This window comes from Lacerta agilis, chromosome 1 (genome assembly GCF_009819535.1).
Source record: "Lacerta agilis isolate rLacAgi1 chromosome 1, rLacAgi1.pri, whole genome shotgun sequence".
Classification (NCBI taxonomy): domain Eukaryota; kingdom Metazoa; phylum Chordata; class Lepidosauria; order Squamata; family Lacertidae; genus Lacerta; species Lacerta agilis.
In genome coordinates this window covers 44,870,882-44,921,689 of record NC_046312.1, presented here as the reverse complement: position 1 = coordinate 44,921,689, position 50,808 = coordinate 44,870,882, and the positions used below count along the sequence as shown (strand labels likewise).

General features: G+C 44.9%; 1 protein-coding gene across 1 annotated transcript; it reads right to left on the bottom strand.

Annotated features, from left to right (window-relative positions):
• Positions 1–5,043: 5,043 nt before the first annotated feature.
• LOC117045555 (deubiquitinase DESI2-like) lies at positions 5,044–50,186 on the bottom strand. Its single transcript, XM_033146718.1, has 5 exons — positions 48,839–50,186; positions 14,716–14,788; positions 13,879–13,972; positions 12,191–12,332; positions 5,044–5,345 (listed from the first exon to the last, which is right to left on the bottom strand). The coding sequence occupies exons 1-5, from the start codon at positions 48,875–48,877 to the stop codon at positions 5,103–5,105; spliced, it is 591 nt and encodes a 196-aa protein (XP_033002609.1). The 5' UTR covers positions 48,878–50,186; the 3' UTR covers positions 5,044–5,102.
• Between the last annotated feature and the right edge of the window lie 622 nt (positions 50,187–50,808).

Genomic DNA, 50,808 nt, shown 5'->3' with positions numbered 1-50,808 from the left:
GTGGTTGCTCATCAAAATGCAAACAAAATCAAATTTCCAACCCATCCCTACTTATGAGTAAGGTATACTGCATCACTGTCAAGATCAGGCTACGGGAGTTGAAGCCCATGTGGATGTGAATTTCAAGCTATCTCCAGAACCGACTTCCTGGAAATTCCTCCTGAGACCAATTTAAGGTGTTTATCTTGACATTTAAGGCCCTAAATGACTTGGTCCTCAAATATCTGAAAGAATGGCTCCTTCTAGACCAGGCTTCCTCAACCTCAGCCCTCCAGATGTTTTGAGACTACAATTCCCACCATCCCTGACCACTGGTCCTGCTAGCTAGGGATCATGGGAGTTGTAGGCCAAAAACATCTGGAGGGCTGAGGTTGAGGAAGCCTGTTCTAGACCAACCTGCCCAAAGACCTCAAGGGAAAGCCCTGAAAGTGGTTCCTGCATGTAATGAGGTTTGTGGTAAAGGCCTGCAGGTGAATTTTCTTTGCAGTGACCTTTGGAGCGGCCTCCCTCTGAGGAGTGCCTCATCCCCACAGTGATTTTCATTTGGCACCCAGTGAGGACACACCTCTTTGCCCAGGTTCTTTGGGCAGGGTTGAGGTGCATTGGGAACACATACGTTTTCGCCGCCACTATTATGTTTTCATTTGTCTTTTGAACTGTGCCTTCTTGCTGTTTTACGTTTTCAGTTTTTGAAGTTAGTGGCATCAATTAGTCCCATCAGCAGAAGCTCTATAGAAGGACTTCTACTTGCACATCAGGGTTCCCTCCCACTCCGTGCCCCACAAAATTCATAGAATCCTAGAATTGTAGAGTTGGAAGAGACCCCGAGGATCATCTAGTGCAACCCCCTGTAATGCAGGAATCTCATCTAAAGCTTCAATGACAGATGGCCATCCAACCTCTTCTGAAAAACCCTCCGACGGTTCAAGGGGATCAGGAAAGTCCCTGGAACAGGACTTAAGAGGGAGAAGAGGGGGGTTGTTCCATCAGGCCAGCTGAAATGTTTCCATCTCACAAATTGAAAAGCCTAACAATCAATCTATGTATGTATGTATGTATGTACGTACCTGTATTTCCACTTCGGAACCTGTGGTTGGATTATAAGTATTAAAAATATTTTTTCCCAATTAAAAAAATCCCAGTCCACCATCAAGATTCATCTGTCATTTTTTGACATTCCTCGTACTACAAATAGAAGCTTTAGGATTTATGAACATAGGAAGCTGTGTTATACTGAGTCAGATCACCTAAGCTCAGTACAGTGGTGCCTCGGGTTACAAACTTATTTCATTCTGGAGGTCCGTTCTTAACCCGAAACTGTTCTTAACCCAAGGCACGCTTTTGCTAATGGGGCCTCCCGCTGCCGCCGCTTGATTTCCGTTCTCATCCTGAAGTAAAGTTTGCAACCTGGAGCAACTGCTTCGGGGTTAGCAGAGTTTATAACCCGAAGCATTTGTAACCCAAAGCATTTGTAACCTGAGGTACCACTGTATTGTCTATACCAGTGTTTTTCAACCTTTTTTGGGCAAAGGCACACTTGTTTCATGAAAAAAATCACGAGGCACACCACCATTAGAAAATGTTAAAAAATTTAACTCTGTGCCTATATTGACTATATATAAAGTAATTTTTCAATTTTCCCACGGCACACCAGGCAACATCTCACGGCACACTAGTGTGCCGCGGAACAGTGGTTGAAAAACACTGGTCTATACTGTCAGTGGCTCTCCAGGTTTCAGGCAGGGTGTCTCTCTCAGCCCTACCTGTAGATGCCAGAGATTGAACTGGGACCTTGCATGGAAGGCAGATGCCCCATGGCTGAGCAGTGGCCCTTCTCTAAACATCAGAACCTGAGCAATAACTGATGTCTGCACCCAGGGGCTAGTGTGCACTCAGGCTGAAACCCCTTTACTAGGGTTGCCATATTTAAAAAAGTGATAATCTTAAAAAAAAACCACCATGAATTTATTAAGGAAATTCGCCAAAATCTACACTTTTGACATGGGTTGCCGTACGTCTGGATTTCCCCGGACATTTCAGCGATTTCCACCAGGTCACTGTTTCCAACGGGAAATTCTGAACGTATGGAAACCCTACCTTTACCACCAGGAAAGAAAAGGAAGCTTGTACAGGCTTGTATTTAATGCAGCGGCACTGAGTAAGAAGCCTGTCAGCGCACGAATTTAGGCTGGAGCAATTAGACTTCCCTGCCCTCCTGCCCCCCTCCCCCCCAATTTAGGGGATCGTGACCATTTCACCCGCACTGGGTATCAAGCTAAGAGGGTGTGGCGTTCACCCCTAAAGGTTCTCCAAGGGTTAACTTGGCAGGGAGGAGCTTGACCAATGGGAGCTCTCCAGGCAATTAGAGTGTGGAAGGATGGCAGTTAGAGAGGATAGAAAAGGCAGTTAGAGGTTGGAAGTGAGACAGTTGAGTTGAGTTAGGGAAGGATAGAGAGAGGGAGATAGAGCCTATGATCAGAGCTAGAGCAGAGTGAATAATAAACAGGAGGCATTAGGGATAGTTATTGGAATACTAGGTAGAGAGTTGATATATACTTATCTGAATAACCATACAGTTATATTAAACGTTTTACCAAGTCAATCGAAACCATTACGCTTTGTACACACAATAAAGAAACACATGTCTTATTTTCACCGAAATCTGAATCTGAAGTGAGTTATTCATTGCCAGAGTGAATACTGGCTGGTGGCAGCGGTTATACCATATGTCGTTGGGGCAGTTACCAATAGACCGTTAAACGTCCGGGGGTGCTGCTCAGGTCTGAGTGAGTGACCGCGACAGAGGGCACTGCAAGGAGTGCTGCAACAATGACAAACCACAGAAGGTGAAAGGCCGGGGGGGGCATATTTTGGCGTTGCACAGGGTGCCGCTGAAATTTAAAAACCCAAAGTCTGCCACTGCCCCCCACACACTGAGGAAGATGAACTAGAGGCCTATCTAGCCTGGGCTGCCTTGGACCAGTTGCAATCTTGCCACACCTCCACTGCATCTCACCCCATGGGCTCTTGTTAGCATTCAAAGTTTTAATTTGCAAAAAAAAAAAAAAAACTGGCAGTCTTCACAACTACACATAAGACGTTTCAGTGGTGTAGCTCACTGTCGAGCTGTCTCACCCACAGAGCTGCTACATAGACAGCATTTTCTCTCGCTTAAAGCACTTTGCCAATGAACAAGATATTGGGGGTCACAGTACGAAGCTCACAGAAAAGGACATTTTGGAGTGCTGGGAATGAATAAAACCATGCTAGGTATGATTAGGGAAAGGATTGGAAGAAAGGAACCAACACGTCATTATATAAATCAGGGGTGGGGAGCCTTTGGCTTGGGGGCCAAATGTGGCCTTCTAGGTCTGTCTGTTCAGCTCTCAGGGCTCTCCCCAGGAGCCATACTGCACACTCTTTTCAAGGGCTTTTGCCTGGCTGGAATGTGCCCTGGAACTGTGATGCTGCTTCTTCCTTCCTGGATGAAGGATGGTGATGCATGCATGAGTGTGTGTGTGTGTGTGTGTGTGTGTGTGTAACCTATGGCTTTTGCATGACTGGCAGGTAACCTGCTATACACAGGCATTGCCCACCTTTGCCTCTGGAATGTACAATTCCATTTGCCTTACCTTTTTTTTTAAAGTCAAACCTAACTTATTTTCAGCTGCTTTCAGCCCATTGGTCTAGCCATCTCAGTACAATGGTACCTTGGCTGTCAAACGGCTTAGGTGTCAAACAAATCGGCTCCCGAATGCCGCAAACCCGGAAATGAGTGTTGCGGTTTGCGAACGTTTTTTGGAAGCCGAACGTCCGACGTGGCTTCCGCTTGAGTGCAGTAAGCTCCTGCAGCCAATCGGAAGCCGCACCTTGGTTTTTGAACCATTCCGGGAGTTGAACGGACTCCCAAAACGGATTAAGTTTGAGAGCCAAGGTTCCACTGTATAGTGTATTCTGACTGCCAGTCTTAGCCAGAGGTCTTTACTACCTGGAGATGCCAGGGATTGAACCTGGGACCTGATTGTGTGGGGAGTAGGGGCTGATGGAGCAACATTTCCCTACAAAGAAAGTCTTAAGAAGTAGTGCTTTTGTTTTGTGGTGAGCACCTGCCTCCGCTTAGGTACGTATTCAGGACATCTCCATGCAGGGCTCAGGCTGAAGGCTTCATGACAGCCTATCTCAGAGGTTTACTATATTTGCAGTCATCCTCAGTCGGAGCCTTAAATAGGAGCTGTGACTCTGTTTTGGTAGCTAGCTCCGCATTGGCAGTTATAATCCAGCCACAGCTAGAGGGACACAGATTAAAGACCTGAGATTAAACCCCTGGATTTAAAGGCCTGAGAACCTCTGCTCAGAAAGGAGTTACAAACTTGACTATTGTGTGTCTTCCTCTCATTTGCTCTAATAAATAAATAAAAAGTCAGACTCACACATTTTTTTTGATTATTTTTGCTATTGTAGTTGAAGGGTAACAAGTCCTTCGGTCTCTTATACAATATTCTAACTCACAAAATAATCATAATAATCATAATCTGCGGCGGTAGAAGGGCAGCACCTTTCATTTATCCTTCAGATGGTTTTTAGAACCTAGTGATGACAAAAAGAAAGAAAACCGAGGAGATAAGAGAGTTAACTGGAGCTTGTTGCTGGTCTTGGGGTGAGAAAGGTAAGCTCTGATTTTGGTACTTAAAAGAGGTGCACTATGGGTAAGTTGCCACCTCAGAAAAACAGGAGAAGAAGGTGTTTTTTTGTGGTCACTGCTGGAGGAGGCAGGGGATTAAAAGAGTCCCAGGTAAGGGACTTCTCAGTGTGGCTTCCCTTCAGGCCTGCTGTGCCACATCCCCATGATTCCAGCAGTTTCTGTTTCGTTTTGTGTATTTCAAATCAAAGAGTACCACCTAGCCTCAGGAGCTTAAACCCCACACTCCTTGACAGAGTTCTAGAGTGACGCGGCTGAGAAACAAGCTGTCCTTTAAAAAAGAGGCAAGGGTGTTCATCTTCTCCTTGAGAGGCAAGGCTCTCCAGTGTCCTCAGGAGAAGGCAAGTGACCAGGCAATGGGGCAGAGGCAGAGGCTCGGCAGGGCGGCTCGGCCAGGCACAGTTCAGACCCTCGTGTGTCTGCAGGTCCGTGAAGGGCCTGAGGCGGAGGCCGCTGCGGAAGTGGACGGCGATTCCTCATCAGTGGTGTCTCCCTGCTCTTCCTTGTGGAGGCCAAGGCTGATGTGGCTCTGCAGGGCTGCTGGAGTCAGCCATTCCTTGGGCAGGCAGCTTTGCAGGAAGGGAATGCAGGAGCTGAAGTAGGCCAGGCGGTTCACCCAGCGGGGGATTTCCTTCCCACACAGGATCTGGGGAAAATGGACAGAAGAGCAACAACAACAGGTAACCGTTATATCATAGGTGCCTGATGAAAGGTGGTTGCTCCTCACACTGTCACCTCCCCATGCCTGTTCATGTTTTCGGGGGTGGGGAAGCAGGAGAGAAATGATGGCACGTATCACTGCAACATTTTATTGTGGCAGTGAAGCACACAGGCCGTGTGGAAGTGTCACATAAACCCCGAAAGCAACACTTGTCAAGTTGGCATTTCAACTATTTGGGCAACTTGTGATTGGGGATGCAGTCGGGTAATTTGAGACTTTGGACTTGATGGTTTCATGGGGGGCACTCTTTAGATCAGGAGATCTAACCTTTGATTTGTGAGTCTCCCCCACTCATAATTTTTTTTTTCGGACCACCCCACCACCACCACCAGCACAAGACCCCACTGATTTTGGCGACAGCGACTGCAAAAAGATTTTAATGAAAGCAGGCGCTGTGCTGGAGTGAGTGGGATGCAGCACCCCGATGAGCATACAGCTTGCCCTTCCTGGTCATTAGATCGATCATGTCATGAGCAGACCATAACCCCCTCCTCAGCATAGCTGCATGGATCAGTTGAGGAATGAGTGGCTGTGTGCCTGAATGTCTGTCTGTCTATATGGATGGATGGATGGATGGATGGATGGATGTGTGTGCATGTGGGGGTGCTTGTGCAAGAGTTCTATGTCCACCCTTGCAACTGGCATGTGGACTCCAGAAGGTTGGCCAAAGGTGAAAGTGGCCTTCAGGCCAGGAAAGGTTCAGTACTCCTACTTTAGAGGGTGTGTACTACTTCTCTTATATTAAACGGGCATTGCTTGCCCTGTTGTGTTAGGGGGCCTTCCTGCTCATTTTGCTGAGCAGGGCTCTGGACCTTACAGTTTTGTCCTGGCAAAACCACCACTTGAAACCTAAACTGTGTAATCCCCCTACATGGAAGATTCCCGAGAAATAAAGCGTACTCATCACTTCGTTTAAATATGAACATGACCAGATACCACCGGAATACAGTTCTAAAGCTGGATTTGTTCTACATCTACTGCAGGCATTAGGGTCAAGGAAGGGAAGACCATGCACTTCCCTGAAGAGGGAAACAGAAGGCCTACAAGAAACAGCAAAACTAGGCAAGTAGCAAAAGGCCATAAAATCCATTCTACACGCAAGCTCTAGGGACAGAACGGCCTTCATCTCGCAGCGCTGAGAGAGCCTAGATGAGCATGGCAAATGAGCAGGAGTGGAGAGGGAAGCCCTACAATGCCTACTGTGAAACAAGATCCCACGGCGAGAAAAGGGAGAACTAGAAAGCTTCTGAAACCAAGCCAACAGTAGCTGGCCTAGAGACCTCTGCAGTCATCTGGCTTTCTGCTTGGAAGTTGATCTAAAGCAGATAACATCTCTGCCTGTTCTAGGACTGTGATTTTGTGGAACTAACATAGGCCTGCCAGATCACATCCTGGCTGGGAATTCAGTTTCTATAGAACAGGCCTGAACCAAAGCTAAAACAGCTGACCACTCATGCCTTGTGGTCTGTGAAACAGAACATAGGTCAGAGGCAGAAATGTTTCTGAATACTAGTTGCTGGAAACCACGGCAGAGAAGAGAGCTCTCTTGGGCTCAGGTTCTGCATATGGACTTCCCACAGGCATCTGGTTGGCTGCTGTGAGACCAGGATAGTGGACTACATGGGCCATAAGCCTGACCCAGCAGGTTCTTATGTTCTTATTGGGAGGTGTCATACACCAAATTTATCAATTGAGCTCAGTATTTTCTTCATTGACAAGTAGTGGCTCTCCAAGGTTTCTGACAGAGGTCTTATTTGGCCCTCCCTGGAGATGCCCAGATTTAACTTGGAACCTTTAGCAGGGAAAGCAACAACATGTCTCTAACATGCCCCCTGGTAAGCTATGGGGGGCTTTGAAAGGCAAATGTTGTGAAGGCCTATTCTAGATTGTAAGAAGAAATGCTAAATGGCTTAGAACCAGGTTATCTCAGAAACTGCCTGCTCCCCTACAAAACCAGACTTGGAGACCTTGCTGTCTGTCCCATCTACACAGGAGGGTGCATACAAGAGGCAGAGCCTTCTCAGCAGTGGCCCTACTCAGTGGCAATTCACTAGCTTCCCACCATGTCTTTCTGCACTTTGAAGGGAAGCCAGTTTTTAATCTGTGGTCGCTGTTTTCTTTGGATGTTTGATGATGTTCTTGCTGAAGTTTTAATATTATTGCTTTAATGATTGCTGATTGCTCTTACCTTGTTTTTTCACTGTAAGTTTCTTTGATTATTAGTTTTTAAAAGTAGAATGGGTATAAATTCAAGTAGGCTGCTGTGGTGAGTCAAAGTTCTTCAGGCTCTGGGCTCCAAAAATTTAAACCTTCCCCTCTGAATAGAGCAGGGAAGTTCACCAATGTGAATAACTGCAGCTTAACCCAGCCTTCCTCAGCCTGGTGTCCTCCAGATGTTTTGGACTACAACTCCCATCACTTCTCCCATCACTTCTGACCATTGGCCATGTTGGCTGGGGCTGATGGGAGCTGGAGTTCAAAACACCTTGAAGACACCAGGCTGGGAAAGGCTAGTCTAGCCAATAAGGGCTCAGAGAAGGAAACCTGACACCCTTGCAATATGTATGAGTCCCAACACTTCTGCGATCCAAAGAGCTTCGTTCTTTGGTTCAAATGCAGTTCTGCTTTCTTATGCATGAAAGTCCTTGAGATGAAGATTTTTAAGTACAGGGAGCAGCTGCAGGATGACAGGGAAGGTAACAAGTGGCTCTCTGGGGAAGGCTTGGCTATAATTAAGACTAAGATTACTGGTGACACTTGAGAATAATGGCTTTCACTCTGAATGGATGAACAACTGTAAGTCATTTTACAGTAAGCTGTAAGTTTACTGCATTGGCACAAAATGGATTTTCTCCCCCTATCCCAGTAGGTGTTGCTACATGGCCACTGTCAGAACAGCCACAATTAATGGCTAAAGGAGTATTATGATTACACTGTGCTAGATATAAGATGTTATGTATTACAGCTTGGTATTGACCTTGAACAAGTGATGTGGGAAAGCTGATCTGGCACCTATTGGCCTTGTGCTTACCAGACTGTATTAAAAACAGGGCCTGTAAGTCTTCTAGATAGAGTAATGCAGCCAAAGTTCGGAACTGGAGAGTGCAGAATATGAACTTGCCCAGTCTGGAACTTCCAGATAATCCCAAACCCTTCCAACATTCAGGATCAGTCCATAATTACATTAGCATCAACCACGCTCATTGCTGCAGCTGCCCCCTTCCCCTCCCCACTGAAACTTAGCTGGCAGTGGTGGCAGCAATGAGAAAGACTTCTGTGTCAGCTGTCATTAGGCCACAGCACCATGTTAGGAACCATATCCCTTCTGATTCCTTTCCTATTGCCACCACCACTACACCAACGGGACACAGCACATAATTCCGGGATTGTCCCAGGAATACTGGGCCACTCGGAGAGTATGAGAGGGCCCTCATACAAGATTCAGCTGCAAAAGTGAAACCTTCCAGCTTGTCTTTTAAAGAGACATCGCACAACAAGGTAGGTGAAAACTGGGTACCACAACTTGCATGAGTGAAAGTGCTTTCTGCTCATGCAAAACTACCACAGAGCGGTGGGTAGTGCCATTGAGACTGGTGGAGTGGAAGGCAAGGAGGCCAACAGTAGGTGGAGCCAGAGCCAATGGCAGCAGAGCCAGCTAATTCTACTATTTCATAGAATCACAGAGTTGGAAGGGACCATAAGCACCATCTTGTCCAATCCCCTGCAATGCAGGACACATTTGCCCAACGTGGGGCTCGAACCAATGATCCTGAGATTAAGAGTCTCATGCTCTATTGACTGAGCTTGTCTCCATCCTCTTCCCCACTGGGTTCTGCAAGGGCAAATGTGAGACTAAGGAAGATGGAACTGACTGCTCTGGCCACCCCCTGAACTGGAAGTAAGTAAAAAGGTAGGCATGTGGGACTGGCTGGGGAAAAACTCAAGGACCAATCTTCACTGCTACTACAACGGATACAACTCCCAAAATGAGAAACATGCCAGCGCCATAGGAAGAGAAGTGGCTCTAGTTGCTAAGATGCAAATACTTTCCACAAGTCACTCTATCAATCAAATCCAAGAAGACAATGTGGGGGAAAGGAACCTTCAAAATAATAATTGCACTTGAATCCTGGCCTGAAATATAATCACTTCCAACTTAAAATGCATCTACTTGGTTAGAGAGAGAGAGAGAGAGAGAGAGAGAGAGAGAGAGAGATGATACGGCAATTTAGAAAATGCCTTGAGATGCTTAACGTTCTGAATCGACATCCCACAGAGTCCGGGAAGAAAAGAACACATCACACGCCTACACAGCCCATTTCCTCTCTCAAAGACTTCGGAGGAAATACAGCTCAGGTATACCTGAGTAATTTGACTTATTAAACTACACAGCTAAGCTGCACCCACATGGAATGAAACCCTACCAACCCCTTTCCCATTGCAAAGTGCCTTTGTGGAGGGGACTATGCATCTGCTGGGGAAGCAGGTGATTACCGTAACGCTTTCCCCTCTCAGTTGCCTTCCTTCTGCAGCCCTCTCCAGTTGCAGTAACTCTCCAACAGTTTGACTTCACCCCTGAAGGCACACTGTTCCATTGCCTCACGAGACAGATTGATGCCAACCAACCCACCAGTGTCCCAAACCTTGTTTACCTTGCAAGTATGAGTTTAAAACTTCATAGGACTAAAAGCGGGGGGGGGGGGAGGGAGGGACAGGGAGATACCTGTGGGAAAGTGATGGCAGGAGAAGGGTTAAGCAGAAGGGACCATCAGACTTCCTTATTCACAGCTACAGTGTGACAAGCAATATACCCAACTGTCAAAAGTTTTGCAATTCTTGCACTTGTGGCCCTGTTGTTGTTGTTCAGTCGTTCAGTCGTGTCCGACTCTTCGTGACCCCATGGACCAGAGTACGCCAGGCACGCCTATCCTTCACTGCCTCTCGCAGTTTGGCCAAACTCATGTTAGTAGCTTCAAGAACACTGTCCAACCATCTCATCCTCTGTCGTCCCCTTCTCCTTGTGCCCTCCATCTTTCCCAACATCAGGGTCTTTTCTAGGGATTCTTCTCTTCTCATGAGGTGGCCAAAGTACTGGAGCCTCAACTTCAGGATCTGTCCTTCTAGTGAGTACTCAGGGCTGATTTCTTTGAGAATGGATAGGTTTGATCTTCTTGCAGTCCACGGGACTCTCAAGAGTCTCCTCCAGCACCATAATTCAAAAGCATCAATTCTACGGCGATCAGCCTTCTTTATGGTCCAGCTCTCACTTCCGTACATTACTACTGGGAAAACCATAGCTTTAACTATACGGACTTTTGTCGGCAAGGTGATGTCTTTGCTTTTTAAGATGCTGTCTAGGTTTGTCATTGCTTTTCTCCCAAGAAGCAGGCGTCTTCTGATTTCGTGACTGCTGTCACCATCTGCAGTGATCATGGAACCCAAGAAAGTGAAATCTCTCACTGCCTCCATTTCTTCCCCTTCTATTTGCCAGGAGGTGATGGGACCAGTGGCCATGATCTTAGTTTTTTTGATGTTGAGCTTCAGACCATATTTTGCGCTCTCTTCTTTCACCCTCATTAAAAGGTTCTTCAATTCTTCCTCACTTTCTGCCATCAAGGTAGTATCATCAGCATATCTGAGGTTGTGGCCCTAGAGGCTGCCAAACAGGTCGGAATGACTGATTCGGCCTTTTCCTCTCTGCCTCTTTCATTATATTAAAAAAAAATGTAGAACAGTTTTATGGCAGTCAGGAGACACATAAATAACTCAGGGAATGGGGAGTTGCTGTGTGATAACAGCAGTTTATGACCTTTTCCATGACACTTCATATGGATTGCACATACAAATCTGAAAGATATCACGGTTGAGAGCAGAGCCATGTTGGATTCCCCCTCCCCCTGGAAAGTACAGTACCAGCTCTTTTAGTGAGAGCAGCTCTACTCTGTGATTTCAAGAAGGATGCCTTTCAGACAAAGCAAGTTTGTGGCTCCTAATCAATTTCCTAATTATGGACACTTCATCTCAAGGATGCATTGCCAAGGAGAGCAGCTGGGAGCAGCAATCAGGAGGAACTGATGAGTAATCAGCATTAATTTGTGCAACTACAAAAGGGAGCAGGGGAAACATCAGCTGATCACCAAGTGCCTTTCTGGTCAAAGGTCTTGTGCCAAGGGGTTTCAGGTTTCATTCCTAGTGCAAAAGATGAATACAGAAGGATTTGCATGATGAAGACTGGGGCTCCAAATGGCATATCCATTCTGGGGCAGAGCAGCCATGAAAAAAGCTTAGCCTGTGCTGTTGTTTCAAACTTCTGGGCTATGGATGACTGGATATGCTAAATTCACCTGATACTAATGGGAGTTCCCCCCCACCCCAAGGCTAATTGCCCTTCATCCATGCAGTGCTCTCCTTCAACTAATGCTGTCCCATACCTTTTCCTCCCTAAATCTGGAGATTCCCTATGCATTGAACATCCAAATAGGAGAGCTACATTGATTGTGTCTTTCTACTTGACTTTCCATCCTCATCTTTCCACATAGATACATTATGGCCACCCTCATAGCATGCCTAATTACCGGTACCCATTCTAGGCCAACCACCACTCAGTGCTATGCTTGTAAAAGCTCTCAAAGGCTAAATGCCCATCAGGTTAGTGTGAAGGGTGATTGAAGGACAATGTTCTGATCAGAGACCTGTTCACGGCTGGAGATGTGTTGGCCAAAGTGTCATGCAAGTACACTACACAGAAACGGAATGGAAGATGAACCAACCTCTGCTAGAGCAGCTGAAAAGTGATTGCAATTCTTGTGCATGAGGTGGTAGGCATTGCCCTTGTACTCCTTGCCCAGTTCCTCCATGATTTTATCCACATCTTCTTCTGTAAAGTCTGTAGTGCCCAAGGCAATGGATTCTCTGGGTTAAGCAAAGGTAAGCATCAAAAGCAGGGAACATTCAGTAAGATAATCATGAAAGATGTTAAAGCAGCCCAGGAGAGACACACTGTGGTACAGATATACTAGAGCCAAGGATGGAGTCCTTATGGAATGTTGGAACAGAGTAATGCTACAGACTTAAACAGCTTAGAAAGTAGTTCAAATAGTGCTCAGCTTAACAACAACAACAACAACCTCGCACAATTAATTAAAAACCATTCTTGCCATGCACACAGGATATACTACTAGCTTCATCTATTTTTATATTCTTTTAAAAGAAAAAGAGAGAGGAAAATATGTTAAACAGAGTGTAGGTTTGAGCTCTACTGATATAGTTTGGGGTTTAAACTTCACATACTTTAAAATTGTTTAATGGTACATGCAACAGGGCTGAGTTTGTAATATTTTTTGTAAGCTCTCCATTCTTGAGCCTCTGCATCAGCAACTTATGCACCAGAAAACCAATGGGGGGGATTAAGGAGATGATTTGGGTAGTCAAGACCCCCTCTGGAAATGCAAAAGTCTGGCTCGTTTTCATAAGCCTGCCTCAGTGTGCACTTTTCTAAATTTACATTCTAGCTTCAAAATTTTAGGTGAGAGATAAAAAATTTAATGGAACTGAGGTCTAGACCATATAGGGTTTTGTACATGAATGAAGCATTGGACTGGATGCAATGGCATATCTGTTTAAGAGGACATTATAGTGGAAGTTTGGGGGACTATACAAAAACACTCTAGCTCTTGTATTCCCTGCCAGTGCTGCCTTTAGCAGATGGATTCATCATGCCGCATGGCACAACTTGCTTGGGTAACATTTATGTATATAAATTGTGATTGCACACAAAAATGTGTGATTACATCAGATTGCCCAAATGTTATCTGTCTCTTGGGCCAAAGTCCTTGGCACATTCATTGCTGTTCATTCTACTTGGCAATAAATGTCCTGGCCCATGGACGGTAATGTGAGAAGTCTCAGACCATTTGGAGGAGAATCCCATGCTATAGTTGCTCTCCAAGCCAGTGCCATCCCAAAGTCATAGGTGAAGGATGTTGGCATGGGGCAAAGCTGCAGCATGGGCTCCTCACATGTGGTCCAGGGGGAAAACAGTGCAGCAAGTGGTGTCAGCATGAGTAGGAACAACAAACTCCAATTCCTGGCTTAGTATATCGAGAAAACAAACTATATCGAGAAGCCAAGGTTTGGTATTGGTTTACCAAGCATGGTTTGTTTGAGGGAAACAAACCCATAAACTGTGCTATACAGTGGTACCTTGGGTTAAGAACTTAATTCGTTCTTGAGGTCCATTCTTAACCTGAAACTATTCTTAACCGGAGGTACCACTTTAGCTAATGACATAATTTAAACAGCAAAGTGGGAGCCATTCACACATTCATTAACTATAGTTTACTGGGATGTGTGAATGCTGCCACCAGTTGTCAGGTGCTTCCCTAAAAATGCATTGCCCTTTTGTCAATTCATGGGCTGCAGGATAGCAGATGATGAGAGGAGAAGGAAAGGCCCTTACTTGAATTTAAAGGTCTCGCCAAGCTCCACGGCACTGCCTGGTGTGATTTCGAAAATCCCGCTGAAAGGGTAGGGATGCCCTCCATAGGCAAACTCTGGCAAGGAAAGAAAAAGACTGTAAGAAAGGATAAGACCAAAGCTGCATCTGAAAAAGGCCACAACTGTCTACATGACTCAGTGTTAGTATAAAATATCTTCCCATAACTGGTTTCATATAGGCCTCAACTCTGCCCTTCCTGTATAAAGAACATCGTGACAACCATAAGAATGTAATAACAGCCCTGATGGATCAGGCCAGGGACCATCTAGTCCAGCATCCTGTTCTCACAGTGGCAGAAGCGTCAAGTTGTGCCCTAGATTGGGGGTGGGGGGCAGCGTCACACGTGTGCCATGCATGTGTGACATCACCGGTGCAACGCTGGGTTCTGCACTTGGCCCAATGATGCGTGCATGATGCAACATCCTGACATCACATGTACGACGTTGGGATGTTGTGTGTGCGAAGTCATATGATGCACACCGTTCCCTTCTTATTCAGAAGCTGCCACACGTGATAGTGTCTCCAGAGAAGTTGCTCTGCTTAAAATCCTGCCTTGATGCAAAGAGTTTGAGCACGTGGCTACCTCCAATCTTAGACTTATTTGAATCTGTGTGTGTATTTAAGGCTGGCAGTTGCAAACTGTGCACTGGAGCACAGCAACTGCGCATGCATGGATGCCACGCTCCTCAGAAGGCATCCGCAATGAGCAGCAAAACAGAGACGCTCACAGCCTTCAATTTTGGGACCCAGCGGAAGGTTCTACTCATTTCCAGGCGCAACTAGCAGAAAGCTTCCTACCTCTGCCATAGATCTCAATCCCAGAGTGGAAGACTCCAATGCCCAACGTGGAAGTGTATTCATTTATCCAGTACTAGAGAAAAAGTGGGGGGGGGGGGAGAGAGATTTGAAAGTATTAATGAAACAGACATTGCTTGGACAGTTTAATATTTATGTATCATTTTACGTAGCTATTGCATCTCACTTCATCCTGAAGGCTCTGGATAGGTAGCAAAACATTTAACATAGAAAAGCAACCCTGTAAAATGTGTCTCATGGGGGGGGGGGAATCAGATATAAAATTGCACAAAACCCAACAAATATAATAATAGCTCAAGCACAGCTTAACCTCAGCCCACGTATATTTACCAGTAGGAGGATATGTTCAAGTGCTGCTAGAACGATCAGCCCCTGGCTTTGAATGCTTTGAAACATTTTCGGATCATGGCTGACTCTGGCCTGCAGGACTGAGTCAGAACACGGGGAGCTGTGGAATGTGTCAAAGCAACCCCAGAGGTGGTCTTCCCACTTGGTAGATGCATCACAGGGGAAGCTCATGCTAGCAAAAGGATGCGAGTCCACTGAAAATCTTCAGCTGTCAACCCAAGATATAACAGGCTTGAATGGGGATTTCCCCAAAATTTTGGAAGCCAGTGTTATCGAGCAGTTTTCATAACTACAACAAGAGTGGGGAGAGACAGAGAATACCCCTATTGGCTGAAATAGCCAATAATGCTCAAAGACAGCTGAACGCTGGAAGTTTCAAGACAGACAAAAGGAAGTATTTTTGCACACTGCTCGTTGTTATACTGTGGAAATTGCTTTCCCAAGAGGAAGCGATGGTCAGCAACTTAGATGTCTTCGAAACAGGATTAGACAAATTCTGGGAAGATATGGCTATCCACCCTGCTGACTACATTCTACCTCCATTGTCAGAGGTAATATGCTTCTGAATACCAGAAATGGCAGTGGGGGTGTGTGTTCTCCAGAGGCACCTTGTTTGCCACTACAAAAGCGCAATGCTGAACTAGATAGGCCATTGGCTTGATGTAGCTGTTGGCGTTATAGATTGGAGGCCAGTGGAAAGTACTGGCTAAGCTTTCTTTCCAATTACAGGTGGGTAGCCGTGTTGGTCTGCCATAGTCGAAACAAAATAGAAAATTCTTTTCAGTAGCACCTTAGAGACCAACTGAGTTTGTTCTTGGTATGAGCTTTCGTGTGCATGCACACTTCTTCAGATACATGCACACGAAAGCTCATACCAAGAACAAACACAGTTGGTCTCTAAGGTGCTACTGAAAAGAATTTTCTATTTTGTTTCTTTCTTTCCAAGGCAGGGTCTCACGCAGGAGAGAAGCATTAACATGACAAAAGGTATTGATTGCCCATCTGAGAGAAGTTGCCATGGTGATGGGGTGGGATTCAAAGTGACAGGAAAAGAGCAAGGTGTGCTGGGAAGAACGGAGATAAAAAAAAGACTGGGATCCATCTTGGGCAGGCTGGTTGGGAGAGATGCCTTTGACTCCAGTGCTGCGCTGCTGTGGGTAACAAGTCCTGCGTGCGATGATCATTCCGTCAGAGAGCCAGTGTGGTGTAGTGGTTAAGAGTGGTAGACCCGTAATCTGGTGAACTGGGTTCGTGTCTACGCTCCTCCACATGCAGCTGCTGGGTGACCTTGGGCTAGTCACACTTCTTTGAAGTCTCTCAGCCTCACTCACCTCACAGAGTGTTTGTTGTGGGGGAGGAAGGGAAAGGAGAATGTTAGCCGCTTTGAGACTCCTTCAGGTTGTGATAAAGAGGGATATCAAATACAAACTCTTCTTCTCTTCTTCTGTGCGAGCTGGACTTCCTACACGCAGACTGAAGGTGTAAATAGGTGAATAAACCACATTTCTTAAAGCTATGATAGTCTCAGCCACATCTTCCATCCTCCAAAGGAGCACAGACGTTGGGTGAGCACCTGGAACTCCTTTGAGTTTTTCTACTGCTTGGCAGGGGGTGGCACCCACTACTGTAACATTATGTTATGTTATGACCTCACAGTTTAACTTCCCAGGTACTGCTTAAGAAAAACACTGCATCTTTGGGGAAGGGTTTTTCCCCTTAAGGCCCAGAAACTTGAGGGTTAAAAAAAAAAAAAACTTAGGATGCAGAGTTCAAACTCTGCCTTTATGTACTTGAACCACAGAACCCACAATGCCATAGTGATGGATGAACTAACTGGTCAGCAACTCTCTCTCTTCTCTCAGCTAAGTTGCTTTCCGCAAGTCCCTCTGCTTCATTCTCTTCAGTGGTATTTTTCTGCCATCTGGCCTTTATAGACCCACCTGTCTCTGGGTGGCCCTGATATGTAGTAGTATCAACTAGTGTGCTCCTAGTGGATACCGGTATACTTAATCCACTTTCCTTGCCTCCTCCCTTGCATTATTGATGATTCTGCCAGTCCTATTAGCTCCCTAAGTATCTGGAGATGCATTTTGAATGAACACTCAAGTTCCATATAAAATCAGAGTTGCCTTATTATTCAAGAGAGGAATCCCAACGGTGACTGGAAGGAGGGAGCCTCAACCCAAATAGCATCAGCTCCTAATTCCAAAGTGCCTTGCCAGCAATTTTCCTCCGCTTTACAAGCCCGCTCCCCTGCCAGAAAGCCCCTTAATGTTCCTTGGACTCCGGCTAGAAAACTAATACTCCCATTGTAGGGAAAAGCCTCGCATCTGATCTGAGCCTCTGTGGCCCCCGACCCATCTGCCATATCTCCCACTATGCTTCTAATCCCAATATGCCCCTTATTAAGCAGGCATTTTCCAATCTGAGCAGCGCAGAGCCCTGTGCATATGAAAGCAAAGGAAGGCAGCTAAGATGTCAGAGAATCATAGAATTGTAGAAGGGACCCCAAGGGCCATCTAGTTCAACCCCATGCAATACATGAAACTGTGTGTGTTCATGCACATGCATGCACACACACACACACACACACACACACACACACACACACACTTTTCTGGAGCATTCCATTCACACTGCAGTCATTCTGGTCTATGTCTAGTTACAGGTGGGTAGCCGTGTTGGTCTGCCATAGTCGAAACAAAATAGAAAAATCTTTCCAGTAGCACCTTAGAGACCAACTGAGTTTGTTCTTGGTATGAGCTTTCGTGTGCATGCTTGGTATGAGCTTTCGTGTGCGTATCTGAAGAAGTGTGCATGCACACAAAAGCTCATACCAAGAACAAACTCAGTTGGTCTCTAAGGTGCTACTGGAAAGAATTTTCTATTTTGTTTGGTCTATGTCTGTTAGAGTCAAGACACAAAACACACGACACACACACACACACACAGAGAGAGAGAGAGAGAGAGAGAGAGAGAGAGAGAGAGAGAGAATGAGAATTTCTTCATTTCAGTGGGCTCTGGCTAGGTGAAAGGACAGAATCATTATACTGTAGTGCAATTTCCAGCTAAAGTGGCAATCAGCTAGGTCATTAAAGCAGGGATGAAGGACCTTTTCAGCTTGAGGACTGCATTCCCCTCACAGGCATACATGAAGGGGCTGCATGCCAGTGGTGGCCAAAGCCAGAGGCAAAAGTACACAGGGCAACAGATACAACTTTTACCTTTTGGACAGCAGCCTGCATTCCAACCAAACACATCAGAGGTTTCTACACACACTCCCGACACACTCCTTTCCATCTAGGCAAGCAAGAGGTGTCATCACAGTTCAAGGACACATCCCAGCTAGGCAAAAGCACTCAAGGACAAGGCCTGTACAGGGTGTGGTCTAGAGAGGGGAGGTGTGGCCATTTAGAGAGGGCTGGAGGGCCCACCCCCGATTTAAAAAGTGTGCAGCACTGGCCAACCAAGGTGATCCCATCCAGGACTTTTTTTCAGCCAGGGCTTGCCAGAACGCACCTCCAGCACCTCCTAGGTGGGCACCACTGCCATTCTAAGAGAACGAGGGAGGTGTTCATGGTGAGTTCTGGCACCTCTTTTTCTAGAAAAATAGCACTGATCCCATCCTTCTTCCCTCCAAGCACCAAAGATCTTTGGCCAGAGTTGGCTCATAAGAGGTATAGTATGGCAATATCCACTTGGAAAATACAGTAGTCTGAGTGGGGCATATGGCTCTATACATTGACCCCGAGGCTATGTACACGTTAGTTGCCATAAAAGTAGCAAGGTCACACAAACACACACACACACTCCAATGTTTCAAGCCACATTTGCATGTTGCTGCACACAAACCAGTGAGAGGGCAGGGATGTCTTCACCTCATGTACACCTGATGTTTGGTTTCCTTGCCCCTGCAACCCCTATTCATGAAGCTGTCATCGGCACACTCACTGTCATCTGCACATGTGCAATGGGTGTCTCAAATGCACACCTCAGGGTTTAACTGCAAATGAATGTGGCTTCAGTTTTGCTTATGGTTTGAAGGAGAGTGCATCAAATAGCAGCATTTCTCAAGAAACTACACAATAGCTCTGCAATATGGGTAACATCCTGGTTTACACAGATTCAAAAGCCAGCAGTGGATGTGCACTGGAGCCAGAATAATTGGTAATGTGTAAACGAACTAAGTTTTCTGGTAAACGGCCTATAAATTACTCAGCTTTCTATACTGTATACCATCAGTGAAACTTGTAGCAGAGAATGTCCTAAGAAAAGGAAAAGGAAAATGATTCTGATTCTTTAACACACAGATACCATTGAAATGTACATCCCAGTACTAATTTGGGAGTGATTCTTGTTGATTTCAGCAGAATTTATGTTAGGAAGTAGCTATGCTTACTATGTCAGCTTTAATCTTCCTTTGTCGCTTTATCTCACTTCCAGATTACAGATCTACAAATACTGTGAGATAATAATCAAACATCAATTTCTCACAAAGGATTAGAGCTTGTCTGAGGGTAAGCTTGCTCACAAGACAAGTGGGAATTTACCCCAGCATAACAATACAGACTTTGAATCAGTTTCTCCACATATATCATGGACATATAGCAGTATAATGCTAACTATACCATTCATTCATTCATTCATTCATTCATTTGCTTGCTTGTTTGGCTGATTCTTTCTCATCAGTTTGGCTCCACTGAGCCCTCTGGGAACCTAATAAAATAATATAGAAGCACATCATGGACCATGATGATGATGATGATGGTGATGAAATAATTTGTCCTCTGCCTCTCTGCATCACCAGGAGTCCTCATGACAGCTAACAATGATACAAACTTAACACAATAAAACACAAGCACAGGGAAGCATCAGTGCAAAATTCCAATCACTTTTTTAAAACTGAAAAATTTATTTGTGTGCATGTGGACGTACCACAGTCTCTAAGCGGTGAGAAAACTCACAGCATTATCACTACAACAGATATTATTCCAGCCCTTTTAGGATTCTAGGTTACCCACATTCCAAATTCATAGCTTTGGTTCCAACACAGAGAGCTAGTCAGACATAAGTGTCTTCCATGCTAGCCCCTGGTCTACTGTTCTCCTGGCCTTAAGATGATGTGGCCTCCAGCCAGACAAAGGAGGGAAAGCTGGCCTCATCCTTCTGGTAGCATTGCTGGCTTAGTTGTTGCTATGGCAACAGACCTGCTCTTGACCAACTCCTTAGACTTGCTGAAGGGAGGCATTAACAAAAAAAACTGGTTCCATCACTTCAGCAGTACCCTCTACTACAGAACCCCATCACACAGCTATAAAACCACATGCTAGGAGAGAATCCAAAGATGACATCCAAACCAACCAGCCAACCAACCCCCCAATCCAATAGCAGCATTCTTCCCCTTGAAGAGGTCTCCCCCAGACCTACAAAGAAACAACAGAATCACAACTTTCCTTGTAAAGTAATAGCAGCTCCTGGCTAATGAAGGCACAAAAAGCATGTGTGATCAAAAGCACATAGTCATAGAATGGTTATGTCATTAACTATGCCAGCTGGGGCCGAAGAAAACTGGAATCCAGTAATGTCTGGGTGGTCCACATGATCTCCACCTCTGTGGCATGAGAACCATAAAGGCATTTAAATGCAGGGGCGTCGTAGGGGAGGGGCGGTGGGGGCGGTCCGCCCCCAGTGACAGGGTGATAAGCGGTGCGTGGGGGTGACAAGCGGCGGCCCCTCCCGCCACTCCCACGCGCCGCCGCTCCCTCCGTCACCCCGGGAGCAGCAGCGCTGCATGGACGGGGTGCTCGCTCGGCCAAGCGAGCACCCCATCTGTGCAGCGCTGCTGCTCCCGGGGTGACCGGTGGTGCGTGGGGAGTGGCAGGAGGGGCCGCCGCTTGTCACCCCCACGCACCCCGCTCGCTCCGTCGCCATGGGAGCAGCAGCGCACAGTGCTCCTGGGGCGACGGACGAACGGCGGCCAAGCGGGCGGGGAAGTGAAGCCAGCGCTTGAACGCGCCGCTTCATTTCCTTTTTTTCTCCCCTTTCGGCGCTGGCTGGGCTGTGTAGTCGCAGCCCAGCCAACGGCGAAAGAAGCAGCCGAAAGGGGCGAAAAAAGGGAAGCAAAGCGGCGCGTTTAAGCGCCGGCTTTGCTCCCCCCCTTTCCCTTTCGGCGCTGGCTGGGCTGCAGAGTCACAGCCCAGCTAGCGCTGAAAGAGAAAGCGGGCGGGGAAGCAAAGCCGGCGCTTAAACGCGCCGCTTTGCTTCCTTTTTTTCTCCCCTTTCGGCGCTGGCTGGGCTGTGACTCTGCAGCCCAGCCAGCGCCGAAAGAGGCGAAAAAAAGGAAGCAAAGCGGCGCGTTTAAGCGCCCGCTTTGCTCCCCCCCCTTCCCCGCCGAAAGAGAAAGCGGGCAGGGTCCAGGGAAGCAAAGCCGGCGCTTAAACGCGCCGCTTCGCTTCCTTTTTTCTCCCCTTTCGGCGCTGAAAGAAGCCGAAAGGGAAGGGGGGGTGTGGCGTCGCGCTGGGGGCGTGGCGTCATGACGCACGCACACGTCACGATGCCCCGCCCCCAGGGGTGCCTCTTGGCTTCCCGCCCCGGGCGGCCAAGGGGCTAGGAACGCCCCTGTTTAAATGATTTGTTTGTTTGCCTAAGAATGATTGTATCACAGCATCTTCTAATGTATGGCACAAACCAGCACTCATTTAATATTTTACTAAATTTGTATTTAATCATTTGCAGATCTCCAACAATGACAAACCGGAAAGAAATGTGCCTCAGTTACTCTGAGCTTGCAGGTCTCTGCCACCTTCCTAATGTATTTTATTTTATTTTGATTGTTGAAAGCATTTTGCTTGACCTACCTTTTCATTTTTTTAAAGTGAGCTCTCAAAAGTGAGATACATACCGGTACACACACACACACACACACACACACATGTAACCACAAAATAATGCTCTCATCATTAAGAAAGAGGGAATGGTGTTGTTTGTTTGTAGGATGAACCAAGGAGATTTGGGGGGGATCGGGACCCCCAGCCTGAGCAGTGATGAGCAGCAACAGCACAGGTCCCAGGGTCACAGCTTAAGGAAGGGCACTGCCCTTATGGGGGGAGCAAATGAAGCTTGTTGCGTCTACCTCAAAAGCATGAGATTCTCTTTGAAGTTCAGCAAGGAAGCTAAAAGCAAAGCCGATGAATCAAAGCATCCACTTTGTCCTCCCTTCACCTTCATCTCTGGAGAGCTGCAGGAGGAGTTCAGGGGTGTACACGACTAAACTGCAAACAACTCATGGCTCTTAGGCACAACCCCCGGTATATCTGTAAGGGCAGCTGCTCTGTCACTGTATATACAACCACACAGTTGCTTGGCGAGCTGGAAAAAGCATGGAGACTCTTTTTTAGAAACCCACAGACACATGGCTGCTTCGACAGCTCAAAGAAGTGTAAGAGCAAAGTGGCAGCACAGTTAAATAGAGGGACCTCAGTGCTTTGCTGCTCTCTTCGTAACACTTCCTCAGGTCAGGTGACTGTCAGAAGGCAGTAATGGCAGAGCCTGGAATCCTGCACAGAATTTGGACTCCTCCTGTGGGCCTCTCAACTTCCATGTTTTGATTGGCTAGCCTTCGTGGTTTCAAAGCAGAGGCAACAATTTCCACCCAACGTTGGGGGGGGGGGCCTCATCGCATGCGTGTGATGTCACAAGTGAGAGACATATGTGACATCACATGCATTGGGAAGCCTAACAAGGCCCACCACCAGGAGGCCAGCAAGGCCCTCTAGATTGGAGGGGGGCTCAGCCCCATCCCCACATACTTGGGGGGGGGGCTGCCCATACATTTGGCGCCTATGTTTCAAAGACAAACCTGGAAACCTGCCCAACTTGATTTTGTGATTCTTTCTCCTGAAGGCTTATTTCCCATACTTGAAATTATTCTCCAAACTGCTTTCTCACCTTTAGGATGAAAAATTCATGGACCTAGTGGGTGTGATCCAGCAGAAGAGAATTTAGGTTATTGCACAAGTGGTTGTACAAATAATAGTGCAAGTGCAAAGCTTAACTGTCATCAAGCACAACGATGGCAGTTGCACCAGAGGTTTCACCCCCATCTTTTGCAAGCACAGGACACCTATTGGATTCAGCTGTTATGCAGCACCAAGAAGAGGGCTCCCCTTTGCAGAATGCCACTTGTATGAGTGAGCTGCCACAGTTGCATATCGCCCAGTATATTTTCCCTCACAGTTAGAAAAGCTCTGCTGAGAGTGATTTTTAAGAGGAAAAATTGCCAGAGGTGAAAGAGTTAAGCAATCCCTCCCCCTGTCATTCTTTTCACTCCCAATCACACTCTCCAAGATTGCTTTGCATTTGGCAAGAAAATATATTTGGGGGGTGGGGGGTTATAACACAGCTGAGGATCATGTGTAGTTTCAGCCTCAGCCCTGGCTGCAATTTAGCAATGCTGAACAGCTTGGAAATGAGCAACACTGAACATGTGGGAAACATTCCATCAGATCTTTCAAAACCACAGATGTATCACACACAGAACATTTGAAAGCAAGGGTACAGCTGGAGCCCAATAAAATGGTTTGGGGACATTGTGTTTCTGGTTTTTGATACAGCTGAGCCAACGAAGGAAGTAAATGCTGCAAATAGGGTATGGGTTTAGATTTGGATTCCATATACATCTATGAGTTCCCGTTTCAGTATGCTGGCTCTACACTAGCAGTTAAGGCTCAGTGTCCAGGAGCATCGCTATTATTTTGTTAAGGACCAGTACCCTTAACATTTTCCATCTGCGTTATACTTCAACAGGCTAGGAGCCAAGGCTAGCTTGAGTGTTACTGGCAGCTGGCACTCGGTTTGCCTTCCAAAGATGCATTGTTGGACTGAATTAGTCAGCCCCTGAACAGTCACATCGTGCCTGGATGTACTCTCTGTGCTGATCATGAGAGCCGTGTTCATGGCAGCGCATTCTTCCAGGGGTCTTGTACAGAGGAAGAAATCCCGTGTCTCCATAGGGAGCTGCATAAGCCATCTCTGCAAGGGGGACACATGCATCTTCCCAGGGCAGACATGCATGATTTGCCCCACCGTACAAGATGTCTAGGAAAAGTCTTATCTTAACCCTTAAAAGGCCCTGTAGTAAAAGGAGGCTGAGCAGAGGACGCAGTGGAAGGGAACGGCTTGCAAAGATCATTATGTATCTGGATGCTATAGTGAAAAGCAGTAGAAAACTAACTCCGGGGGAAAGAGTTAAGCATCCCCTTCTTGCACCACATCACTCAGCCTTACAAATCCATTTTTCATTTTTAAAAAGGAAAGGTATATGTGCATCGTTACATGGACCAGTTAGCTCCCCCTGCCCTGAGGTGCAGAAAGGGAATGTGTGACACCCAATGTCATTTAAAGCACATATAAAGGTATAGACATATGTGACATGAAGACTCTATAGGGTGTTTATGAGAGCCTTTTCTACAGCAGATTCTGAGGTAAACAAAACTGGCTATGGACAGTACTGATTCTGATTGCAGGTGTGTGTGTGGGGGGTTCATATTGACACATACCAACCAAGCCAGCCTATAATCACAGGGCGGGGGGGCACAGGGGGTCAGGAATAAAGTAGAAACCATTCCCCATGTGATTGTCTACAGGTATGTGTAGGAAAGGCAGAAAGAAAGAGAAAGAGAACCTTCTCAGTGGTGATGACTCATTTATAGAATTTGCTGCCCAAAGAGGCCTATCTGGTACCAAAATTGTTATTCTTTTTGGGCTAGACAAAGATGTTTCCATTCTCTCAGACTTTCCAGTGCATTTAATATATAAAAAAGATGATAGATAGATAGATGATAGATAGATATAGATGATAGATAGATGGATAGATAGATATTCACATGTTTTATCCTATATTTTAATGATGTATTACCTTGCAATTCATAAACTGTCCTGGAAGCTCTGCTGAAAAATGTCATTGCTTTCCATCCATAATCTAAAAGGGCTGACCTGAAATTCCTCCCTAAGCGTTACCATGATGCCAGTTAGAGGGACAGCAGTGCTTTCTGCCCTCACTCTAAGAAGTCTTGAAAGGAAAAAATAGTGGAAGGTAGCTGCAGAGATTTTGGGAAGCACTATCATTCCCATAACCTTGAAACAGGTGTTGGCAGTGGGAAATGGTAACCTGGTTGTGTATGAAGGGATATTTGCTCCCTTCCCACCTGAGCCCCCAAATTGGGGGCATTTTCTTTTTTTAAAAAAAGAGCTTTCAGCTCAGCCCAAGTTTGGTGTGCTACAGTCTAGGATCATGTTTTTCCTTTTATTATTTGCTGCTTATTGCAGAATACTTGTCTCTTCTTTTCATTTTGTGTTGAGAAAAGTGTTGAAGGAAGGCTTTGACCCAATCCTGTATTTATGGACAAAAATGTTTGTTTAAAACATTTGTACACCAACTTTCATAAAAAAATGATTCCAGTGTTTATGCATGAGAACATGTTTGAAGAAGGCAGATGTAGCTGCAAACACATACCTGCATAATTCATGGGAAACATGGGAAAATAAATTCATGATATCAAGGTTGAAAAGGAGCCAAAATCATTAGTAGAGCCAGAGCAATATTGATTGAAAGAGTCAGCTTCAGGCATGGAAACGGGAGGTCGGGGTGGGGAGGAAGTACAGTCTCAACATTAACTTCTTGGGTTGTATTGATCCTGATGTGAAAAATGAGATCATGGCAAAGGGGAAAGGAGCTACAATGTTTTCAAAAAGACAACAACAGTGAAATTGTCTAGCACAGGCATGTCCAACAGGTAGATCGTGATCTACCGGTAGATCACTGGATGTCTGTGGTAGATCACTGGTAGATCACTGCCCCCCCCAAGAAGCTGAACAACTGTGGGCTCCCCTAAAAAAGCTCAATATTTTACCTGCTCCCTGGAAAAAAACTCAACAACTTTGACCTGAACCCCAAAAGAGGGGGTAGATCACTGGCAGTTTTTAACTCTGTGAGTAGATCGCAGTCTCTTGGGAGTTGGCCACCCCTCACCCAACACTAATACTTACTTGAGCCTAAGGTGAATTGTAAACAAGTGGAACCTGCTACAAAATCCTGCAGCGTGGAGTTCTCAAGTTTAAAGTTACAGCCAGCCATGTCCTCTTTTGGAATATTCCATTCCATTGTGCTCCCTATTGTTTCTCCATAGGTAAAGGGACCCCTGACCATTAGGTCCAGTCGTGTCCGACTCTGGGGTTGCGGCGCTCATCTCGCGTTACTGGCCGAGGGAGCCGGCGTGAAGCTTCCGGGTCATGTGGCCAGCATGACTAAGCCGCTTCTGGCGAACCAGAGCAGCGCACAGAAACACCATTTACCTTCCCGCCGGAGCGGTACCTATTTATCTACTAGCACTTTGACGTGCTTTCGAACTGCTAGGTGGGCAGGAGCTGGGACTGAGCAACGAGAGCTCACCCCGTTGCTGGGATTCGAACCGCCGACCTTCTGATCAGCAAGCCCTAGGCTCTGTGGTTTAACCCACAGCGCCACCCGCGTCCCCATACCTCCTAGGCCCTCAATACTATATGGCCACTGAGCATACTCATTCACCACTGGGCTGTTTTGGGGTCACCCCCACCTGTTCCAATACCATCAGGCACCCCCCACGCCAAAGCTGATGGAATTCACATTTTAAAAATTGCATTTTAAAAATCCTGCACATATGATTCAAAGAGTCTGGTGTAATTTGGCCCTCACCTACAGTATAAGACAAATGGTTAGAGAGATTTTGCTATTGTTGCCTCTCTCCCACCACTTCTGTGACTGATAACATTCACCAGCACTACTTCACTTTAGAAATGTGATAGACAACATTTCACAGTTGCTAATCAATCTAGTGACACATATTGGGCTTGGTGGTTTTTTGTGATTTTTTTTTTAAATCGAGTGGAAGTCAAGTCACAATTGCAACAGGAAAAAAGTAAGACCAAACCAAATTATTAAAGATTATCTATTTTTTCATTGTTGGGAGATTCTGCAGTTATCCAGGGAATGCAAAACAGGCTGAAAATGAACATAAAGCCATATTCTGTGGCTCAGTTTTTTCGGATCCCCCCAACTACTCCAAGTAAACCTTGTGCCATATTCTCTGGTGGCAGCAATAATGGGAAGCTATTGACAAAAAGCAGCTGTTTCTTTCTCACAGTGAGAACTATTTGCTAAAGGAGGCAATTGGCACTTAAAAATTGCTGTGTTACTGTGGGGAAATTTCATGGCTAAGTGCTGCACATGGAGGGATTATCACAGCAGTGAGATGGCCAGCGAGAGGAAAGAACATATTGTGGTACAAATCATAGTTTGCAGAGGGAGACGATGCAAGAACATAAATGCTGTCCAGAAAGTATTTTAACACCTTGCGCCACTGAATAGCTGAGCTATTCATGATGTGGTAGAATATGGGATGGCATTAAGCCTGTTAGGGGATGCCTATCTTAAGTCCTCTATATTTGAATAACATTTGAAGAGGGAAAATTTGCTGAAAAGTGCCTCTGGGCTGCCCATTTAGCCCAACCCCAAATTTATAATAATACTAATACCAAAAAATATATTACTTATATTCCATCCATCTGACTGTGTTGCTCCAGCCACTCTGGGTGGCTTTCAACGAGTTAAAACATCAAACACAGTAAAACACAGCTCCTCCTGCCCCCATCATTGTCACTGTCACTTTGAGAACGATTATTTGCAGCAGAGAGCCATCTTTCTCCTTGTGAGGAGGCTCCCCAAGTGAATTAGAATCCTGTCTTAGCAGGGTTCTAAATTGTGTGGGAGGCTTCCATGCAAAGGATCCCTGATAAGGACTTTCTTTTCCTCAACTATGGTATGGTGGGAGCACGAGGACAGCCCAAAAGCCCCTTTCAACATGCTTTTCTTCTACACACGAGTAACACACAAGAGGGTTATAAAACTACCCACCCTTAGGGGTTTGCTACAGAGTTCATCTTTTCAACCAACCCATGGTAACCGAACCCACTTTTTGAACTTCTCACATCACAGTCCCAGGGGACAATCTCAACATGTGGTGAATACTCAGAACTAGTTTACCAGGTGGGGAGAGCTCCTGAAGTCACTAAGGCCACACAGAGAAAATTTCACGGTAGAGCGAATGCCACGCCAAGACACTGCAGGTCTTCCTCCCAAGACTTCCATTTCTGTGCTAGAATAGGCACATAAGGTGCTGGGGGGGCAGGGTTGTCAAAGCTCTGTGGAAGAGCACATCCTTTGCTCAGCTTCAGTCACCAGTCTTTTCAGACAAAGACACCTTGCAGAAAAACTTGGAGAACCATGGCCATTCAGCCTCGATAATCCTGGCTACGTGGATCAATGGTCTGACTTCAGTTCCCTTGGACATTTTTATTTAAATAAGTTTTTAACATTTATATTTAAATGCTTTATCACAGAGCATGTTTCCAAATACATATGTAGACACTAATGTACCTCTAGACTGGATGACTGCAATGCTCTCTATGAAGGGCTGCCCTTCAGGCTGCGCTAGAAGCTGCAGGTAGTGCAAAATTCGGCAGCTCAACTGCTCTCTCTGCAAGGGAATCTTTACCATCATATTAGGCCAGTTGAAGGAATTGCACTGGCTGCCAATTGGCTACTGGGTTAGGTTCAAAGTTAAAAGCAGGATACCTAAAATCTCATCTCTTCTCTCCCCCCCCCCCATGCCTAACCAATCCCAGCATTCTGCACGAGAGGACATCTTGCAGATACCATCTTACCAGGAGGTTTGCTCCACACAATGTCAAAATCAAACACAGAGTGTAGCAGCACCTACCCTTGGGAACTCCCCCCCCCCACTGCATGTTAGACACATGTCTTCTCTATTGCCTTTTCGGTGCCTGCTGAAAATGTCCTTCTAAAATCTTTACTCCAGTTGATATCTGTCTTGGATTTGCTCTGCTTTGCTTTGCTTTGCTTTGTGTGTCTGTGTGTTGTACTTGCTTTAAACTTTTTTAATATATTTATAATTGTTTTTCAAAATATATATATATATGCAATTCATTTTAAGTGTTTTTTGAGATGCTGTTTTATATCTGTTATTCCAAAATTGCTTTAGGATGCCTCGTGGAAAGTGATTCAAAAGAATGTTTTATCTCAATGTGCACACTTGTAAATATATTTTATTCTGAAATATGTATTTGTAGTGCATTTTGGTATTTTTGAGCTGAGAAGTGTATCACAAAATTCAGAGAACTGCAAATACCGGGAGCTGCAGACCAAGATGGTTTGCATCGGAATTAAGAGATACTGAATCCCTCAAGCGTCACTATTAGACTTGGCACAGATGATGCACAAAGAGTCACTTGATGGACTTTTATACAATGGGGAGGGGGGCACCAATTGGCACACTGAGACCCTGCTCACTTGGATTTGCATCCAAGTTGCCTGGGCATTAAATGCCATGTTGTATAGCTAGGGAGAATAAACACTTAGCAGTCACTGTAGGTCTCTGTTCCTGATCCAGTAAGTGATATGCATTAGGAAACTTGTTTCCATGCACAGCCATACTTTGCTGGATCAGATGAGGAAACGGGGTAGGGGGTGGAATTAGGGGGAAAGCCTTCTCTTTGATCGTCTCCCTTCTTCTTCTTCTTCTTCTGGAGTGGCATATAATAGAGTGAAAGGCAGGTAAAAATTATGCAAAACACATTCTCCCCTGCCCCTCACCAGCCCAGGTCTACACTCATACAGTATAAATATATAACTCTCTTCAAAGTCTCCCACTGTGACATGCAATTACTTTGCAGCATATTCTTCTACACGTACTGCTTAAGTATACATTTCCAGGTTATTTAAAGGCATTACCAGCTAGGGGAGAATGCATAGGGAAATGTAAAAAATAAAAATACAATTGCATACACTCAATACTTTTTTGTTCCCCTCTGTCTCCACCCGTTTTTGCCTGCAGGAATTTATAAAGGAATTGATTTAATGTCTCAATTATTCCTAGTGGAAGTCTCACTCACAGTCTTGTCTCATTTAAGCAGAAAGCAAAGTGTAGAATCATAGCTACTCTGTTCCCAGTGGCACGGTTTATAATTTAAATGAACGTTCTTTATCAGGTAAAGTGGAGTGTAACCCTAAGCAAATTTCTTTGTACTTACTGATCAAATGTGTCCAGAAAGAATTAACTCATAAATGCAAATATTTAGGGAAGACATCAAGCATGACCCCATAATGATGACCTATGTAAATCCCTAAGGGAACATAATTCTGGCTCTCACATGCTTGCTCATCACTTGATGACTGCTGCATCAAGCCATCAAGACTGTGTTAACTAATAATCATGTGTAAAAAAATAACCCCATCACCTCATCTCTGACACAATGCTTTGTAACAGATTCATTTCACGTATTAAGAACATAAGAAGAGCTCTGCTAGATCTGGCCAATGGCCCATAATAGTCAAGCATCGTGGTCTCACAGTGGCCAACCAGAAGCCTGTGGGAAGCCCACAATCAGCAGTGGCAAACTCTGGGCTTTAAAATTTCATTGGCACCGTGTGCAATGCCAAAATTGGTCAGGCATGGCCAGTGGTGAAGCACGGGGGCAGCTGAAGTCTGGGTCACTGGTAGCCCCTTCACTGTTTTAAAGCCGTCTAAAGGCCACCACTGCAGAAGTATTTTCTGCATGTAAAAATAGCTGCACAATTTACATTAGTTTTCCTAAGGTAGCAAATCCACTGACCACTCACATGTGCACACTTCTGTCCTCGTCAGAGAATTAGCGAACTATGCTAATTTTGCAAGGCACACCATTTATTGATGCATTTTTATCATTTCATTTATATATTAATCTTAATTTCTTTCTTTCTTTTTGAGTAACAGACTGGTTTACAGGTAATAACACAGAATACACAACCACAACAACTAATAAGAACAATATTATTAAATCTTTTTTTAAAAAAAACAGCTTATAAACTCCAGATTCATTCCATTTGCCTCTGGATTGGCAATGGATACTTTTTTGGTTGTGGTCTACTCTTATTAGACACATGGGCCTCTTGTGCTGGCATTTCCCTGACTGTTGTCCTTCCTTTTTTGTGCACCCTTGAAGCTACAGCATCTTAATTTTCACAACCAAGTTAAAAAGTGAGGGGGGGGGAATGGAAGTATGAGACTTGGGTGGCACTTCTCACTGTCTGGGAAGAGCATTTCCACTGAAGTGTGCACAGAAGTCTGTGGGGATAACCAACTTCCAGGATAAGCCAGTAATTCTGGAGTGCCTGCTCCCACTGGTTATGATTATGTCCGTTGGTTATGAAGCTGAAGGTCGTAAGAAGTTGTTTGGAGTTCTGAAGGTTTCTGAAGGTTCCGGAAAGGAAAAGATAGGCAGAGCAAAAGGTGCAGCCAAAAATAAGAAGGCGGCCAAATTAAAATAAAGAAATAAAAGGAACTAAGAGACTGCAGTCAATGGTGGAGTTGCGCTCTCCCAACTACTGCTCTGTGCATTGGTTTCTCTTTCGCTTTCTTTCTCTCTTGCTTGTCTCGCGCACTCTACACAACGCTACAGAGAGCAGGGGCCATTTACTGGTAAACTGAACGTCATAGGATAAACACAAACCAATCATAACATTGCATTTGGTTGAGTTTCCGGGCGGGAAACTGCTTTCGGCCGTTTCTGTGCTGCGGCAAAGTGCAGGAAGTCCACCAAACGTATTCCCACAGAAGTCAGTGGCATCAGCAGGGCAGGACTTTGGGGTAGAAGTTTAAGGCCCCTCTCAGCAGACTGGGGGTGAGGGCAAATACAACAGACCTGGCTTGCCACCATTTAGACCATAGAAAAGCTGTCTTACATGGAGTCAACCACTCATCCATCTAGCTCAAGACTGTCTACACTACATGGCAGCATTTCAGACAGGCATCTCTCCTGCTTCTATCTGGGCATGCGCGAGATTGAACTTGAGACCTTCTGCATGCAAAGCAGTTGCTCTACCACTCTGGCCCTTCCCCATGTAAGCGATGACCTATCAAGAGCACCCACCTCACCAGCCATAGCTGTCAACTTTTCCCTTTTCTTGTGAGGAATCCTATTCGGAATAAGGGAATTTCCCTTTAAAAAAAGGGAAAAGTTGACAGCTATGCCACTAAACCCAGACTTTCTCTAAAAGGATCTAGCTCAGGGGTCAGCAAACTTTTTCAGCAGGGGGCCGGTCCACTGTCCCTCAGAACTTGTGGCGGGCCGGACTATAGGCTATTTTGGAAAAAAATATGAACGAATTCCTATGCCTCACAAAGAACCCAGAGATGCATTTTAAATAAAAGCACACATTCTACTCATGTAAAAACATGCTGATTCCCAGAAGAAGAGGAGGAGGAGGAGTTTGGATTTGATATCCCGCTTTATCACTACCTGAAGGAGTCTCAAAGCGGCTAACATTCTCCTTTCCCTTCCTCCCCCACAACAAACACTCTGTGAGGTGAGTGGGGCTGAGAGACTTCAGAGAAGTGTGACTAGCCCAAGGTCACCCAGCAGCTGCATGTGGAGGAGCGGAGACGCGAACCCGATTCACCAGATTACGAGTCTACCACTCTTAACCACTACATCACACCAGACCATCCGCAGGCCAGATTGAGAAGGCGATTAGGCTGCATCCGGCCCCCGGGCCTTAGTTTGGGGACCCCGATCTAGCTGCAACCATGCATAGAGAAGTGAAGAGCTCTATTTAATATTTTTGTTTTAATAGGCCCCGTCAGGTGGCCCTCACTTCAGCCAGGGCTCCCTCCAGCCCCTACTCCTTATGGAAGTTTTCTTAGGTCACAAAAGTATGTCCTGTCTTCAATTCATAAAGTCCTTTGTACAGGTCAGTGGCCTTCGGTGTGAGACATTACTGTTGTAGGCAATATGGGGTTGAAGGGAAAGAGCAGTGGGGAGGAAAAGGAGGGAGGGAAGGCCATAAACTTTCATCCTTTTACAGCAGAGCTTTTGTGTCAAGGCCAGGTAAATAGGTATCTTATGGGCTACTGTGGATCCCCTCTGGCCAGCCTTCATCCCTCACCTCACCTCCCCCACCCCACCCCACCCCCACCTCACTGAGCTTTGTAGAGAAAGGACCTGTCTGTTAAAATCCCCTTCCGAAGGCAATTAGGAGCTGCCACTCAGCCTGTCCCCTCCAAAGCCCTCCAACCGCCCTCGGGGGCGAGGAAGGGGACGGCGGGAGAGGCAGCTGTGCCCCTGGCCTCAAGGCTTTATGCTTGATTCCCCTTTGTTCCAGCTCCCTCGAACAGAGGTTCCCTTTTATTCGCAGGGGACCGGCTTTTCTAGGAACTGGCCCACGCACCTGTTCTCGGCCTTTGTCTCAGTCAAGTATTTAGCCGCCGCAGAGAGCGATTCCCCGAGGCGCAGAGCTGCCGCCGCCGCCTTTGTGACAAGGGAAGTGTGATTGCAGAGAACTCTTTGCATCTAACCTGCAGTTTTCTAAATGGGGTGGTGTTGTTTTTTAGGGTGGGGGCAAACTCACTTTTTCTGTTCTATAGCCCAGCAGCTCCCAACAGAAAGCGAAGGGCAAGGCACAATGTCTGCGGGTCTTCGGCAAGGGTTTCACGCAGGACAGAGCTTTCAAGTGATGTCATTAAACATGGCCTTTCTCTGAGGTTGGGCCTTTCCCTGCCTGAAGGTAGCAGGCAGATTTCTGGCTTGTCAGGTTGACTGTGGTTTGCCCACTCCACCACAACCTCAACAGCCCCCAGCCAGAGCTAGGTTCTAAAGTCATCTGGTCAGAACGAAAGCACATTCTGAATTTGTTTCCCTAAGACAACTGAACAGAGCTCACAGTCCACTCCCAAAGTCTCTTCCACACCATACATTTAAAGCACATGGCTACCCTCAAAGAATCCTGGGAACTGTAGCTTACCTCTCACCAATCTACAATTCCCAGCACCCTCGGGAAACTTCAGTTCCCAGGATCCTTTTAGGGGGAGCTGCACACTTTGAAATGATTGTGTGGTGTGGATGCTAGTAAGCATTCTTCATTTCAACTGCCTAATTTAGATGTTTTGTTTTTGCAGGTGGTGAAATGGCATATGATACCTAAGTGCAGTGTAAAGAAATCATCTCCCCTTAGTTTGCGGCTGGGCAGCTTGTTGCTGAGAGAAACTTTATTGTCCTTTTTATTGTCCTCTTCACTCTTCTCTTCTCTTCTCTTCTCTTCTCTTCTCTTCTCTTTTCTCTTCTCTCCTCCTTCCTCCCTCTGTTCCACCTGCTTCTGCCTGTCTCATGCCTCCATTCCAGCCAGCTGCAATCTGCCTCTGGCTGAGGCCAATTTGTTGTTTTGTGCAGACTGGGCTGCTCATAGAGCAGCCAAGATTTTGGTTCTGCCTGCCGGGCCTACCTTACAAGGCTGTTGTAAAGTCTACAAAGGTAATGTATGTTGAGCGTGTTAACCAACCAACGTGATATATAAATGCCCTGTGAAGAAATAATTTATAGTTTGTATAATGAAACTTTGATTGCACTGATTGGCGTCTGCTTACCTGCCTTCCGAGATTCTGTAATTAGATGGATTAAAAGGACTGTCATTCAAAGAGCTCCTTGCTGGTGAGCAAAGATAATATCAGTTTGTTGTTAATTTAAAATCTACCCATTCCACGGGCTCAAATAGGCTTACACCTTCAAAATATTATGCAACTAGGTACACACGTACTGGATAACATAACCCCCTTCTGATACTCTCTGGAAACACACTGACATATTGTGGTGTGCATAGAAGATGGGATAAACTTGGAAAGGAACTGAGCCATCAATAGTACATTGGTTTTTAGCTACTGAAAAACACCAAAGATATTATAACCTTGACAGGTGGTAGCAGGGTGGAAGGAAGGACTGGGCCTGATGACTGTGTGGGTGGTAAAAATAATAATCCTCCTCCTCCAAGTGAATTGAAAAAGCAAATCCAGGAGAGGATTTGGATTTTTCTCCAACAGGCAAGGAACAAATGCAAGCAAATGCCTTTCTGCACACTATGTCTAATTGGGCAATAGTGCAAAACCTTGCAATGGAATATATCGTGGTTGGAATTAATATACATCCTTCTTGTATATTATTGTTATTAATATAATAACCTTCTTGTTAGGTCAGACATGTGGTCTGTCTATCTTAGCAGGAGTACAGCAAAAAATGCTAGAGAGGAAATGGCTACAGTTGTGGGTGCATTAACAGATTGCTCCATTCCTTGTTATTTACTGCTCCAGTCCTCACCCATCTTTTCCTCCACAAGTCTCATTTCTGAAGCAAGATTCATAAACTGAGCACCTGCATGTTTATGTTTAAGCACCTGGAAAGTAGCTTGCAACCAACAGCAGTGGTTTCCTACTGGGAAATCCAAATTACTACAGAAGACTTCTTTGGATATTTTTAACCACAGGTTGGAAGGCCACCTGTTATTGGTGCTTTAGTTGAGATTCCTGCATCGCAGAGGGCTGGATTAGATGACCCTCAGGGTTCCTTTCAACTCTACTATTCTACGAGTCTATGAGCTACCTGTAAAGGACAGAATACCGGTATGTGCTTTATTTACCTGCAGACTTGGAAGAAACAATATCAAAGGCCATTTGTTTTCCACAGACTAACAAGCCTTCTACTTTCACCAGAGACACAGGGGGTAAAGAAGGCTGATCGCCGAAGAATTGATGCTTTTGAATTATGGACTGCAAGAAGATCAAACCTATCCATTCTGAAGGAAATCAGCCCTGAGTGCTCACTATAAGAACAGATCCTGAAGCTGAGGCTCCAATACTTTGGCCACCTCATGAGAAGAGAAGACTCCCTGAGGTTGGGAAAGATTGAGGGTACAAGGAGAAGGGGATGACAGAGGATGAGATGGTTGGACAGTGTTCCTGAAACTACCAACATGAATCTGACCAAACTGTGGTAGGCAGTGGAAGACAAGAGGGCCTGGCGTGCTCTGGTCCATGGGGTCACGAAGAGTCGGACACGACTAAACGACTAAACAACAACAATATAAAGCATTCCCTCTTTTGAGGTGCTTGTCTTTGGAGAAGCAAAGTGTTTAGAACATAAGAAGTGCCCTGCTAAATTGGACCAAACACCTATCTAGTCCAGCATCTTGTTCTCACAGTGGCCAACCGCTGCTATGAGGGTGATGATGACGACGACAGCCAGATGCCTATAGAAAGCTGGCAATGAGCATGGAAAGATGACCTGAGCATGAGAGCACTCTCTCCTTTTGTGATTTTCAGCAACAGGTATGCAAAAGCAAAGTGCCTCTGGTGGTGGAGGTGGAACAATGCCCTTATGGCTAGTAGCCACCAATAGTTTCATCCTCTATGAATTTGTCTAATCCTCTTTTAAAGCCCTCTAGGTTGGTGGCTATCACTACATTTGCAGGAGAAGCACCCACAGAAATTGTTCTGATATTTGCGGGAGGTCCAGAATTGCTGCACTTTTTCCAAAAGTCCCCAAGAAGAAGAAATATAGTAATTTGTGGGTGCTGATCCTATTTGTGAGATGTTATTTTATCTCAGTTTCTGCACATCACATAGTGATTTTGCTCAGATAACAGCAGAAAAATGGCCTGGGAAATGAGTGTAATCACTGTCTAGACTTAGATGCCATCCACTAGCTTTCTTTTTTGAACATTTCTTTAAATTTGGGAAATCTGAAATAAGTATAGTATGCATTCAGGAAAGCATTTTGTTAAATTGCTAATATTGCTGTTGTGATTCTCCATGCCCCAGTTATTTGTAATTTTGTGTGTAATTTTAGTTATTGGTCATTAGTCCACTGAGGGCTTTTTTTGGCTGACTAGCTTAGAATAAAAAGAAAAAAATACGAAGGGAACATATAGTAAATCAGTGTACATTTCGGATTTTATTCCAAAGCTTATAAAACTCATGTAGTGTTCATACCGGAAACACCACAAACTCACTCCTAGCTTTTGAGGTCACTTGGATTTTTAACAAAAGAGGTGGCTCCCAAAGCACCCCTATACTATGAACCTATACATTGAACCTGCTCCTTCAGGCAATTGCCAATTATATGGACTCAGAAACCACCTACTCAGAGAGCCTCTGTCTTGCCAGGATTCAGAGACACTTTCTTGGCTCTCATCCAGCCACCACTGAGTCCAGGCACCAGTCCAGGGCTTGCACAGCCTCTCATGATTTGGATGTCACAGAGAAATAGATTTAGCTGCCATCAGCACACTGATGACGCCTCACCTCAAATCACCTAATGATGTTAAACAGCACTGGAAGCAAGATGGTACCCTGTGCTCCTGACAGCACAACTCTCAGGAAGCCAAAATAAAACCACCCAATGCTCTTCTCTGCAACTGACCCTGGAGATAGGATTGGAACTACAGTAAAAATAAAAATAAAAAATATATAAAGAACTGCTTCCAATACCAATCTCACCAGGAGGAGATCATGGTCAATGGTATCAAAAGTCACCGAGAGATCAAGAAAGACTAACAGGGTTGCCCACACCCTCTCCTTCTGCTGATAAAGGTCATTATCAGGGCGACCAAGGCTGATTTAGTCCCATAGCCAGGCCTGAACCTAGATGGGGATGGGTCAAGATAATTTTTGTTGTTGTTCAGTCGTTCAGTCGTGTCCGACTCTTTGTGACCCCATGGACCAGAGCACGCCTATCTTTCACTGCCTCCTGCAGTTTGACCAAACTCATACTAGTCGCTTCGAGAACACTGTCCAACCATCTCATCCTCTGTCGTCCCCTTCTCCTTGTGCCCTCCATCTTTCCCAACATCAGGGTCTTTTCTAGGGAATCTTCTCTTCTCATGAGGTGGCCAAATACTGGAGCCTCAACTTCAGGATCTGTCAAGATAATTAGTTCCAGCCAATAAAACTTGCAGTTGTTGTGCATTTAAGCCCCATTCAAATCATTACATACAAACATACAATGGGGATACAAACATATGTCTACCTCTCTACAGGGCTAACTTAAAACATTTGGTTGCCCAAGGTGAAGATGAGATGTTCAGTTGAATCTTACTTTAATGCTGGCTTGGGTGGTATCTTTCTCCATACCAGAGGGCAGCAGACTAGTCCTGGTACGTGAAGAGCAAGGTGCATGATTCACACTGGTCTGACCTCTAGCAGGGGGGAGCAGCTGGGCTGCCCCTCACATTGATTGCCTGAGGCAATCCCCCCACTCTTCCTAACAGTAGGGCCAGTCCTGCATATGTGTAAGCAACAGAGTTCAGCTTTTATATACAGTATACCATAAGTGTTTGACCCTATACAACTATATATACCTATATACATAGGTAGAAAATGCTTCTTTACTTACAAAAGAAAATGCAAATCAAGGAGCAGTGTGCAGCTTCTTGAAGGATGACCATGTACATTGCTACATGTCTATGCATTTGTCTGGTCACCACCCAAGCAGGCAAAGCAATTCATGCACGCATGGACTGAGACAGCAAGCCTGGGGGGTTCTATACTCTAAAGTGGCTCACAGTACACTACCCTGCAAATGACCATAATATCTAATTCTTTTTTAGCAGAAGTGATATTCCTGCAACGCATGATGCTGCGATTGGTTGCCAGGCGATGTTGCTAAGCATAATCTCTCCATCAGTGATAGAAGAGGCTCTGGGTGGTATTATGCAACCACCCACGCAATGTAACTCATTAAATCCAGCATTTATATCTCGCTATCTCCCCACGTTTGAAACACACTAACGACACAGCAGCGTCATCTTCAGTGAGAATCTTCCAGTTCCTTTCTGTATTTATTAATCAGCTTTTTATGTGTGGGGAGGGAAGGGGGATAGTGTCATAGTTTGTTCTCAGTAGTGATTTATCTAGTAATTAGAGATGGGCGGTGATTGAGACTTCCCAAATGCTTGTGTTTTAGCATTACCCCCATTTGTCTTAAAGTGGACTAGGGTGCCCTTTGGCTGCTGTGCCCTTAGCAGCCGAAACAAGTTCGGCTTAATGTTATTCCCCAAGCAATGACCAGAGGAAAACCTTCCACCTCTAGGCTAATGGGTGTCCATAACAATCACATGCCATGACCGATGGGCTGATGGCACTGCAGTCAAGAGCACGGGCTGTGCAAAGCCAGAAGCTGAACATACCCCCGAGGGAAATGTTATTTGGAGGTAGATATTGTAGATTTGTTTTCAGTCTCGTGGGGCTGTCAATTCCTAGAAAAGGTAGGATTGATCTATTTGAGGGCGACACAAGCATCAGTTGAAGCTTTAGCCATTTCAGCTCCCTAGTGTTGCAGCTCAACACCCATCACCAAGGACTCTTTGTCATGTGATGACTTCAAGATAGGAACATAGGAAGATGCCTATGCAGAGTCAGGCCACTGGTCCATCTAGCTCAATATGGTCTCAGTTGACCGGCCATGGATCTCCAGTTTGCGGCAGGGGTCTTTCCAGCCCCACCTGGAGATGCCAGGTACTAAATCTCGTATCGCTTGAATGGGGTCTTTTGAGGAAGGGCATGACTGGGCCAGCATACAATCCATTGGAACGAATAGTGCTTTTCAGAATCAGATTTAAAACTTAACGTTCCTGGTTCTGGCAGCATAACAACCACATTGTCATATTAGGAACCCAAATTACAACCCTAAATTAGTTAAACAGTCATAGGTCCCACATTCACTTTGTGGAGGGCTAACTTCACACCTGGCTAGCTCAGTTGGTTAAAGCATGGTGCTGATAATGCCAAGGTTGCAGGTTTGATCCCTGTATGGGAGAGTTGTGTATTCCTGCACTGCAGGGAGTTGGACTAGATGATCCTGAGGATCCCTTCAAACTCTATGATTCTATGACTCTTTATTTGACATCCCTGAGTCTCTCATACAATTAGTATTCTCTCTTGCCTCCCTCCCTCCTCCAGCATACACTTACCCAAAATGTCTTGGAGATTACAGAGTAAATTCCCCGCACAGTGGATGATCTGGTAAACTTCTACTTTGGACCACAGGATGGGGCTCACATGACTTACTGTGTGTGTGTGTGTGTGTGTGTGCGCGCGCGCGTGCTTAGAAACACAGGTAAACTGTGGACTAGACTCTGTCTCCTTGACAGTTATGTTTCCTGTGTGCAGGGCTTTTCTCTCCTTTCAGTCATGTGAACACTATCCTGCCATTCAAAGTGGTACACTCCAGAACTCAGGTTTACCCCCAAATGAGCATCATCAGTGCAATTCAATGGCCATTGTTATTTGCTCGTGCTAATTATATTGTAGGTGGTTCAGTGAGTCCTGATCAATGAGCAAATCACTCATGTGTTGTGCCAAGAAAAGAAATTAAAGTAGGTCATAAAATCACTGTGTGTTACTTTTCCATTGATCCTTCATATTGGAGGATACCAGAAAGCTAAGCCAGCTAGAGTGAAGCTGCTAATGTTTTTAAAAATGTACAACCACTCAAACACCTCTTAATTGTTTTAAGGTAAGAAAGAGTAAGAGGCAACCCCCTCAAAAGACACCCACCTCTCAAAAATACAAAACTAATATGAATTTTGCAGTTTCAGTACAATTCTGGCAGAAAATATAATGAGCCACAGATTTTTCCTTTGTTGTTTTTTTTCAAAATTAAAAATTAAAGGTGTCATACACACACACCAGATATAGTTGCCTGTAATTTGGCAGTCTACTTCAATCCACTCTAGAATAGCTCCTGTGTCTGCAAATTTTATCTACTTTTGCCAAAAGTTAACATTTTAAAGCTTCTCATAAAGTAAATGAGGAAAAACAGAGCACAGTGACTCAGACACGTATCAGATTTTTTAAAAAAGTACAACTACAGATACAATATGACTTCTACAATATACCAGTATGAAACATATTCACTATAAACAGTTGCTTATAGGAATGACTGCCTGGTGCCATATAAACTTGCCTTATTTGAATATCATCTTTGGAGGCCCTGACCTAGGTTCCCCTTCCATTGGAGGTTGAAAGGGTAGAGACTGGGGACAAGAATTTTCTGTAGTGATGCCCCTACTGTGGAACACTCTCCCCAAGGATATTCACTTGGCAGTCCCGATGAGCAATAGGTGCCAGGTTAAAACTAATCAATATGCCCATAAATTATCATTGATGGTTTTTACTGCCACTTCTGTATTTTATTGCTATGCGGTTTTATGATAATGTTACCATTGCTTTCTGCTGGTTTATTGATCTGCTGTAGTATTGGATTTGATTGTGTTTTTATGATGTTTTTTGTCTATTTTAATTGGAAGTCACCTCAAGAGATTTGTTTTGTTTTAATTGAAAGGTAGCATATTAAATAAAACACCAACCCAAGCTGGTTTTACCACTTACTATAAGGATATATGGTTTGTCAAAACTTTGTTTGAAGTCCAAAGAAAGACACAATTCCTGGCTAGCAGAGACTGACATTGTCATGAAGAGGTGCAGCTCTTCAAAATACTGGTAATTCCTGCTATTAGATCTGGGTTTATTGAAAGCTTAGGACATTTTAAAAATCTAGACTGAGATTATTTGAGTCGCAAGAAGGCATGGCAAGTAGTCAAGTTTGAAAATCTGAAATATTTTAAAATACAAATATGTAGTTGACCGATCACATAATAATAATATATTGTCCTTTCTTCCAAAGGAGCCCAGGGCAGCAAATACACAAATATTAAAACATCTTAAAACACCTAAAAACCATTCAAGTACAGATGCAGACAGGGAAAGATCTCTACTTAAAAGGCTTGTTGGAAGAGGTCAGTGTTCTATAACCTCTATAACTACAAACCCCATTCTCCTTGATTGGACACAACACTCCGAAGTGTCCTTTCCAGTGAGGGAGGGAAAAATCCTCTCCACTGCTAAGTCCTCTTCACTACTGGTTACCTCCTGCTCCTTACTGAAGATACCGGTAAGTTGCTTTGCTTGGAGAGCATCTAGGATGGCTGGCTGGTGAGGAACCACATTTTGAGGTGGACCCAAATTCAAAGGGGTCTGGGCTGGCTAAAAATGGGCAGAGGCTTTGGGGAGTTTGTATTCTGAATCTTCTTCCCCTCAACCACCCAGTGCAAATTTGCCCCATCACTATTTGCTACTACAGTGGTACCTTGGGTTAAGTACTTAATTCGTTCCGGAGGTCCGTTCTTAACCTGAAACTGTTCTTAACCTGAAGCACCACTTTAGCTAATGGGACCTCCTGCTGCCGCTGCGCCACCAGAGCACGATTTCTGTTCTTAAGTGAAGTTCTTAACCTGAAGCGTACTTAACCTGAAGCGTACTTAACCCGAGGTACCACTGTATAGCTGTTATCCATATTACACTGGATAGGCACCTAGGTCTGTGAATTAGGCTTTATTTTAGGCAGGCCTGAATCCTGACAGCTCCCTGACTGACAAGTGATTGCTGTTCCATACACTACCTGCTGCTAAGAATTATTTCTTTCTTTTAAACCCAAACTTCCCTAGCTGCATATGAATTATTTTGGGGGGCTGGCAGGAGCAACTGAAGCTACCAGACCTTCAGAGTCCAGGTATTTTCTTTTCATTTGCCTTCTGTCTCGGCAGCCACAGGTTAACCATTAAAAGAAATCTTCAGAGAATTTTGGATTCAGGTTGATCCAGTTGGAGACGAAAATGCCATTATTAACCCCACAATTTCAATTAGCCATCCAATGAATCACCTTCACAGGTTTATTGTCTGCACAGGAAACGTAATGTGTTCTCCTCCTACTTTACTTTATTTAAGTAAAGGAAAGGTGAGTGGTTGTGAGTTCTTACTTGATGTGACAGGAAAAAAAATATTATAGGTGTCATTTGTTAACATTTCATTAAAGATGTGGCTTTTCATTATTGTATATGCCCGGCACAATGAAGATAAACAGTTAGAATCCTTGAATAGACAAGACATCAGGGCTTCATGAAGCGGCTTTTTCATATGTGCACAGAGGCCATTAATTGAACTTTTGTCCTTAGGCTATGCTTTCCTGTGGCTAAAGTGCTCCCCTGTTACACAGTCAAGTGATATTCTTTCTCAGGCAAGACAGAGCTTTAAATTCATGTTAATTGCTGTCCCTAGATGTCAACCCGCTTCCAACAGTCAATATTACACTAAACAGTTACTGTTTTGTAACTGTTGTTTCACAGCTTTTCCCATTCCAAAGATATATGTCTACCATGATATATGATCATTGTGTATCGAATAGGAATATGTGTTGAATACAAGATTCAGTTCAGATCCTGCCTGGAAAGAGGGCTGAAGCAACTTGGACCAACTTGGATCTGAATCAGAAACTTGGCATTTCCAAGCTACGTACCTAGGCCATTAGAGGAAGCATCCATACTGTCAACTGGTGTATATTCTCCACGTGGGAGCCACCTACCCATAGAACCTCCATTTTCCCAGATTCAAACTCAGTTTATTGCATTCAGTCCAACACTGTGTTAAGGCACTGAGCCAGGGCTTGCTCAGTTTCTCCTGAATCAGATGTTAGCCGCATGTCATCAGAGTATGGACAACACCATGCTTCAGTACCCCTACTGGCCATTCCCAATGGTTTCATATACTGCAGATGTTAAATAACATTCAGGACAAAATGGTGCCCTGAGGAACTCTGTAGTTGAAGGGGCAGTGTTACCTTGGTATTTGAGCTGTAACAATCTGGAGGCAAAACACATAAGTAGGCTTCAGCATTTACTACTATTGCTACTTGTCTCACACATGAGGGAACCATTTCTTTTGTAAAAACAAAAACAAAAAACAAATAAGCAATTAATATAGTAGTAAAATGAATGCATCTGGAAAGCATACTATTAATTCCAGAACAATTAACTGTTGATTTAAACAGATATTTTTTTTAAGGGGTTGGAAATCTAAGGAAGGAATAGCAAGCAAAATTCAGAGCAAGCCACAACATTCTGCTCTTACTATATTAAACATTAGGGATGCAATCCTATACCCACATACGTGGGAATAAGCCCCACTGAACTTAATGGGACTCACATAAATAGGATTTATTTACTTATTTTACTGCTCCACACCAAAGCTACTAAAGTGGTGTACAATAAGACAAAAAGAGATAAAATATAAAAGATACAGATTATTAAAAGGGGCGAACCAATTATTACAATTGTGCAATTCATATGCCATAAAATGACTGAGTCACACTTTAGGAAAGGCCTTCTAAAACAAAAATATCTTCAGTGGCTACTAAAACGTCAAGATACTAGGCCCCAGTCTAATTCCAGCTGGTAACTGATTGTAGAGGGCTGGAGCTTCAACACTAAAAGTTCAGTTTATAGTACAAACTAAGTGACCTCTCAGCAGTGTCCCACATGAGGATTGCAGTTGCAAGGAAAGGATATGTGGAGTGAGCCAGTCCCTTAGGTAACTTGGTCCCAAGTTGTTTAGGGACTGCATTTGGGCAGATCAATCCTAAAATGGTAATGATGGCAGAGAAACAGCCACTCATTAAGCTTTCAGTGCATGCCCATGAGGTGCGGGGTAAGGAAAGTAGCTTCTTCTTCTTTTTCTGCTGTGGTCAAGTTTAAAAAGCCCCAAACCCTCCCATTGATCACTTTAGGCTGTATCCAAATAACCACTGAAATTAGCAAATGTAAGCCAGCCATGCCTATTAGTTTCAATGGGTCTACTTTGAGCAGGACTAACATTGGATACAATGTAATAAATAATCTAAGCCAGCTCCAAGACTGGTGTAGTTTTGTGACCAGTTTGGGGGAGTGTGGTGGAAATAAGGAGGCTTAGGAACCTGCAGATCCATGGCCTCATCTGATACACCCTGTTTTGGCTGCCACCATTGCCCATGGAACAGTGATGGCAGTGAAGTTGTCCACCAGGAGACTCCCAGCAACAGACCTCTCTTCTCTGTACATAAACCTCCCTCTCCTGCTGTGGAGGGGATCAGTGGGATCCAACAGCTCCTCAGCTGATCTCCCCAGGAGCTTCCTAAAGCTACAGTTTTAAACACAGTTAATAGGGAGAAAACTTAATTGAGTACACAGGTGTTTATTTCTCACTAGACAAGCATAAGCTTTGTATTTCATGTCGCAAAGAATTATAATTCAATTTCTTTATTACAGTTAATGACCAATATTGCAAATAAGTATATTTTAAGAGCATTCGTTGCAGTAATTTTTCAAGTACCTCCTAAAAAATCGACACGAGAAGCTCCTAATGTGTTTCTTTGGCTTAAAATGGGAGATGGGGCTTGACTTAATCCTTGAAAATAAATCACACTTTCTGGGTGCAGTTTCCAACTGGAAGGGCACAAACAATGCAAAGGGAAGCGAAGGGAAACAACATGACTTGAGAAGCTAACATTTAAAACAATGGGAGCATTGAAACAGACAGATATTGACATGACACACACTGCTCTTCCGGCCAAGTTAGTCTGGTAGGAGCCCCTAAGTATGTCCTGAAAATAACAATGGATTAAAATGGCACTGAATTTTTATCTGATTCTGGTTATGGCCAACAAAAAGAAGAGGTGAGTAAACAAGACTGCTTTCTTTATATATGTTTACTTATATTTGCAATGATGTTTTTTTAAAGAGAGTTCAGTGCCCAGCTGGTGGGCACTTCAAAGTGTGTCAGCCCAAATATCACTAGATAGATAGATAGATAGATGATAGATAGATAGATAGATAGATAATAGATAGATAGATAAACATACATACACACACACACACACACACACACACACACACACACACCATTTATAAACCCAACACATGGTGAGCCTTTAAATGTCTGGAACAATTTCAAAACAAAACACTGCCTTACAGATGGCTTTGTGGATACAGTTATAGCAACATAACAGATCTGGCGGAAGAGAGCTTCCAGGGAGAGACTGCTCTTTATAAAGGTTAAGGCATCCAGAACTGCCACTGGCATAGGTTGTAACTTTAAGAACCTGTTCTTGAGCTTGCTTGTCACTTCTTCCTTTCTTTTTCCTTGTGTGTCATGTGTTCTCATACTGTGACCCTGAGGGAAAGGATCACCATAGAGGTGATTTTTGTAAGTTGTTCTAAGAGGTTTATTGGCTAAAGGGTGTGTGTGTGTGTAAGTAAATTATAAATAAATACCAGAACCTGTAAAATGCAAATTATCAAAATTTTGAAATGGTAACCAAACTAAAGTGGCTGCCGAGACCACATAACAATGGTCCTGAAAGACCTACATTGGCTCTCAGTACACTTCTGAGCACAGTTCAAAGTGTTGGTTTAAAGTAAGGTTACCTGATGTCTCCGTTTCCCAGGGACAGTCCCCGGATTTACAAATCAGTCCCCATACAAAACCCATTGAAGTTGAAAAGTGTCCCTGGATTCATTGAAAAAAATCTGGTAACCTTACTTTAAAGCCCTAAACAGCCTTGGCCCAGTATACCTGAAGGAGCGTCTCCATCCCCATCATTCAGCCCGGACACTGAGGTCCAGCTCCAAGGGCCTTCTGGCAGTTCCCTCATTGCGAGAAGTAAGGTTACAGGGAACCAGGCAGAGGGCCTTCTCAGTAGTGGCACCCGCCCTGTGGAATGCCCTCCCATCAGATGTCAAAGAAATAAACAATCTGACTTTTAGAAGACACCTGAAGGCAGCCCTGTTTAGGGAAGTTTTTAATGTTTGATGTTTTATCATGTTTTAATATTCTGTTGGGAATTATTATTAAAGTCCAGAATAGAAAACTATTTAATATCAAATACTAACCAATTGTCCACATTATAATCACTCTAATTCAGTGGTGTCCAAACTTTTTTCAAAGAGGGCCTGATTTGATGAAGTGAAGAGCCGTGAGGGCCGACCAAAGGGACAACCCAAGATGTTATCCCTTTTATAGGATTGAGGTTGAGCATTTTTTAGGATTTTACCCCAGGAAATAAACTGCCACAGGGACTGGATTAAACCGACCGGCGGGCTGGATTAGGCCCCCCAAACGGACTTTGGACATGCCTGCTCTGATTGGAATTCCTGAAAAACCTTTTATCATCATTCTTTAGTGAGGGCTTTGTGACTTGTTGCTACAATTCAGCTTTCATTAGTGTAGCAGATCCTTCATAATTTTTTCAGAGGTGAAAATGAGCATTTACAAAAAAAAAAAGCCAGCTGCTGGGCCTAATTCGACAATAAAATTGGGTGATGTTTTGTGACATTTGACAAATTTTGAGTATTGGATTAGAAAATGCAGTGGAAAACATCACTCAAAGAGGTACAGGCTATATACCACAGCCAAGCCTGTTCTTATATTAAGTCATCCTTGAGAGTCCATGAGAAACTGTACATTAAATACCCCCTATTCCAGTGTTTTTCAACCTTTTTTGGGCAAAGGCACACTTGTTTCATGAAAAAAATCACGAGGCACACCTTCTAACATTAGAAAAATGTTAAAAAATTTAACTCTGTGCCTATATTGACTATATATAAAGTAATTTTTCAATTTTTCCCATGGCACACCAGGCAACATGTGTGCCGCGGAACAGTGGTTGAAAAACACTGCCCTATTCCTTGATATCTCATTTAAAAAATAGGGGTTAATCAAAATTATTTCCATTATCACCAGGAGAGGACTGCACAGAAAAACAACAAAAGATCAAAGTTAACAGCAAAAGGAGTTTCAAAATCCCCAACTGGGTAAAATCTGAAGAGAGTGTTTTTCATAGGCATCACCGCCTGAGAAAGTGCTTTATTATAAACCTACAAAGAACCTGCTGAATCAGGCCAATGGCCAATGTAGTCCAGCATCCTGTTCTCACAGTGGCCAACTAGATGCCTGTGGGAAACCTGCAAGCAGGACCTGAGCACAAGAGCCTTCTCCTCTCCTGCAATTTCTGGCAACTGGTATTCAGAAGCATTACTGGCTCTGACCATGGAGGCAGAGCCTAGCCATCATGGCTAGTATACCCTTCCCTTCCATGAATTTGTCTAATCCTCTTTTAGTCATCTAAAGGCCATCAGTGCCTCTTGGGGGAGTGAGTTCCATAGTTTAACCACATACTGTGTGAAGAGAAATTTTCTTTTATCTGTCCTGAATCATCCAACATTCGGCTTCATTTCATCTATATGAGTTCTAGTGTTATGAGACAAGGAGATGAACCTTGAGGACCCAGTGATAGAGGCTTTGCTACTTAAAATAGTGTATTCCTCTAGTGACAATATTCATCTTCAAATATATCCAGCTACCATTCGATCAAGGTATCCCCACCAACTTCACTCATGCCCCTGAGGTCCTAATGTGGAATGGGAACATGAAGGCTGCAATCCTCTGCACATTTACATGGGAGTAAACTTCATGGACCTCTGTTGTATTTTTCCCACACATGATCAGGTTTCAAGAAGGTCTGACATATTAAATCTCTCTCCCCATTCCTCTATAGAGTGTTTAATCGCCTTGAATGTCAAGGGCATCTAGCTATGAAAACAGGCTATTCTGTCACATCTCTCCTGCTGCCTTCCCCCCCCCCCCCACATCCCCAGTTGGGCTTTTGAAAATTAAAGAGGAGGGAAGAAAAGCCTTTCCAAGTTAATATCCCCCCAAAAAAATTCCTGTCATCTTTTTTACCTTGAGCTTGCTCTTACAGGCTGTGAAAAAGCAAAGAAGCCAGTGTCAGCACCAGGATCCCTGTTTACACCAATGGCTGTGAAAATCTAGCCCGGCCACTGCTGTGAGTTGTGCTGCTTGGCTCATCATAATAGAATCTCTTGTCCAATCAACATCCTGGAATCGTCTTCCTCACCGCCCGCCCCCCACCCAACCACCACCGCCCCAACAGAGGCATCAGATTGTTTCTTACTCACCATGTCATAAACATTCAAAATCACTGGTTCATTTGCCATTGTGGATTGCAGCGAAGGCTGGATTTAAGCCTTTAAATCCCCGCCAGATGTGGCAATGCCCAAAAGGATGGGGGTCTTTCTTTCTTTCACTCTTAGCTGCACAGGGAAGAAATGCTTGTGTGAAGAATAGTCAGTTGTGATGGGGATGTCCAAGAAGGGCTTCCCCCCGCCTTTTGATGCCAATTTTTTTTTTGGTGAAGATGCTCCCCTTTCACCTCCAAACAGAACATTCAGTCTTTTGCTTGCTTTCCTCTTTTAATACTGCAGCTGACTGATGTGGCAGCGTTTGTATAGCATGCTCAAGCCAGACCCCGTCCTGCCTCTCTCCTAACTGCAAATCCCAAACAGCACCAAAGAGCTGGATTGTTTGCGTTATGGATGAACCCTTGTCCTAAATCTCTCGGAATGGGGGGGCCACAGAAGGGAGACGGAGAGGATTAAAGGCTGGCTGGGTGGAAGAATCCGGAGCAGACTTTCAGCCAAAGTATAAAGATTTATAATGAAGTTCAAAGTGTGGAGTGACATTGGGAGCGGGGAGGTGCTGTAGTAAAGAGTAAAAAATTAATAATAGAACACCTTAAAGTGAAGCTTAGCACCAGGTTTCTAGACTAGAACAGCTCTCTGACAGGCATTGCACACAAAATAAGAACTCATCTATGCAACACAGAGAGCCTTTAAATTCAGCTGAGGAGAAAGCAACAACACAACACTGCTTCCTGGGGGTCTCTTCTCAAAGTTTCGGCACCTGCGGGAGCTCTCCAGGGTCCTGAGGTTTACGTCTTAACACCTTGGCTCTTCAAGGGATGTGTAGCAAACAAGCCATCTCATAAGATTTCTTTGAAAAAAGCAAGAAAAGGCTTGGATAACTCTTTGAGGCTCTGGGGGGGACGACCCATACTCAGTAGGGGGATGAGTTTTCTTAAAGGAAAGCTGGACGTGAACAAAAGCATTTAGTTCAGCCTCTGGAGCGGTTCGGCGGAGGAGCTGTCCAGAGTGCTGAAGTCCCTCGCGCCGTCCATCCCGCGGAGCCACACTCTGGAGACCCGTTGACGAGAATCGCGTGCCAAGAGCTCTCCAGATGCTGACGAGAGGACAGCAGTGACCCGGAAAATCCTGAGCGCAAAGACTTTGCTCTTCTCAGCACTTTGCACTGGAGACTCAGACCCCTGATTTCTGCGCCAGCTCGCCTCAACAAAAACATCCCTTGGTGGCTGGAAAGAGCCGAAGAGTTCCACTCCATCTTCTCCGAAGATGATGCATCTCCGAAGGGAGACGATTCGACAACCAGGAGCTGGCGAACGAGGTCGGCCACGGCCACAGCAGATGAGACTTCTCGCAGGGGAGGGAGGATGTTGTGGACTTTCTCCTATCCCGTCGCTAGTTAGGGCTGCGGGGGTGTAGCGGGACTGTGCACCCTTGCCGGAGACTCGCAAATCCCGTTCAGATTGGACCTGGAGGCCAGAGTAAAGTATGAATCCATTGCGGTATATTTCTTCCTGTGATCGCTCCTCCCTCCCGTTCCCAAAAAAACATAGTGGGATGTGCAATCAAGAGATAGGGAAGGGAAGAGGGGGGGATAAGGAAAGAGGGTGGTCTTTCTGCGTCCGGTGAATTTCAGGGAGGGGAGTAAGCTGACCTGAAAGCTGGGAAAGCGGAGATCCTGCTTGGAGTAGCCAAAAAAGGGAACTGGGATTACCTCATCTGAGTTGGAGGCGTAGCTGAGGCTGGCTGCCAGCTTGCAGCCAACCACATCTGAATGAAAATTGCAGAGAGCCTGTTACATCAGCATAGCCCAGCATTCCCTGGTCTTTCGCAGGCAACAGCTGAATGCTTTCCCCCAGATGCATGCGGAACATTCAACAGAAGAGAGAGAGAGAGAGAGAGAGAGAGAGAGAGAGAGAGAGTGCCTTCCATTTGCGGAATGGCAAGAT

Excerpts from the sequence above, each read along its gene's own strand:
- LOC117045555 (XM_033146718.1), bottom strand. The coding sequence starts at position 48,877 with ATGGCAAATGAACCAGTGATTTTGAATGTTTATGACATG. Across the intron at positions 12,333-13,878 it reads GGCGAGACCTTTAAATTCAA|AGAATCCATTGCCTTGGGCA; the intron begins GTAAGGGCCTTT and ends TGCTTAACCCAG. Across the intron at positions 5,346-12,190 it reads TTTCAGCTGCTCTAGCAGAG|ATCCTGTGTGGGAAGGAAAT; the intron begins GTTGGTTCATCT and ends CATTTTCCCCAG.